Here is a 72,089-nt window from a genome sequence, read left to right as displayed (position 1 = left end):
TCCAGTCTATCATTGTGTGGACATGCACACGTATGTTTATTGCGGCATTATTCACAATAGCAAAGACTTGGAACCAACCCAAATGAGCTAAACTTTTAGCATCTCTTAGAACTTGGCAAAAGCAACAAAATACATCAAGAGAAAAAAAGCAATATAAGGGCTGAAATAAATGAAATAGAGAAAAAAATAACAACAACAAAAACAGATGCCTTGTGAACAGAGCCGTAACCCTTTCACATTTTTATAGGCTCACTAAATTTTTTTGTTCAGTCTGATGAGAGTTGTTCTTGATGATATTACCATCAGTTTTTTAAATATCATACTTTTCTTATATCTAATATTAGTTAATCTGAGTAGTTTGTATTTCATCTTCAGATTTTTTTTCTTCTTTTTTTTAACTTTTACTTTAGGTTCAGGGTACGTGTGAAGTTTGTTATATAGTTAAACTCATATCATGAGGGTTTGTTTTACAGATTATTTCATCAGCCAGGTACTAATCATTGTACCCAGTATTTAGTTTTTCAGCTCCTCTCCTTCCTCCCACCCTTCACCCTCAAGTGGGCCCCAGTGTCTGTTATTCCTTTCTTTGTGTCCACAAATTCTCATCATTTAGCTCATGCTTATAAGTGAGAACATGTGATATTTGGTTTTCTCTTTCTGCATTAGTTTGCCAAAGATAATGGCTTCCAGCTCCATACATGTTCCTGCAAAATACATGATCTCATTCTTCTTTATGGCTGCATAGAATTCCATGATGCCTATGTACAGATTTTCTTTATCCAGTCTGTTATTGATGGGCATTTAGGTTGATTCCATGTTTTTACTATTGTGGACAGTGCTTCAATGAACATTAATGTGCATTTTTATGGTAGAATGATTTGTATTCCTCTGAGTATATACCAAGCAATGGGATTGCTGGATCGAATGGTAGTTCTTTTTTTAGTTCTTTGATGAATCACTACATTGCTTTCCACAATTGTTCAACTAATTTACACTCCCACCAACAGTGTATAAGTGTTCTCTTTTCTCTGCAACCTTGCCAGCATCTGTTATTTTTTGACTTTTTAGTAATAGTAATTCTGACTGGCGTGAGATGGTATCTCATTGTGGTTTTGATTGCATTTCTCTAATGATCACTGATATTTAACTTTTTTTCATATATTTGTTGACTGCATGTATGTCATCTTTTGAAAACTGTCTATTTATGTCATTTGCCCACATTTTAATGGGGTTGTTATTTTTTTCTTGTAAATTTGTTTAAGTTTCTTCTAGATGCTGGATATTAGACCTTTATCTGATGCATAGTTTGCAAATTTTTTTCTCACAGTCTGTAGGTTGTCTGTTTACCTTGTTGATGGTTTCTTTTAAGTTTAATTAGATTTCATTCATCAATTTTTGCTTTTGTTGCAGTTGCTTTTGGTGTCTTCATCATGAAATCTTTACCTGTTTCAATGTCCAGAATTGTATTGCCTAGGTTGTCTTCCAGGATTTTTATATTTTGGGGCTTTACATTTAAGTGTTTAATCCATCTGGAGTTGATTTTTGTCTAAGGAAAGAGTCCCACTTCAATCTTTCGCATGAGGCTAGCCAGTTATCCAAGCATCATTTATCAAATAGGGAGTCCTTTCCCCATTTCTTGTTTTTGTCAGCTGTGTCAAAGAACAGATGGTCATAGGTGTGTGTTCTTATTTCTGGGCTCTCTATTTTATTCCATTGATCTATGTGTCTGTTTTTATAACAGTACCATGCTGTTTTGGTTACTGTAGCTCTGTAGTATAGTTTTGATGCAGGGCAGGTGAGGCCCAAAGTGGAGCTTAGTCTGGGAGGGCTCTTGGCTTTGCCCAAGAAAGAATTCAAGGGCAAGCCAGAGGTAGAAGAAAAAAGATTTATTGAACAGGCAGTGTTACAGCTCCAGTGGTGTTACAGCTCCTTGACTGCTCCTGCAGAGCGGAGCTACTCCTGTAGGCAGAGAGTAGCAGTTTAGGGCAATTTTGGGGTCATCTTTATACCTATTTTTAATTGCATGCAGTTTAAGGGGTGGTTTATGCAGGGAAGGGGTAGTAACTTTTGGATCATTGAGTGCCGTGGAAATGGACAGTAACTCCCAGGTGTTGCCATGAGAACAGTAAATTGACTTGGCACACTAGTGGATGGGTCTGATTGAAAGCTTCTTTTGACCCTGCCCTGTTTTAGATAGTCTTCAATCTGGTCTGTGTCTGAGCCCTGCCTCTGGGGTCAAGTCCCACCCCTACTTCAGTTTGAAATCAGGTGATGTGATTCCCCAGCTTTGTTCTTTTTGCTCAGGATTGCCTTGGCTATTCAGGCTGTTTGTTGTTCCATATAAATTTTAAAACAGTTCTTTATAGTTCTGTGAAGAATGTCATTGGTAGTTTGGTAGGAATAGCATTAAATCTATAAGTTGCTTTGGGCAGTATGGCCATTTTAATGATATTGATTCTTCTTATACTTTCCTTAATTTTTTTCCCCACCAATCCATAGCATCAGCATAGTGATTCTGTTTCCTTATAACACCAAATAAGCGTGTATTTAATTTATATACAATATAACCCATTTCTTAGAAGAAATAATCATTACAAAACTTTTGGTGTCAGGTTAGGTCTTTCAGTAATTATCTGTATGTCTGCCTATCAACCCCATGATTGACATAAAGTGGTAAATATTAGAATTACCAGCTCCATGATCCAATCACCTCCCACTAGGTACCTTCTCCAACACTGAGTATTACAATTCGAAATGAGATTTGGGTGGGGACATAAATCCAAACCATATCAGAGATGATCCAGATGTGGTAGAAGAAGCTCTTGTTCCAGAAACAGTAGTGGCAGCTGGTGTTGCAGAGAGTGGTGATAAATAAAACAGCAGTGGGTATATAGAGTTTGGAATGAGAAGTTAGCTTATGTGTGTGTAGGAATATTCAGTCACTGGTAATATCAGAGTTTGTAAAAGCATTAGAAGAACTGATGAAATCAGTTGTGCTTATGTGGAGATTAGTGGTGTCAGGTTCATAATCAAGTGTAATATTATTAAATTCACTGGAATAAAATGTTGTCACATCCTCTGTGGGGACTAGGGCATTTACTACATAGAGGAAGTAGGCAAAATCAGTTTCAAGTATGGTAGAGTCAAAGAGTGTAGATGAGGCAGTTGAGATAGAGGAAGTAGGAATGTCTGTGGGATTAAGGTGGTCACAGTTATATTGTGAGCTGGAGGCAGCAGATGTAATGGAAGCTGATGAAATGCTAAAAGATGTGGTGGAATCAGACAAAGTATTAGTGGTAGCAGTGATGGAGGAAGCTGAGGAAGTATTGGTGACTGCTAGTATAGTGGTAGAAAGAGAAACAGTGGGTGTAAGTATAAGAGGTAGTAAGTAAAACTGTGATGAGAGCCAGTGCAGTGATGGCAGCTAGAGTGGTGACAGAAGATGTGGTTCTTGCTAGGGGAGATTGTGTTAGTCTGTTCTCCCATTGCTATAAAGAACTACCCAAGACTGGGTAATTTATGAAGAAAGGAGGTTTAATTGGCTCACAGTTCTGCAGGCTGTACAGGAAACATGGCTGGGGAGGCCTCAGGAAACTTACAATCATGGTGGAAAGTGAAGGGGAAGATGGCACATCCTACATGGCTGGAGCAGGAGGAAGAGGGCAAAGGGGGAGGTGCTATGCACTTTTAAACAAGGGGATCTTGTAAGAACTCACTATCATAAGAACAGCAAGGGGGAAATCCGCGCCCGTGATCCAATCACCTGCCACTAGGTCCCTCTCCCAACACTGAGGATTACAATTTGACATGAGATTTGGGTGGGGATACAAATCCAAACCATATCAGAGATGATCCAGATATAGTAGAAGAAGCTCGTGTTCCAGAAACAGTAGTGGCAGCTGGTGTTGCAGAGAGTAGCTGTGGCAGCCTCTGGGAAAATGGAAGTAGAAGTGGTAGTAGGGTTGGAGCTGGTAGGGGCAGCTGTGCCTGTGGGAGAAAGGGCAGTGTAGGCCACAGTGGTGGTAAATGGCGACAGTGGGAGTGGCTGGTGGTACCTCCAGGTGAGGCAGAGAGAGCAACTGTGGTGGGGGCTGGTATTAGTAAGTACAGATGTGCAAGTATAGTCATCAGGGGAGTGGTGGCAGGAGAAATGTTGACAATTGACATGTCACTTGATGTTGGGGGAAAGTCCCTAGGTGTGGTCAGATAGATTACTAACAACATCAGATATAGAGATAGGAGTAGAAGGAGAATATGTAAGAGCAGGTGTGGTAGGTACTGAAGCTTCAGATATGGTAGTGGCAGCAGTGACTGCAGGTGTTGTAAAGACAGTGATGAAGTAGTATCATCCATATATGGTTAGTAGGTTCATATGTAGATAAAACGTTAAATGTTGAAACTTCAGCTGTCTCACCTTTCAAGGTAAATGCAATAGATGTGCTGATTGCAATCATATCTGTGGCAAAAGTCGTAAATAAGTTTGTGGCATTAGAAGTGGTGCTTCTAGATTTCAGATCAATAGCTATGGTGACATCTGTGGAAGCAAGTGTGCTGATAGTTTCAGCAGTTTTGAAGGTACTTCCAACTTGACTGGTAGTAGATATGCAAATTGATGTGATACTGGCAGTGGGGGTGGAGGCAATTGTCGTGGATTGGGAAGTTGCCGAGACCAGCTCGGTCAGGGAGACCCTAATCCAGCGGCGCTAGAGGAATTAAAGACACACACACAGAAATATAGAGGTGTGAAGTGGGAAATCAGGGGTCTCACAGCCTGCAGAACTGAAAGTCCCGAACGGAGATTTACCCACATATTTATTAACAGCAAACTAGTCATTAGGATTGTTTCCATAGATATTAAATTAACTAAAAGTATTCCTTATGAGAAATGAAGGGATGGGCTGAATTAAAGGAATGGGCTGGGCTAGTTAACTGTAGCAGGGACATGTCCTTAAGGCACAGATCGCTCATGCTATTGTTTGTGGCTTAAGAATGCCTTTAAGTGGTTTTCTGCCTTGGGTGGTCCAGGTGTTCCTTGCCCTCATTCCGGTAAACCCACAACCTTCCAGCATGGGTGTTAGGGCCATTATGAACATGTTACGGTGCTGCAGTAACATGGCCAGTTTTGGGGCCACTTTATGGCCAGATTTTGGGGGGCCTGCTCCCAACAGGAAGTGTTTGTGGGAAGTGAATTGATGTTGGTGGCATCTGATGATGAGCTGGTAGCAGATGTAGCCTTAGCAGTAATTGATTAGGTGGAGATGATATATATAGAGAAGGTTGAAGTATTGTGAAGACCATCCTGGTAGATACAGAAACTTTTGTGCTGGTGGCCAGAGTTTTGGTGGTGAGAATACATTTTATGCTCATAAGTAAAGTGATGAATTTCATGTTATCAGCTACTAATTTGACAATGACAGTGAAACTGGTGGTGGCACTCTCATATTCTTGTTAGTGGGAGCTAATAGAAGTTTATTAGTGACTATTTCAGTGGTATTCTCCATAGGAATAGAGGTGGAGGAAGTTTAGTAGTAAGTGCCACTGTCTTGATAGTAGTAGCTTTGTTGCAAACAGCCATGGTGGAGGCTACAGGTTTAGAAGTTGTTGGATTTGGTAACAGCTTTTCAGGTTGAAGTGTATGGGGCACTACTGGAGGATAATGATGATGTGAGTGAGGTCTAGGTTTAATTGATGGCTTATGGGGATATTTATGTGAGTGAGGATGGAGTTTTTTTACTGAATTGACTTTGATGATGTTTTTGTGTGCCCTGTCATTGAAACAGCTTACATGTACAAAAATAAGGTGAAACAGAATAACATTCTTGTGCTATTGCCAAAGTGAAGGCACCTAGGGTTGAAGTTTTGGTTGACCAGGATGGGGATGTTGACGGTATAGTGGGAGATGTCTCTGATGATGTTTTGCCTATTTGCTTTTCTGTTCAGTGATCCTTTTGGCTTCAGTTTTGAGTATCTAGGTTATTTGTGTTTAATAAAATTGACTTCATATTATCCTTCACTAGTTTGATATTTTTTGACAATGTTTGTTTGGCTGTATTTTTTCTTTATGATTCAATTTTTAAGAAGTTTTATTTGGCTAGAAGTTTTCTAAGACCTAGTACTCGTGGCTTGATTTGGGTTGGTCCATTTCTTTTACCAATGGAAGTTGAATGTGGTTTAGATTATTTGCATTTTGTTGAATACTTTTTCTAGAAGTGGTTTTAGATTTCCTTGGCAACTTTTTACCAGTTTTGCTTGGATGGTATTTGCTCACACTAGATCTCTTGTATATTACTGAGTTCTTAGAATTTTGGTATTGCCTACTCCTTGGCTGTGCTGGAGATTTTTTTTAACCAATTTTTTTTGATGAGGTTGATGATGCCCCCTCTTACATAGGATAGGTCTCTGCTCACTCAATGGCTGTTTAGGCTGTTTAGATTTCTTCTGTATATTTGTCTTTGTCTCTGCATTTGAGAACCTAGCTTCTTTTGATTCAGTTGTGTTAAAGTAGTATTTTCTCTGGTTAGTTTGCTTTTCTAAGGGAACTTTTATTTCACTGATTCATTGCTTCTTGATCATATTTTTGTGAAATTTTGATTATACAGTATTTTGTGAAGGTCTTGTGTCATAGTTTGGCATAGACCATTTCTCTTACTAGTTAAAGCTGAAGGTAATAGGTGTTGTTTGGAGTTCTGTTAAACACTGGTTCTAGAGTGGGGGTTAGTTTTTTTTGTGTGTCATTGTGGCTATTTGGACTGGATAAGGGGTAGATTTTTTCTTAGCTGTTGTGTTTCTATTAAGTTTTGATTTGGTAGCTTCTTCGTTGTGTAGGAGAATTTTTGTTAGAAAATTAGTTGTCCAGATCTGGGGTTGATAGATTGCCTATTTAATTCTCATTTGTCTGTACATTTTAGGCAGAGATTTTGGATGGATAGGCTTTCTTGACTCAGTATTATTTAAAATTTCTTTTCTTTGATTAGCTTGCTATGAAATTTGTGATTTTATTTGGTTGGATTATTTACTTTCTGGTTGTAATTATGTGAACTTTTGATTGGCCTGATGTTTTCTGTGGACCCAATACTTATAATTTAATTTTGTTGACCAATTCTTTTACCAGAAGAAGGAATTTGGGATCAAATTGGGTCTTAAAGAATATTGTTTCTGGGGTAAGAGTTATATCTAATTCCTAAATTTTTAGCAGGTTTAGTTGGCCAAGATTTGGAAGTATTATAACTTGATTTATCTTACAAAGTCATGTGATGTTGAGGTTTATGAACACTTTCTTTCATAGAGTAAATTTGACCAGATTTTGTCTTTTTTGGTTCTTTTTAAAGCAAGAGGTTTTAAATAGGTAGAGAATACTCTAGATCTTTTTTTTTTTTTTTTTTTTTTTGTGGATGGACTTGGATTAAATGGAATTCTATGAGTTTGAACTGATGAAGGGGAATGCTGATACAGGAGCTGCTACTCAGACAGAGAAAAGTACCTTTCATCTGTGCTTGCTTTGTGACTTGCTAGATTTTAGAAAGAAAGGGGAAATTCATTAGACATGTATAACCATTCTTTTTTTCTTTTCTAATTTTTCTTTTTAGTTCTGGTGTACATATGCAGGATGTGCAGGTTTGTTACATAGGTAAATGTGTGCCATGGTGGTTTGCTGCACCTACCAACCTATCACCTAGGTATTAAGCCCAGCATGCATTAGCTATTCTTCCTAATGTTCTCCCTCCCCACCCCCTCCCCTGACAGGCTCCAGTGTATGTGGTTCCCCTTCCTGTGTCCATGTGTTCTCACTGATGTATAACCATTCTTATTTAATATTTCATTATGTGAGAAATGTTAATGAGCACATTGCAATTCCTGAACTCATGTATAGAGAAATCATATAGCTAGATGACCCTAGTGTTCTGTTCTTTTAGAGATTAGTCCCCAGAAACAAACTAGCTGTGTCTGAACTTCAACTCTGCCATTTACACTCTTTGTGGTTTCCAATATATTACTTAATTTATCTGTTCCCCTTTGGAGTGTCATTACCTCCACTTACAGAATTTTTTTAAGTGAGACTATCATTTTTGGATGTCTGGAAATTTGCTATTTAAGGCAGATTGTTGGGTAGGAGAGAGTTCAGTTGATTTAGACCATTTTCTTATATAAATTATTTGAAACAAAGGCCAAGGCGGGTGGATCATGAGGTCAGGAGTTTGAGACCAGCCTGGCCAACATGGTGAAACCCCATCTCTACTAAAAACACAAAAATTTGCTGGGCGTGGTAGTGTGCACCTGTAATCCCAGCTACTTGGGAGGCTGAGGAAGGAGAATTGCTTGAACCTGGGAGGCGGAGTTTGCAGTGAGCCAAGATCGCACCACTGCACTCCAGCCTGGGCGACAGAGCAAGACTCCGTCTTGGAAAAAAATAAAAAAAGGATGCCTACATGCTTGCAACAGTGAAATGAAGAGTACAGAAGTACCTCATTTTACTGTGCCACACTTTTGTGTGCTTTGCAGATATTGCATTTTTCACAAATTAAAGGTTTGTGGCAACCGTGTGTTGAGGAAGTCCATAGGCACCATTTTTCCAACAGCATGTACTCATCTCATGTTTCTATGCCACATTTTGGTAATTCTCACAATATTTCAAACTTTTTCATTATTACATCTGTTATGGTGATCTGTAATCAGTGCTCACTGATGTTACTATTGTAATTGCTTTTAATTGCCACAAACTGCACTCATATTAGACACCAACTTAATTGATAAATGTTCTGTGTGTTCTGACTGTTACCAGCCTTTCACCCATCTTTCTCCCTACTCTTTGGCCATCCTATTCCCTAAGAAACAATAATTTAAAATTATGCCAATCAATAATCCTACAATGGCCTCTACGTGTTCACATAAAAGAAAGAGTTACACATCTCTCACTTTAAATCAAGAGCTAGAGGCTGGGTGTGGTGGCTCACGCCTGTAATCCCAGCACTTTGGGAGGCTAAGGTGGGTGGATCACAAGGTCAGGAGTTCACGAGCAGCCTGGCCAACATGGTGAAACCCCGTCTCTACTAAAGATACAAAAATTAGTTGGGCATGGTGGTGGGTGCCAGTAGTCCCAGCTACCTGGGAGGCTGAGGCAGGAGAATCGCTTGAACCTGGGAGGCGGAGGTTGCAGTGAGCCAAGATCGTGCCACTGCACTCCAGCCTAGGAGACAGAGCAAGACTGTCTAAAAAAAAAAAAAAAAAAAATCAAGAACTAGAATTGATTAAACTTAGTAAAGGGATGTCGAAAGCTGAGATAGGCTGAAAGGTAGGCCTCTTGAGCCAAACATTCGAGTTGTAAATGAAAAGGAAGAGATTCTGAAGAAAATTAAAAGTGCTACTCCAGTGAACACACAAATGATAAAAAAAGTGAAACTACCTTATTACTGATATAGTGAAAATTTGAGTGGTCTGGATAGAAAATAAAATCAGACACATTTTCTTAAGCCAAAGCCTAATCCAGAGCAAAGTCCTAACTCTCTTCAGTTCTATGAAGATGGAGAGAGGTGAAGAAGCTATAGAAGAAAAGTTGAAAGCTAGCAGAGATTGGTTTATGAGGTTTAAGGAAAGAAACCACGTCTATAACATAGAAGTGCAAGGTGAAACAGCAAGTGCTGAAGTAGCAGCTGCAGCAAGTTATCCAGAAAATTTAGGTAAGATAATTTCTTATCTAGCTAAGAAAATCTAGCTAAGGTAAAATCAACAGATTTTCCATGTAGACAAAACAGCAGTGTATTGAAAGAAGATGCTATCTGAAGAAGATGCTTTCATAGCTGAGAAATCAATGCCTGGCTTCAAAGGACAGGTTGACTCCCTTGTTAGAGTCCAGTGTAGCTAGTGACTTTAAGTTAAAGCCAATGCTCACTTGCCATTCATAAAATCCTAGGACCCTTAAGAATGACAGTAAATCTACCCTTCCTGTGCTCTATAAATGGAGCAAGAAAGCCTGGATTATAGCACATCTGTTTACAGCATGGTTTACTATTTTAAGTCCACTGTTGATACATATTGCTCAGAAAAAAGATTCCTTTCGGAATATTACTGCTTATTGACAATGTATGAAGTCACCCAGGAACTCTCATAGAGATGTACAGGGAGACAAATGTTGTTTGCATGCCTGCTAACACAACATCCATTCTGCAGCCCATGGATCAGGAGTAATTATGACTTTCAAGTCTTCTTATTATGGAAATACATTTTGTAAGACTATAGCTGCCTTAGATAGTGATTTCCATGATGGAACAGAGGAATGGAAAAGTATTTGTGATTCATAAGAGGAGTCCAAATATCAATATTTAACAGGAGTTTGAAAGAAATTGACTTCAGCCTTCATGGATGATATTGAGGGATTTGAGACTTCAGTGGAGGTATATATATATATATATATATATATATCTATATCTGCAGTCATATATAATTTGGTTTCAAATTCAGTCTTTTAAAAGTGTTCCTCTATTAAATCCAATATTGCAAAAAAATTTGTAGTTTTATGCAAGGTTCTGAATGTTTAATCAAATATTTAATGTCATATCAGATCAATACTCATCATAGCTTTTAGAGCTATAGTTTCTTGTTACAGTTAATTTCACATGCACTCTCTTAATCATATTGGATTAGTGTGTGACTATGTTTTGAAATATAGTAAACTTTAGCAAATGTATCTTCATAAATAAAAATACCCAGGGAATGAAAATATGCTTGGACTCTGAGAGAAGACTGAATGTCAGCTTTCAGCCTTTTGATCAACTTAGGAGAGCAATTAGTATCTTTTATTATTTTATTGAAATTTGTTGTCAAGTTTTAGAATTATATAAAGATAATAATTTCCTTCAGAATGAAACTATTCACAGGCACTTTAAGCAAATTGCTAGGGTCAAGATGCTAATATCAATATTCCTTTACATCTTAGTTCTGAATATTCATGAATGGAGATAGCATATATTTTAGTTCCTATATGTAAAATATTTATTTCACTTCTTGTTCTATCAAACAAGTTGGAAACAGGGATGATGCATTCTTACCTAAGCAACTGTTTTATATGCATTATTATCCAGAACATATAGTCTTGAGCTTATTTACATATTTTTAAGCATAGTAACATTTTGCTTTCTCTAAAGAGTCTAGGAATCTTAAGCCTAGGTAAAGTAAATAAGTGAGAAGGCAGGTAGAAGAACAGGGAGTAGTATATAATGTTTGGAAAATGAATAATATAGGCCCAAATATCTTCAAATTCAGTTCTATAACATGTTATACAAGCCAAGAAAAACAAGTATGAGTCTGAGTGACCTCTTGAGCTTGTAGATTGCTGTTGCTAGCTAGCAGTCTTTTTGTTGTTGTTGTTGAGGGTTGGGATGGGGACAGAGTCTTGCTATGTTACCTAGGCTGGAGTGCTGTGGTACGATCATAGCTCACTACAGCCTGGAAATCCTGGCCTCAGGGGATCCTCCCACCTCAGCCACCTAACCAGGAGTTAGGACTACAGGTGTGTGTCACCAAACCAGCTCTTTTCTTTTCTTTCTTTTTTTTTTTATAGAGATAGAGTCTAGTCAATAAAATGTGAGTCGTTTGTTATAGGGTAGTTTAGTGATTGTGTGTAGGATTCAAGTGAAAGGTAGGGGTTCAGTTTCATTCTTCTTCACATGGCTAGCCATTTATCCCAGCATAATTTATTGATTGAGGGCTCCTTTCCTCATTGCTTGCTTTTGTTGACTTTGTCGAAGATCAGATGGTTGCAGGTATGTGGCTTTATTTCTGGGTTCTCTATTCTGTTCCATTGGTCTATGTGTCTGTTTCCACTAGATCAATTTAAGTTGATATTTTAATTATTTTCTTTCTTTTCTCTTAATTTATATTATTATTTGCTTATATTTTTGTTACCTGGTTGACCTTATATATATGTAAATTTCCTGGGTAAAGGCAATAAAAAACTGATGTCATTTATTTTTCTGCTGTCTCTGCCCTTTCTATGTAGGAAGTCAGGAACCCTCATATTTTTCCTTGACTGCTTGTTTGGCCTCGAGATGCTGAGTGAGGCTACTTGCAGTGTCAGCCTATGTGCTGATAAATCCTCATTAGCAGTCCACTCTTCTCTGCCTCATTCTCAATCCTGGGAGGATGATCATACAAACTCTTACACATGAGTTTCCTTACCTGTGAGATTTTTGTTGGGTTCTGCTGATGAAATAGGTGGAGGAGAGAGGTAGGGGTACTATTTGGTATAAAAGATAAAAAATGTATAGGTTCCTTGCCATGAATGTATAGGTTCCTTGCCATATATAGGTTCCTTGCCATAGATGGCAACTGTGTAGGTTCCTTGCCATGTATAGGTTCCTTGCCATGAATGTATAGGTTCCTTGCCATGAATGGAGGTTCCTTGCCATGAATGGAGCTTAACTTCTAAGAAATCAGAGAACTAAGAACTAGGCAGAGAAGCGTGGACTGCTAATGAGGAGCAGTAGTCACACCTGGCAGTAGTCACATCTTTGAAAGTAGTTCCAAGTAGAAGTAAACACTCCAGTGGGACTATCTGGGAAAATTCTTTCTGACTCCATTCTAAGAATTCAGTGAGATTCCAGGCTCTGAACCATCAATCATGTAACTATTAGGAGACTATTAATTGTGTAACTATTAGGAGCTTAGCTTAGCTCCATTCATGGCAAGGGACCTATACAGTTGGACCATATTTTATCTTTTATACCAAATATAAAATATTTATACCTCTCCCTTCCACCTATTTCATCAGCAGAACCCAACCAAAACCCCCAGGTAAGAAAACCCACATGTAAGAGTTTGTATGGTTATCCTCCCAGGATTGAGAACTAGGCAGAGAAGAGTGGACTGCTAATGAGGAGCAGTAGTCACACTTGGCAGCAGTCACATCTTTGCACAATGGGTCTTATTGGGTGGCCTTTCCTTCATTGTCCCAACTCTTCTTCAGGCTCTGGGCTCCTTATTTGTTCCCTTTGCTTCATCAAACATAGGCTCATGACCAGCTCTACTGGGAGACCCTGAATGTCTCAGCCCTGTATTTTTTTTTTAAATCCTGTCCACTCTCCTTAAATACACCCTTTATTAATTTTTTTGCCCATAGAAGGTCTCTGTTTCCTTCTGGGAACCTGTCTCATCAACTGTTGGTAGATGATAAAATATAGGATAGATTGGTAGTCATAATGATAGCAATAGGTGCATATTACTGCTCAAATACTTTATTTATTTGGTGTGCTGGTTAGATCAGGGTTGGTTCCATCAAAATCATTGCAGTTTATTTCTTCTAAGATATCAGAGCAGTTTGGAAAATATCATTTATTGCATGTTCAACCAAAAATGGCAAAGAGTTTTTGCCAAAAACTTTTAAAGGCTGGGCTGCTTAATATAGTTTGGTTGGAAGTTGTAACTTGGACAGTGGCATTGAGCAATACTGTGTGAGGAGGGTTGGTGAGAATTTGAGTAGTATTTTCAGTAGATGCTGTGGGGGTTGCTGCTGATGTGGAGGTGGCAGGCTCTGGTGTTGAAGAGATAGGTACTGTTGAGGAGCTGACCATCATTGTGGGTTTTGTGGAAGTGCTGGTGGTTGCTGTTGCAGTGGTGGGGGGATTTGTGGTGATTGTTGTATCTGCGGTGGTGATATTTATTTGGGGCTCAGAGTTAGAGATAGGAAGGTAAACAGCAAGAAAAAAAGGAATAGGAGGAAATGGGGGTTTTAATATCCTTATAGGTCCTACATAGTAAGGTCTTAGTGGGAAATGTAGGTTTGGATAACCCGGAAAGAGTCGAGGTTGTCTAATAGATTCCAATGGAAAGAGTTGAGATAGAATGACTGCTTGGCTAAATCGAGAAAAAGAAGATGGTGGAACTCGCCCTGGGACAAAGGGAAGAGAAAGTGGTGAATTAAGTCTTGAGCCATAGGGAGGTGGGGGACTTGGTGGAACCCATCTTGGCCTGTAGGGTGGAGGTGGTGGCAGCTGGCCAGGTAGATATGGTCTTCTGGAGAATCTTTGACTCTCACTGGGCTGTGGAGATAAAAACAAAGGCAAAAAACAAAATTTCTAAATTTGATCATTTAAAGTTCAAACATTAGATATACTATGTATTAGTATGTGTACTATGTAAACATTAGGATATACTAAGCCATAAGTCATATATTTCACTGAGAAAATAACAGAAAAAATAAGGAATAGAAAATTTCCTGTTTATTCTGGATGCCTGGGCAATCAAAGAAAAGTAGAATAGTATTAAATGAGAAAAAACAAAAAAAGTGGTAACCTTGATATCTGACCTGTAGGTTTTAGGGAGGGACCAAATCACCTTGATTGTGTATAAGAAAAGACCACCTTTGAATGTAGTTTCAAGTGGAGGTAAATACCCAGGTTGACTATCTGGGAAAATTCTTTCTTACTTCATTCTAAGAATTCAGTGAGATTCCAGGCTCTGAACCATTAATTGTATAACTATTATATGCACCACTTCTTTCTAGGGACAAAGAGAAACAGATTTAAGACTCTGCTTATGTGAGTCTGAAATCAGTGGAAGATATAACCCTTCAATGACAATACAAGGCAATATAACAAAAAGCCTATGGAGTTAGTATAGTATGTTGGTTAAAATTTAGACACTGGAGTCTGATTGTTAGAGCCTCCTAGAGCCAGTCCTACCATTGTTACATGCTAGCTGGGTGACTTGCTTATGGTTATCTCTGCCTGTTTCCTCACTTCTCAACTGGTTCAAGAAATAGTTCTTACCATTTATAGTGGTAGATAGGATTATACATAATCTATGTAAAATGCTTAGACATAGTAAGGTAGAGTAAGGGCTCAATATAATTTTCAGTGGTTTTGTACTCTATTAATAACAAGCATGGCTTGTAGATGGTAGCAATTCAAGAAATAATTTATAAATATTGTAAAATTTTAGTAATTTAGATGAAAATTTTAATTTTTGTCAAAGAGAAAGGACTAATTGCCATGTAGAGAAGATAGCATTTGAAATGAGGATAAAATAACAGGGTAGAAATAAGGAGGAAGAAGCCAAATTAGAATAATATCATAAACAAATGAACAAGTTCAAGAAAATATAGCAACCATCAGAAGACCAGTTTGCCTGAAACAAAGCTTTAGGAAGGTGCAAGACTCTAATTATTCTCCTACAACATTCAACTTCTTCCTGTGTCTCTGCCATATTGCCTTTAGAAACATCAAACTTTTGGATCAACTCTATGCAAACTGCCTTCCCTAGTCCTACTTCCATGGTGATGAACATTGCTGGAGAATGCCACAATCTCTAATGGTAGCAACACTAGAGAACTATAGTGTCTGTGTTTGTCTGGTGCATCAGCACTGCTAAATCATTTCCTCCCATTTTCCCCAAAAGGCTATCATCTCGGCATCTATACCTCACTTCTGCTTTTCTTGCTCCCCACTACACCCATCAGAAGATGATCTTGCCTTCTAATTCACATAATTTAGGCCATCATACATGAGAACTTCTTCACTTTCCTGCCCTACACCTATAAAACTCATAAATATCTTGCTGTTCTCTCTTTCTGTTTAAGACCAGTCTCTTCACCTGTGTTTTATGTCTACATCTTCTCTGTCCCTAGGGTCTTTCTTCTCTTTTATTTTTGTAAAATAAACCTCTTTCTAATCCCTGGCTGTATTCTTCCAGTCTATAATATTGATTGATATCTCATATATTAAAGAATCTCATTCTTAACCTAGGGTACCCTTGAAGCTTTCTTTATTAGCTTATCTCTCTCCATTCCTAGCCAGATAGTGAGGAAGACTGGTTTAGATTTTCTATTTCCACTTCTCAATTTCCCTTTTATCCTGGTTACTGTCCCCATCACACAATTGAATCTCTTACAAAGATCAGTGACAACTCAAAAATTCCAAGTCATTTCAGAGGGAGCCATAGTGATGTCTTGGTCACATGATCAATTCCTGTGTATTTATAAAATACATTTTCTCCCTTTTCAGGGACTGTCCTGTCTTAGTCATCACCTTTTATTCTTGTAACATAAACATAAACACATTTATTTGGGTTATTTCTGGGCTATTGTTCCATGAACTTCCAAACCACTGGCTATCCAGGATCTTAGGTCTTATGGCCAGAAGAAGAAAAATAAGCCAGGTTTATAAAATTCTCTTTCTCTTTGTAACTTGAAATAGGAAATAGTGAGATATCCTACTTAGAAGTAGGAACTAAAATGTGAATATTGTGAGATGAGAGGAGCCAGACAGAGGCTGGAGCATTAATAAAAGCCACATGCAAACTAAACTATAAGGACACAGGGACTGTGAGTAAAGAGAGCACACCTCAGGGAGGGAACAGTACGGAGAGAAGCAGGGATGCCGTGAGAAGCAAAGACCGGTTTTTAGGGCTGCCTGCTTTTGCTGTGCCAGTTCTACTTTATATTTATTCTTGCATTGACTTCCTTATTTAAGGAAGGAAGAAAACATTTACTGAGAACCTGGCCAGGCATGTTTCCTTCCTTTAAGGAAAAAGGAAGCCAATGCAAGAATAAATATAAATTAGAACTGGCACAGCAAACTAAGGCAGCCCTAAAAATGCAAGAATAAATATTGTAAGTGGAACCCTGCTACCCAGGCTGGCGTGCAGTGGTGTGATCTCAGCTCACTTCAACCTCTGCCCCCCAGGCTCAGGTGATCCTCCCACCTCAGCCTCGCAAGTAGCTGTGACCACAGGAGTGCGCCACCATACCCGGCTATTTTTTTTTGTATTTTTTATGGATATGGGGTCTTGCTATGTTGCCCAGGCTAGTCTTGAACTCCCGAGCTTAAGCAAGCCACCTGCCTTGGCCTCCCAAAGTGCTGGGATTACGGGTGTGAGCCACCATGCCTGGCCAAGTTCTTAGTAAATGTTTTTGAATAAATGAATGTGGACTCAAATGAAATTGAGATCTTAAGTCATGGCTGCTAACATTAATGAAGATATAGGTGTCAAGAGGAAAGAAATTAATTAAGTTTCTTAATTAATTTTTTATCTCCAGAAACTGGAGATAAAAGCAGTTCCTCGAGATGCTTTTATGAAGGCACAGGGACTACCAGAAAGAGCTCGTTATGTTGAAAGAACTAGTGCTAGTTCTACATGGCCAGAGTGAGGATAAAGAAGTGGCAAAAGATGAGATTGGATGGTGGTATAGGCTTTTGTGTTTGGTTGCAAAGAGCAGGAGGAAACCCAGATGGTACAGTGTCATGGAAATTAAGTTCAAAGTGAGCTTCAATGAGCTGCTCTCTGGACCCTAAGCAGAGGTGGGGAGAAATCATGTGAAAAATTACACCTTACAGCAAATAGCTGACCCCTGACCTCCATTCATATTATTTTTATCTTTTCCTATTCTCTTAACACAATTTTTCACTATCTAGTTTCCCTCCTCCACTGGCCAATAGTGGTGAACGTTGTAACCCTAGAAAAATGATGAAAATGCCTTCTTAAGGAGTCTACATTTGGGGAGATTACCTTCACAAATGATAAGCTTATTTGAAACAGAATACAGACTGGCTATTTTGAGTTTCATTTTCTTTATTTGTTAAGAGAGGATAATAATAATTGTCACACTGGATTTCTGGAGATATTAAACAGCGTACTTTTGTAATATACTTCTTGGCATATATTAAACACTCCATAAGTGGTAGCTTTAATATTATTATTATGCAGCCCACCTATATTTAAATTTGATTATATTCTCTCTGTAGTTTTAACATTTGATGGTTTCAAATAATCAAAAATGATTTAATGTGTGAGTTCCATGAGGGCAGATATTTTTAAATTTATTATTATTTATTTGTAAAACATTTAAGGAGCATAAATGCAATTTTGTTACATAGATATATTGGAGTTAAGGTGTGGGGAGGTCTAAGCAGGGTCTTGTAGGTAGTGGTAAGGACTTTGTACCCCCGCCTTCTAAGTCTTATGGAAGACCATTAGAAGGTTTTGAACAAAGGAATGATATGGCAATATTTACTTTGGAAAAACATCTTTGTGGTTGTTGTGTGGAGAATAAACTCCAGGGACAATAGTGAAAGCAGGGAGATCAGTTATTGTTGCAACAGGTAGGAAGTGATGGTGGCTTGGTCTAGAATGGTAGCAGGAGGGTGGTGAGAAAGGGTAAGATTTAGATGATGGTTTGAAGGCAGAGTGGGCAATATTTGCTGAAGGAGTGGATCTGGGAGGTGACAGAGTCAAGGATGATTTCAAGTTTTTTTTGGCTTGAGCAACTGGATTTGTGCTCGTAGATGGAGAAAGGGTAAGAGGATGGAGTTGTGGGAGACTCTGACATTTAGAGATCAGGAAGAGGAGATGTGTCTGGAGAAGGAGACCAACACGGAGTCGTCATTGAAGCAGGAGAAAAATCAGGAGAGTGGAGTTGAGGAAAAAGAAAAAACTCTTTAAGTAGGAGACTGATCATGTCAAATACAATTTAGACATGATTATCGTGGGGACTGAAAGCTGACCCTTACGCATGTCCATTTTGAGTACAATTTGATAAATGTGGTTTCATCCAAATGATGTGGGCAAAGTCTGCTTGGAGTAGGCTTAAGACAGAACAGGAAAGGAAGTGAAGATGTGCAGAGGGCAAAGTCTGCTTGGAGTAGGCTTAAGACAGAACAGGAAAGGAAGTGAAGATGTGCAGAGGGCAAAGTCTGCTTGGAGTAGGCTTAAGACAGAACAGGAAAGGAAGTGAAGATGTGCAGAGGGCAAAGTCTGCTTGGAGTAGGCTTAAGACAGAACAGGAAAAGAAGTGAAGATGTGCAGAGGGCAAAGTCTGCTTGGAGTAGGCTTAAGACAGAACAGGAAAGGAAGTGAAGATGTGCAGAGGGCAAAGTCTGCTTGGAGTAGGCTTAAGACAGAACAGGAAAAGAAGTGAAGATGTGCAGAGGGCAAAGTCTGCTTGGAGTAGGCTTAAGACAGAACAGGAAAGGAAGTGAAGATGTGCAGAGGCAACTTTTTCAAATGGACCATGATGGGAGCCATAAGATCAGTGGAGAATGAAAACAAACATATAAATGATATTACCTCATATTTATGTGCTACTAGGAACAATCAATAGAGAGAAGGAAAAATTGCTGATGTTTAGATTTAGAGTAGATAATTGCAGGATAATTGCAGGAATCTCCCTGCTTAGGGGAGAGGATGGGATCTAGTGTACGAGTTGAGGGGTTGGTCTTAGAATATATTGGGGTGATTTTAGTTCATCACAGATAATAGAAGAAAAGGCAGAAGATAGGCAAATAGATCAAGGCAAGTTAAAATTTTGTTTCTCCATTCACAAGTTATGTGAATTTGGGTAAGTTATGTACCTCTCTGTTACCTTTCTTACCTTTAAAAGAGAGAAAGTAACAGTATCTACCACATGATGTTCTTTAGACAAAATAATTAAAATGACAAATAATTTAGCATAGTATTTTGCGTGCACACAGTTTCAATGAAACAAACATTTTTTGCAAACTCATGAATAATGTTGGGTTAATTTTATGATTATTTTGTAAATGAAATATCAGGTTTTTACACGCCGTATTGCCTTGTTCACTGTCTCTGTAGACTGGGAGTTAGCAAACTAAGGCTGTGGGCCAAATGTAGTTTGCCTGTTTTGGTAAATAAAGTTTTACTGGAACATAACCATGCCCATTCGTTTATTGTAGCTGCTTTCAAGCTACCTCAGCCAAGTTGACCACTTATTACAGGCCCACAGAAGCCTACAATATTTGTTATCTGGCCCTTTTCAGAAAAAGTTTGTCAACTCCTGCTCTGGCTATTATTACCAATGTGTCTTGTATCCTCTGAGAGTCATATATCCCTTGAAGTCAGAGATCATGTTTATCAGTGTTTATATCCTTCTTACACTATAGGTGACTTTAAGTAAATATTTATGGATGCCATTCAGATATTTTAGAAGTTTCATCTTTTTTTTCTCCAAATCATTAGGGATGATGGAAAGCAAGAGTGTGTGGGAAGAGACGGCGTCTTTCTGAGGTTTTGTACTGATTTCATGTACTAAAGGTTTGCATGTCACTCAGAGTAAAACTAAGACTCTGCGAAAGCCCATGAGGCCTGATGCAGCCTCACCCTCCTCTAACTCTCTAGTATCACCTCCTGCTCCTCTCTTCCCATCTCACTCTCTACCAGCCATGCTAGCCTCCTTATTCTTCATACTAGGCAAGTGTACCCTACTCCAGACTTTGGAACTCCCTGTTTCCTCTGTTTGCATGGCTGGCTTTTTCACCTCCTTCAGGTCTTTAATCAAATGCCATTTGCCACTGAGCTACCCTATCTAAAATCACATCCTTGTTCTACCTCCTCCTAAAATTCCTTCTTCCCAAATTTTCTGCATTACATAGTCAGTTATTTTGTTCATGGCTTGTCTTCCCCAAGTAGAATATAAGCTCCATGAGGTTAGAAACTTTTTGTCTGTTTTGTTCACTGCTGTTTACCCAACATCTAGAATAGTGCCTGGTAAATAATAAGTGCTCAATAAGTATTTTGGGTTGAATGAATTACCAATATTTGGTGATAAGCAGGAATTTCTCTTACTCAATTTCAGAATGCCATTTCCTTCCTTGCACATGGCAAGGAGCGTAAAGCTTTCCCATGACAATATTTGAGCATTTATTCAAACCTGTAAGAAGTCCTCAGCCTTTCTCTGTTTGATTTCTCAGTTGACCAGGGCCTTGTTACTCAAAATGTTATTTGCTGACCAGAAGATCAGCATCAGTATCACCTGGGGGCTTGTTAGAAATGTAGACATACAAGGCTCAGGCAGACCTACTGGATCAGAGTCTGCAGTTCTACAAAATCCCTAGATGATTTGTGTTCCTGATAGAGTTTCTAGAGTTTGCAGAGTTTTGAGAACTACTGGCTGTCTTTGGTTTTTTGATATCTGCTTATCGTTGGTTTAGTTCAGGCTAAAGGTTTTGCTTTGCTTTTGATAATTATTTTATCATAGCCCTTTCTGTAAAGTATTTTATTTATGTTCCCTTTTTAAGTTTATTTTATTTTTTACTTTTTTTTAAACTTCTATTTCCTATTCTTAAGGATTAGAAACTGCCAGACTGACAGCTTAACCAGAGCAGTTTAGTGGACAGATTGTGCTGCAAACAAAGGCTTCTCTAAGTTAGGGATGGCAGGTATTGGCAAAAATGCTGTCTTTACTCATCTTGTGAGCATGGCAGATGTTCTTGTCCATCATGAGATACTTTACCTTTGAGCTTACACTTGACCTATTATCCATCCCTGTGTCATACTTCATATAGCCTATCCAATGGCATGAATGAACAGGTAAGACTCTGAAACCTATTTGTTATTACTTGGCGTCAACTACACAAAGGCCCATTCACTTGTTGTGTCATTCCCCTAATACTTATTGAGGGTTTGTCTCATGTTCAGCTCTGTGCTATGTAAAGGAGCATCCCAAATAGTTCCTGGGTTTTTGTGAGGTTTGGGGGTAAAACTGCTCCAGAGTACATTGTAAATATATAAATATGATCTGTTATTTTTAATTTGAATCCTAGATAGTCCCTATCTCATAAAAGATAATCTATGATATATTGAAAGTTCTAGATGCTAAGTACAATAAAGTTTCTTTGTTTAGACTAACGCTTAAGACTGTTGTTAAGATTTACCAACTTCTCATGAGACAATGAATACAGCAAGAAATTTTTGCTAGAGTGACATTAAAATTATGTCTTGTGGTTCTTGTTTTCTTATATCCAATAATATTTAATTCTAACATGAGAAAATTTATGTATTAAACTCATTTTTTTTAGGACATGGAATCCTCTGCTTCTTATATAAATGGGATTCTGTACTCTTTCAAGGTAGAAAAGAATTTAAGTTGCATTTGTCTTGCAATTCAGGCTTCTGGAATAAAAATATGCCATCAATTCATATGAATCCTCAAGATAGATGCTTTATGTAGGACTCCTCAGAAGTTGTCTATCCTCAGTATGAAACAGAAGGTTGTAGATAGAGAATCAAAGACAGCATTTCCTCTATTATTGTCTTTGAGAAGTATTCTAGTCAACAATCTCTATTTCATTTCCCCATATTTGTCAAGTTTACTTGATCATGGATCTTTCTTTACCTTCTAATCTATTGTATAAAGTCTGAATTAGCGCTCATTAATGTTAGCAGAGAAGTCATATTTGTCATATTTGGGGAATTCTACCAAAAAAGTGGTTTATTCCAGAGTAATAAATTTGATAATTAATTGTAATTATTGACTAGGTTTTTTCATGTAATGGGTTGATTTAAGTTGAATTTACCTTGAAAGCTCTCTTTATATATTTCATGCAATTATAACATAATAGCTTGAGAAGTAAATTTCAAGAAAATTTACTCAAGGGGTCTCAGATTTCAGCATGAGTAAGAGTATCCTAGAATGCAGGTTTCCAGGCCCCAAGATCAGCTATTCTTTTTTTCTCAGGTCTGGGATAAGGTCTGGAAATGTTCATTCTTAATAAGTGGATCAGGTGTTTCTGATATAGGTATCTCATGGAGTATAATACTCTTCTATTTCAACCTCAGAAATATAATTTTTTTATGCAAATGTTATTACATAGCACTATATGCTTCAGAACAATACAGATGTCATTAAATATCAAAAAATGCTTCAGAACAATAATGCTACTTTATCTGACAGTGTCATTGCTAAGGTCTATTGATATTTATTTGTTCACTAGTTTCTCTTAGGTAGATACTATATTATGAAAAGAAGACCTAATCTATGAAGATCTCAATTTGGAATTCGACTTTGGTATTTCTGTGTCAACCACCACTAGGCCCAACACACAGTGGATTATCAGTAATTACTAAGAAATGAGACAAATAGGGCTCTTTCTCTCCTCGCAAGCCCACCCAACCCCAACATATGCTAGGGAAACTGATCTTACTCTGAAATTCGTATTATGCTATGATGTTTTTGGCTATGGCACTTATCACTTGTTACTTTGCATTATATATTTTTGGATCTCCTATAGAGCTTTAACAAATGATTTTCAAAAGTTTGAATTAGTGTAAGTGCTTCTTGAGTGAATGACTTCTTTTTCTGTTTTTATTTTTTTCCCAAGTGAGTAGCACTTTAATTTCCAGTCAGTTAAAGGAATATTTTAGTCATAATGAATATATTTTCAGGCATCAGGAAGGCTTCCTGATTTTAGTTTTTACAAATATTTTCAATAAAAAACTATTGTACAGTCAGCAATCCTTGCATTGATATATCATGTTGTCTTTTTAGAAAATTTATCATGAAGCTCCAACTGTATACTTTCTTATTCCCTACAGCTTTTAAACATTTAGTAAGCTTAGATTACATTTTTCTGACAATTTGATGGTAGTCCTTTTGAAAAAGAAATAAAAAGGGAGAGATGTGTCTAGATAACAGTTAGCTCTCCTAGATGCTACCTGCCCTGTGCCCTCTTCCTGCAGTCCACTGTCCCTTCATGCTTAACAACCGCTGACTAGATGGTTAGTCATAAATGAGAAAGGAAAAGGAAAGTAAGAGCAAGTCCATAATGATCAACAGCTTGACACTGTATTTTTATATACAGGACAAAATTCTTGGTATCAAAACTTTCTTTGAAATCATGATTAACAATAAATATAACAAGTAAATTTAGAATTGAGGGAACTTACTGTGAAACATGAAATAAGAGCCAACAGGCCCAAGAGGAAAGTTAATTTCATCCTTTAAAGTTGCTCCTAAAAACAGGCCAAAGATTATCCACAGTTAGCCAAATTGATCAACAGTGTTTTTCAGAAAAAAAATTTTAAAACATTTTAACACTTGTTATGTAAAATGATGAAGAAAGACCAACATAACCTTTAAAGATGTGCTTGATATTTTGGGGAGAGGAAGCAGCATAGATGCACAGCAATACTGTCATGTTTGTGATTTTTTTTTAAATGGTGATACTTTATTTTATGAAAGGTAATTTTCAGATAATTATTGAAAGTACATTTTAAAATTAAAGTATTTTTGGAAATTCCTTGTTGCCTTTAGTGGTGACTACTTTGGAACATAACTAATTAGGGTATACTTTTAGTATGTTTACTTAAAATTAGTCAAAACTTACAGATTTCTATAGATTTGTGACCTAAATATTGTCAACATGACAGGACTATTGTAAAAAATAACTTCTTACTACAATTATTGTGTTATTGTTATTAGATCTGTCTGAAGCAAAAGAAACCGTGTAATGTGTATTTTTCCTTTAACATCACTCTACTGAAGTATTATAACTTTGATATGATTTTTTTCCAAGTTATTCCAAAAGTCAATTATTGTCCATCAGTGTGTGAATTAGAAAAAAGAGGTTTTTGTCCTAATTTGTTTATAATTTTCAACAATATATAATAAGCACATGGCACCCTGGGTTCTGGGAAGGCAAAATTCAAGCACATAGACTGAGATTGTCCTGGGGTTTATTGTGGTATCTGTCATTGGCATTAGCCTTGAAAGTGACGTAAGACAGGTTCACAGATCCTATAGTTGTATGTGCATGTGTCTACCCCATTAAAATAGCTTTTTTCTTATATGTTTTCATATTAGAAAGCAGTTTGACAATACACAAGAAACCTAACTCAAACAAGAACAGCAAAAATGCAAATCTAACTTATATACCTTTTTAAGACTCTTCTACTCATGATTGACTTTAGAGACCATAAAATATAGCAGTGGAAAAAGTCAATAGATTGTGAAATTGGATGTAAATTGTGCAACTAATCAATATGAATGCTCTTGACATTTTTTCAGGAATTTTAAGGAATTTTACCACAGACAATGATTTTTTTTTTTAAAACACATCTGAGATTTTTAGGTAATGTGCCTATTTCCATTAAAAGCCATGAGGATGATATTCTTGAGAATATGAGCAAAAGCTAGAATTCCAAAGTGAAAATTCTTACATTTATATTTCTATATACCTACCTTGGTAGAAGATTCTTCTTTGGAACAAATTACTGCTTAATCTTACTCTTGCCAGATACTCAATTTAGGTAGCCACAATTTAAAAGTCCAAGAAGAGAAAGAACTTTGATAGAAAAGCCTTTCTTCTTAAATACCTCTGTCTGGATTTTTATTGGAGTTAAGAGAAAGGTTGAGAGAGGGTAAAGTTCTGTATTGATATTCTTTACTGAAACAAAGAAATAATAGTTGTAGTTGCCAGTTTGGCAGCTTCATCTATAGAACTGTGATCCAATCACTGTCCTAGCAGGCCCTGGGGCAGCACACAGAATGCTCGAGTACAGTGGTTTTCAAACTTGACTGCACATCACAACTATCTGGGAAGCTTTAAAAAATTCCAGTTCTCAGACCTTACCCTAGAACAATTTATCAAAAGTTATGGGGCAGGAAGACAGGCAAAATAATTTAATTTCGTTTTAAAAATGTTATTAATTTTATTTATGTTAGTTTTTTTCCTTCCAACTTTTATTTTAGGTTCAGGGGTACCTGTGTAGGTTTGTTACATGAGCAATTTGTGTGTTGCTGGGGTTAGTGGTATAAATTATTTCATCACCGAAGTAGTGAGCACAGTACTCAATAGGTAGTTTTTTGATCCTCACCCTCCTCCCGCTCTACACCATCAAGTAGGCCCTGGTGTCTATTGTTCCCTTCTGTGTGTTCCTGTGTACTCAATGTTTAGCTCTCATTTATAAATTAGAACTTGCAGTATTTGGTTTTCTGTCCTTGAATTCGTTTGCTTAGGATAATGGCTTCCAACTGCATGCATGTTGCTGCAAAGGAACACAAGAATTAAAATCTCCCCAAGTTATTGCAAAGTGAAGCTTTGTTTGGGAACCACTGCTGTTAAAGGCGATAGATACTGGAGTTTTAATGTGTCTATACATATGTATCAGAACTGACATATATATATTTTATATATATATGTTTTATATATATATAGTAAGAGTTGGTTTATTTGAGAAGAAGCTTATTTGGGAAGAAGGAATTTAAAGAATGGAGAAAGGAGGCAGTTGAAATAAATTCTTTGTCTTAATTTTGGAAATAACAGAAATCTAGTGGTGGGAGATAATTAGGAAGTAGAATCCTTCTAGTTTCTTATTTTCAGTTTCATATTTATTTCCCAGGTGTGTAATTTTAAAGATACTGTACACATGCGTTTGAGCTACTTAAAATGTTAAATATATAGAAATTACTTAATACATTTTTCTGAAGCTAATAATGAATATCTGGACTGCTTAATGGATAATAAATTCTCCAGTATATGTTGTGTTCTGTAAGTATGTGGTGTCATCCCATTATCTAAACCAGGTAGATAAATTCAATGTACACTTCCTACCGAAGATGGGAGGTAGTACACAATCTATTTTAAATTTATGGCAAAAGGATGCAGTAAATTACACAATTTTATGTATAAAATGAAGGCAGGTACTGAGAAATTTACTCATATGAAATAAAATCTATTCAGTTGAGAGGAAATTACCATATGCTAGAAGATGTTATGCTTTATTTTCTAATAGCCATAATTTGTTGAATCCTTACCATGTCCTAGACTATGTGCTAATCACTTTATGTAGATTAGCTCTCCTCATGCTCACAACAACCCCTTGCAATTTATGTTATTATTATCAGATCACTGATTAGATAATAAATTAGAGAGGAGTCATGTAACTTGCTCAAATTCACTAAAATAGCTGAGAAAGGAATTGACCTTAAATTTGCCATATTTGAGAGCTTGAATTTTTCCCTTCATTACGCTATTTTGTCTCTCAAATCCAATTATTTGAACCACTGAAGTAATTAATATATTTTTAATAGTAGCACTCATTGATGCTTGAATGCAACTCATCAGTAATACATGAAATCTATTTAGGGAGTAGCAAACAGAATTTAGAGGATGGATAGAGCAGAATAGAAGTAAATATCAGATTGCATTATATATAAGTACTTTTCAGGATATATTTTATGGTTATACATGTGGGTGTACTGGGTTATTATGTAAAATATATGTTTTCTGTCAGCTGCAGTGAATAAAATGTGAGTCTTTCGTTATAGGGTAGTTTAGTGATTGTATGTAGCATTGAAGTCAGGTAGCCTAAGCTGAAATGTCAACTCCCCTCCTATTAGCTGTGTTTTATATGACCAGCTATTTAATCCGATTATGTCTCAACACTGTCACTTACAAAATAAGATAGTAATAATTCTACTTCTTGATATTGTTCTGAGGATTAAATAAATAGGACATAGAAAATTGTGACCCATGTTATTAGTAAGTGTTAGCCTTTCGGTGGGAATGTCTTTCTTCCATCATGCAATTTTTAAAATATTCTGGGTATGATGAAGCTCTAGGAAAGGGGTAAAACATATTCAAATTTAAAAGGTGACTTAAAAGCTTTTGGTAGTGAATGGGGAATTAAGTTGGAATTGATCTTAAACTACCTAGTTTTCTTTGCCTCTGTCTTTGTCGATGACAAGTTGACAATGAGAACTCTTGTCTCCTTTGTTAGTATGCTGATTATAGACAGTTCTGTTTCTGTACCCTTCCATGACTCAGGAAATCCTTTAAGTTAATATCTAATACTTCCTGAATTGTTACCTTCTCTAGTAACATGCTCATTTTGTGAAAAAGATGAACAACTTCTTTTTTTGGTTGGTGTTGTAAATTGTTTTGATGCCCAGTATATTTTCAGCCAAGTGTTTTAAGTACAAGGTTTGATTTGTTGTTGTAATGGATCATTGGATATGAAGGACTTAAGAATGAACAGTGTCAAAATTAAAATAATTTCTGCATGACTCATAGTCAACAAAGGATTAGTTTCCAAAGCAGGTGGCAGCACATTTCTTTTGAAAATAAAAACTGTTATTCAAGAGAAATTTTAATTAACACCTGGCTTTAAAAGATCTTGACTAGATATTTTCTGGAACAATACTTAAAGCTAACAGTTGCCTTTTGTTAAGGAAATTCAAGTTGCTGGTGTAGTCTCACTGCTGTTGGTGAATAAAATTATTTATCATGACATCTTTCTGAACAAGAAACTGATTTCACAGCAAAAGAATGTGATTATGAGCTCATGCATATGAAGTTCATTCTTCTTACCACATACCCCATCACAGAGAATCATCTAATCTAATAAAACAGTGTAATGGCCTACTGAAGACTTTATGATACCAGTTGAGAGTATATACCCTGCAAGAATGAGGTTCTGTTTTATAGGATGCAGTACATGCTTTCAATCAGTGACCAACATATGCATTCAGCTTTCCCAGGGCCAGAATTCATGGGAACAGAAATTAAGGCTCTTCTTATTATTACAACTAATAGCCCACTCACAGAATCTTTGCTTTCTGTCTTTGTAACTTTGAGTTATGCTAGTTTGGAGGTCTTGGTTCATAAAAGAGGAATTAGGACATTTTGATCTCCTCATGTCACTGAACAAAAATAAATAAGAGTTACTCTACTGGTTAGCAGGATTGTTCCTGATTACCGAGGGGGAAATTGGGTTGCTGCTTAAAAAAGAGGAACACAGAGGAATTCAGGAGATTCTCTGTGACACCATTTAGTATATTCATGTCCAAAGGTGAAAATTAAGGGGAAACTATTACAACCAATAAAATGTATAACCACTTGAGGATTCAGATACTTCAGGAATGAAAGTTTGGGTCAAGCATTTGGAAAGGAACCTTGGTCAGTGTTGAACTCTGTTGTTTTTCCAACATGTACAAAAGCAGCATCATTAAATCTTCTCAGAGACTCCAGGACCAACCTTCCAGCATTCCTCCCTACTGGACTAGGTCTTAGACAAAAAGGACCATTCCTGTATACCTAGAGAGACCAACACAAGTCAAGAAGTTCTACTTTTTCATAGGTTTGCTTTTCATACTGTGGGACCTCTCCTGCAAGCTTCTAAATTTCAATAATTTTAAACTTTACCCGTCTTTCCTCAGCCCTAGGAGTCTTAGCTTCTTTCTGCAGCTGCTACCTCCATGAGGTACCTCAGGTGTTCTCGTTTTGCCTTTGCAGTTACCCTGTTAACAATTCTTGCTGCCTAGTTAATGATACTTGATATTAAATTCTTTTAAAAATAATTGGCATTATTGCTGCCTCCTGACAGCACCATAACTGATGCAGTGACTGACGGCTGCAACACCCACTAGTCTCCACTAGTAGCAATAGTCTTGGGCTCAGGATGATGTCCAAACTCACTAGACAAAAGATTCATCACATACCAAGTTTATTTAGTGTTTACTTAGAAAGTATACAGAACAGGTAATAATATAGCACACTTGACAATAGCTTGCTGGAGAATTGGTAAACTTTAGGCACAGCTTCCTGTGTCCCAGCCATTCTGAACCTGGGATGTATATGGTCATGAGAAAGAAGTTTGAGTGTGATTGGAAAACCTCAGTTCAGAGAAACTTTAATGATAGATTGATTGCACGGAAATCTGGTGTATTTGATGAGTCATGACTGGCTCTGCTAGAGGCTCGGAGTACAGGGATATTTCTATGGGAATACTATGGCCAGTCTAAGCTACAGCAATATGCCACTTGTAAATGTGATCTGTTACTCCCTCAAAGTCAGAGTACTGAAAACAAAAGCTAAAATTTCATAGTTGGCAATATTTCTTCTTCACCTCCTTAGGCAACATATGCTCCTTTGAGGCCAATTCCATTCAGCTCTACACTCTGACTTCTGCTCATGTGATCACCTCTGCTCATTTCATTTGTCAGTTTTAATGCTATTTGCTTGAAGTCACGCTGGGTGACTTAAATTATCTTTTCTTTTGTTTTATTTCAACTTTCATTTCGGGTTCATGGGGTACATATGCAAGTTTGTTACCTGGGTATATTGCATGATGCTGAGGGTGGAGTGAAAATGATCCCAGCATCCAGGTACTAAGCATAATACCCAACAGGTAGCTTTTCAGCCCTCACCTCCTCGCACTCCCTCTCCCCTCTAGTAGTTCCCAGTGTCTGTTGTTCCCATCTTTATGTCCATTGTACTCAAATTAACTCCCATTTATAAGTGAGAACATGCAATACTTGGTTTTCTGTTCCTGTATTAATTTGCTTACGATAATGGCCTGCAGCTGCATGTATGTTGCACAAAGGACATGATTTTGTTCTTTTTTATGGCTGTGTAGTATTCTATATGTTTATATGTAGCACATTTTCCTTATCCAATCCACTGGTGATGCACATTTAGGTTGATTCCATGTCTTTGCTATTGTGAATTGTGCTACAGTGAACATACAGGTGCATGTCTTTCTGGTAGAATGATTTATTTTCCTGTGGGTATGTACATAGTCATGATAGTTCTGTTATTAGCTCTTTGAGGAATCACCATACTGCTTTTCATAATTGTTGAAATAATTTACACTCCCACCAACAGTGTATAAGTGTTTCCATTTCTCTGCAACCTCGCCAGCATCTGTTATTTTTTTGAGTTTTTAATAATAGCCATTCTTACTGGTGTGAGTGTCTCATTGTGGTTTTGATTTGCATTTCTCTGATGATGAGTGATGTGGAACGTTTTTTCATATGTTTTTGGTCACTTGTATGTCTTCTTTTGAGAAGTGTCTGCTCATGTCTTTTGCCTATTTTTTTAATGGGGTTATTTGTTTTTCTTGCTCAATTGTTTAAGCTCCTCATAGATTTTGGATATTAAATCTTTATCAGATGCGTAGTTTGAGAATATTTTCTCCCATTCTACAAGTTGTTCGTTTACTTTGTTGTTAGTTTCTGTTGCTGTGCAGAGGCTTTTTAGATTAATTAGGTCCCACCTGTCAACTTTTGTTTTTGTTGCAATTGCTTTTAAGGACTTAGTCATAAATTCTTTGCCAAGGCAAATGTCCAGAATGATATTTCCTAAACTTTTTTCTAGCATTCTTATAGTTTTAGTATTTATTCTTAAATTTAAGTCTTTAATCCATCTTGAGTTAATTTTTGTATATGGTAAAACGTAGGGGTCCAGTTTCATTCTTCTTCACGTGGCTAGCCAGTTATGCCAGCATCATTTATTGATTAGGGACTCCCTTCCTTGTTGCTTGCTTTTGTTGACTTTGTGAAAGATCACATGGTTGTAGATGTGTGGCTTTATTTCTGGGTTCTCCATTCTCTTCTATTGGTCTATGTGTCTGTTTCCACTGGATGTCCCATCCAATCCCTAGCTTCTCTCATCTTGCATCTTCTAATCTCCAGTGACTTTTCTCTATTTCAGCTACTCACTGCTGCAGTCACACATTGGATTGCTATTACACTAACATTTCCTATTTCTAAATCGCTCATTCACACATCTCACTCCAGAATGACAACTGCCTCTCCTTCAAGTTTACAAGTTTAACTATTCCCACTGGAAACACCAGTTAATTGACCTCATGACTGTCTCCTGATCCATCAGCTCTCTTTAACCTTTCTCTCTTTATTCAGCATAGAGTCAATGGTAGATCATTAAAGTGACATTCTTTCTCATCCCTAAATAAGTATTTAACATTTTTATTATTATGAATAACAGTTAAGAAATACATTGAACAACATGTCCCAGTATGCATAAAGGTGAATGTATTTGTCAGAATAAGGGGTATGAAGTACAGTGCACTCTGTTGTTCCATTCCATTCTATTAATCTCATTCCATCTAATCCTATGTTATTTAATTTCATTCAGTTATATTTCATCAAAACTATTTCATATCTGGGGTGGAGAATAAATTCCCTGATATGGCTTCATTTGGCCATATCAAAGCAGAGGGAGTGTTTCAGCAATTTGTTTCTTTTCTTATCTGCCATCTGCAAACTTAAGAATTTCTGTTAGTTACTGTTTCTTTAACTCTTTGGGGCACTGTGTTAGGGTTCTCTAGAGGGACAGAACTAAAGGAATATATATATGTAGATATATATATGCGTGTATATATATATGTATGGAAGTTTATTAAGTATTAACTCACAGGATCACAAAGTCCCATAATAGGCCATCTGCAGGCTGAGGAGCAAGGAGAGCCAGTCTGAATTCCAAACTGAAGAACTTGGAGTCTACTGTTTGAGGGCAGGAAGCATCCAGCACAGGAGAAAGATGTAGGCTGGTAGGCTAGGCCAGTCTCTCTTTTTACATTTTTTCTGCCTGCTTATATTCTAGCCATGCTGGCAGCTGATTAGATTGTGCCCACCCAGATTAAGGGCGGGTCTGCCTTTCCCACCCTACTGACTCAAATGTTAATCTCCTTTGGTGACATCCTCACAGACACACCCAGGATCAATACTTTGTATCCTTCAATCCAATCAAGTTGACAGTATTAACCATCACAGGCACAGTTTCAGAAGTAACTCCTATTTCTTTCTTTTTTCCTTTTATTGGCTGAAATTCAGCACATGGCCATGCGTAATTGCAAGGAAGGCTAAGAAATGTAGTCTACCTGTAGGTCCAGAAAGAATAGAGAAATGGATATTCCTTTGAAATTATGAGATTTGTGCTATAATCGCCATTTCTATGATAGTTAAACTATTTTTTCACTTTAGGAATACTCTAAGAGATTTGATATTTCTTCAAAGTGATTCTAGAATAAATATTTTCTTAAGGGTTCAAATGATCTATGTTCACTCATTTAGGTGACATAACTGGGGGAAAAATGTTGGCTCTGATGACAACAGTGGAGACTTCATATTGGTGCTCAATTCTTTATTTTCACCTCATTGGTATAAATATTATGTTTGCGTGGGTTTTTTCTACAATTTCTTTCTAAGATTATTTCTCCCCAAAGCTCAGCACTTTTGGAATTTTTCATTCTCATCCAAAAATGGAAGCGATTTTATGTAAATGTCTCTTGGAAGTAGTGTTGGAATTCATATTTTGGGTAGTAGAAACAGTAGTTACGAGGGTAGTGGTGTCTTTTGTGGTGGTGGTGGCACCTGCTGCAGTTGTTCATATTTGGGGTGCAGGAGTAGGGAGGGTAGGATCAGTTGGAGAATTTACAGGGGAAAATGGAGGTCCAGGTGGATAGGGTCTTGGTTGGGAAGGAGGCTGTGGATAACCTGGGGCATCAGGATGGAGTGGTGGACCTTAGGGTTGAGGAGGGAGTGGTGGAAATATCCCTGGACCATAGGGTGCAGGAGGAGGTGGTGGGATTCTCCCTGGACCATAGGGTGGAGGAGGAGGTGGTGGAACAAATCCTGGGCCAAAAGGTGGAGGAGGAGCCAGCGGTCCAGATGGATATGGTCCCCTGGGGCCTCTTTGACTCTCACCAGGCTGTGGAAATAAGAAGTAAATAATTTCAAATCAGATATTTCACAGTTAAATATAAGGGTGAATGCTTTCTATGGTAAGCAGAACTCTGAGATGGCCCCAAGATTTCTACTACCTGCTGGCACATGCTGGCCTGACCTTATCAGGTGAGCCCTTTTAAAAAAGGTTCTACAGTGTCAGAGACAGAAGAAATCAGAGAGATCTGAAGCTGCAGTAAATGTTTTTCTCTGGGCTTTGAATCAAGATGCCGTGTTGTGGGGAGGGCCATGTGGAGGTACGTGGTAGACTGGCTGTAGGAGCTGAGAGCAGCCGCTGGCTCATAAGCAGCAGGAAAGTAGGGGCTTCAGTCCGGTAACCAAGGGACTGAATCCTGCCAACAACCATACAAGCTTAAAAAAGGACACTGAGCTGCAGAAAAAGAAATACAGCAGTGGACACACCTTTTCAGCCTTGTGAGACTCTGAGCAGAGAAGCCAACTAAGCCAAGTTTAGAGTTGTGGCCAAAGAAACTGAGATAATAATGAGTTTTTAATGCTACTAATTGGTGGTAGTTTGTTATGCAGCAATAGAAAACCATTACATTATATCTAAGTCACATAGTCTGAAAGTCTATTATCAAAGAAAAAAAGTTTCTCTTTTGCTTTCTGAATACCGAGGCTCTCAATGAAAGCAGGGATAGTATTGACTAAAAAAAATATACAATGAGCAAAAATCTTATCCTTTGCCTATAGTCGAATCTATCATTTAAATAAATTGTAAGTGGAAATAAATGCCCTGCCAGGATGAGAAAAATGTCTTATTATGTCTAATTCAAGAGTTCAGGGCTGTTCAGACTTTGAACACTAATAAATTGTGAAAGACATCATGAGCACTACGTTGTGCAATGAGCTAATGTAGGAGCTGTGGTGGGGAGCCAGGGTTACAAACAGATCTATGAATCTACAGGCTGAGGAGTTACAATACAAGGCAGGATAAATATGATCTAAAGGGAAGTGAAATGAGTGGAATGAGTCTCTGGGGTTTCATGTGAGGGTTTGAGTTCTGCTTCTGGCACATAGAGGTTGGGTGAGTGTGGAATCCTTTTTGAGTCTCTTTTTTCTCATCAGAAAAATGACGTTAATAAAAGGACCCACCTCCTGTTGTTATTGTCAGATTTTTGTTGTGAAATATTACCTGTAAAATGCTTAGAGCGATGATTGGCTCAAGTATGGTTTACATAGAGCACAATTTTTAGAAATAAAAATAGCTGAGGCTGGGCATGGTGGCTCATGCCTGTAATCCCAGCACTTTGGGAGGCTGAGGCAGGTGGATTGCTTGAGGCCAGCAGTTCAAGGCCAACTTGGACAATGTAGCAAGATTCTGTCTCTATTTAAAAAAAAAAAAAATAGCTGAAAAATAGTGCAAGGAACAAATACATTAAGGAGTTAAAGCGATCAGTTCTGGATAGGAAAATGATGAAGGATTGTTCTAGTGAGAAGAACTCATTTGAAAAGAGGCTTAAAGAATATAAAATAAGGAGAGAACATGCCAAACAGAAGGAAAATACCCAAATGCTCTGGGGTAAGAATGAAGTTCCACTCTACTGACGGCAAGAAGTCCAGGTTGCTTGGAGCAGATGGTTTATATAGGACACAAAACTACATTCACTTCTTGTGGTTCTCAGTCCCTTCACCTATTTGTCTGGTATTACCCTTGTTAAATCTAAACTTTAGTATTACGGTAAAGCATCTCTCTCCTGGATTCCTAATTCCAGGTTCTTAACAATGGTAGAGGATGTCACAAGCACTGTACCATCAGAAAGTTAGTGTCCTTCAGTGCTGCCTGAAATCCTTTTTTGAGTGTCTTATCTTAGATTATCTCTTCCCTCTTCCCCAGAGGCCTGTAATTTTCCAAGTTGATGCCAGTTTTATCAACATTCTCCACCTCATCCTGAGCTCTCATTTACCGCCACCAAACTGGCTTTTCTCCTGCTTCACCAAGATATTTCAGGCAATTAGAAATGAACTTCCCTGATTTACTGGCCACACAACCATGGAGTAATTGATAGCTAGGAATTTTCTGTTTCTTTGCAAGTGTCTTCTCAGGGACCTGGCTCTGTCAGTCTTCCCTTTACTTCCTGTAACTATAATATTGGAATTTGTTTTCTGAGGAAAATGAGCCAGTTAAATGGCAGGAATTATAAACTGGATAATTTTCTTCAGAAAACAACTATCATTTATGTTCCACTCACCCTTCTCCCTCACAATCCTATTGGCTTTGCATCTCCCTTCCTGAATTCTAAATCTAACCACTTGTTATCATTTCTCTTACTTCCACTTTAACCTAAGTCATTTGCTTTTACCCAAATTACTGTAATGACACCTTGATTTGACTGCTTGATTCTACTCTTACCCTTTCACCTAAAATATACAGAAAGTTTAAATAGATCATTTGCAAAATAAATATCAAGTTATATTATTTCCCTGCTTATAAAATGTTCAGTTTCAACCACTGGTACCCTTGTTGTTGACTTTCTTGTCACCTCTTTCCTTCAAAGAGAAACTTTGAAACTTTGAAAGGGTGTTCTAGATTTGCCAATGCCACTTCTCAATTCCCATTTGCTCTTCAACCTGGCTTCTGTCTTTAACGTGCCAGTAAAAGTTTTTTTAGGATCACTAATACGACAAATGAAAAATGCCAAGGCACTTCTGTAGAACTGGCCTCATGTTTGTCTTCTGTAGCTAATGACATTCTGTGGTATTATGGAGGGCTTTTGACCCAAGTGCTGCCAAACCAAAGACTAGTCAGGATGTATGGAAGCTCAGGACTTGATTTTTAATTGTCAAGAAAACAAATCCTTAGTGTGGGAAAATACTCCATTCACTTTTATTGTTGAAACAATTAAAAAATTAGCTGAAAGTACCCTTGCCTCCTAAAGATATCCTGATATTGATCTTAATATTAAGTAATGAAAAATCTTCATAGTAAATATACCCAATCACATTGATTAGCCCCCTTTCCACAACTGGCTAAAGGTAATGAACTCAGAAAAATGATGAAAATACTATTTTAAGAAGAAACAGTACGCTCTCGAAGGGCTATAATTGACACTATTCTCCTACATTACTTTATTTAGGAACAGTCCATCTAAGACTTGGATACTTTGAACCTAAATTTATTTGTATTTTAATGGGACTAATAGTAGTCAGACTTGCTTTATTTGTGTGTGTGTGTGTGTGTGTGTGTACATATACACACACACGTAAAGGACATGCTACCCTTCATATTTCCAACATTCAATAATTATTAATCATCATGAATCTCATATAATTAAATTGGGGAAAGGTTTATTTCTATTTAAACTGCTTATGTTATCAGAAAACTATCTTTTTCTTTTTTCTTTTTTTGAGATAGAGTCTCACTCTGTCACCCAGGCTGGAGTGCAGTGGCACAATCTTGGCTCACTGCAACGTCCACCTCCCGGGTTCAAGCAATTCTCCTCTGCCTCAGCCTCTGGAGTAGATGGAATTACAGGTGCATGCCACCGTGCCTGGCTAATTTTTGTAATTTTAGTAGAGACAGCGTTTCACCATGTTGGCAAGCTGGCCTTGAACCCCTAACCTCAAGTTACCACCTGCTTCAGCCTCCCAAAGTTCTGGGATTGCAGGCGTGAGCCACTGTGCCCGGCCCAGAAAGTTATCTTTTTCAAATTAATCTTATAAAAAAATTTTTATATAATAAAAGCCTGATACTTTGAAATTATAAATGTTTTTCTTTTGTATTCTGAGGGAATAAAAATATTGAAAATCAGCTTTATAATCAAGCCATTAAGATATTACCTTTAAAATATATCAATATATTTTATTGGTTTATTAAAAATTAGGTCAACATATAATGCTCTCAGTAATTTAGCCAAGGTCAGACTACCTCAGTAACATGAGAATTTCCTGCTTTTGTTCCTTTTTGAAAGTAGATGAGGTCGGGCGCGGTGGTTCACGCCTGTAATCCCAGCACTTTGGGAGGCCGTGGCGGGAGGATCACCAGGTCAGGAAATTGAGACCATCCTGGCTAACACGGTGAAACCCCGTCTCTACTAAAAATACAAAAAAATTAGCCAGCCGTGGTGGCGGGCACCTGTAGTCCCAGCTACTCTGGAGGCTGAGACAGGAGAATGGCGTGAACCTGGGTGGCGGAGATTGCAGTGAGCCGAGATCGTGCCACTGCACTTCTAGCCTGGGCGACAGAGCGAGAGTCCGTTTCAAAAAAAAAAAAAAAAAAAAAAGTAGATGAAAGAGGAATTATTTTATGTTTCATGTTTCAGAATGATGTAATTTTATGTTGCTTGATTTGTGGAAGTCATAATCTAAAAAAACAGCTTTCATATTTTTCAATTTGATATAGATTTTATAGTACTTTGGTGGAAATTACTCTGGAATTAATATTCTCTTTCTGTCACTGGAATTAATCTAACACTACTTTGAAATCGAGTATGATTCTACTACTTTGAAATACGTGTGTTTTAAAAACATTTTTGTAATTTTGTATGATATTTAGTATCTCATTTGTCTTTAACCTGGTTTTGTATACAAAGTAGTTGTTTATATATAAATGCTTAGCATTCTGTCAAAATTTACCATGCAAAGATACTTGTAGATCCTTGGTAGAACGCATATTTCCAGGTCCCATTATCTGATACTCTTATTGAGGCTTGGATGAGGTCTTTACTATATTTTTAATAAGTGAGTTAGGTGACTCTGGTGTAAATGATCCATAAACTACATGCTGGGAAAACGGTTTTATTTTGATTATCTGTTTTTATAGAGTTTTACCTACTGTGTAACTGACTAGAGTATGGGAACTTAACATTTATCCATATCTGTTTAATGCAGTCTGATATCACAGACTTGAGCTGTCCAGTATGGCAGCCATCAGACATGTGTGGTTATTTAAATTAGATTTTAAATTTAAATTTAAGCCCTAAACAGTGTTTCATCGATGGTTAATAGTTACTAATATATAAGAAAAGGTAACATCATTAATGTAAAAAGAAATCTGAAGTAATGGTTAATGAGAAAGTATACAGATGTGTGATTGTGATTAATGATACTTACTGTGAAACATGCTGCAAAAGCCCAAAGGCTCAATATCCAAGTCAGTGATTTCATCCTTTCGGTTGCCTCTGAAAGTAAGCACAATAGGTGATCAGTATGATTTTGTTTTATTAAAAAGTACTATTTAAAATGTCTTAACAGTTGGATATAATGTAATACAAATATCCTACTATAGCATTTTTAGGGAATTTGCCTAACATTATTTTGAATTCAGTATTACTGTGGGGCAATATTAGTAGGCTTATAAAATATAACTTCAAAATAGTGGAAGTAGTTTTTATTTTTGACTTGTAAACTGATCCTGGGGATAATGCCAAAGAATTGTTCATACATTGCTCTGAGCAATAGAAGCTTTTATAATTAAGGTTTTCCCTTAGAAGTAACTACTTTAAAATGTATACTTATTTACATTTGAACATTTTGATATTTTAAAAATAGTAGGTACATTATAGATTTCTATAGATGGGTTTGAGATATTAACATTTTAACTAGATCTTATGTTACAAATTTTATTGCTTGGAACAGCTTAAAAATAAGGAAAAAAAAAAAGGAATCACCCTGTTGGGTATAGTCTAAAAGAAGAGTCACATAATATATTTCCTAGTTTTAACAACATTCTATTACATTAATTTAGTCTGTGATGAGTGGTCTCAAAGTCCTTCCAAAAATCCATATATCAGAGACCAAGGCAAGAACATGGAGATGTCCAGGTATTCTACTCTCAATTGGGTCAAATTTTACAATATATTTCAAGTACATGATAGCTTGAGTTCTGGGAAAGCAACTCCATACGCCATGGTGCAAATTGGCTTCCTGTTAGTCAACTCTGCACATAGGTTGAGTGTGTGGTCTGAGCAATGCAAGTCTTGAAAGAATCCTATGGACAAAATTTCACTGGATATTCAATTATATATATGTAGGTGTGGCTATTCCTTTAACTATTACTTTTCCTATATCCATTCTTAAAAGAAGTTTGAAAAACAAAAGAAAAACCAATAATAAAAATATTCTGTAGAGCAATTCTCTCTTTTAGAGTACACCTGAGAGTATTCTATCCTTATGAAGTTTCAAGAACTTTAAGGTACATCAGGAGGAAAAGTCAATTGTGTACTTGGATGGACTGATTGGCCCAAATGCCCAACATGAATATTTTACTCTGACCTGTAAAAACCAGAATTTTTCAAAATTTAATGCATTTGACTTACAATTTCATGTAAGCTACTTATGTTTTTGCTGATAATGAATGTTCTATGAAAAGCCCATAAAATTTTATCATTGAAAATATTATCTTTGAGAAAAATTTCAATATTCAGAATAAAAATATTCAGTTTATATTTCCAAGTACCTACCTTTGTGTGAGGATCCGTCTTACAGTTGATTAATCTGCTGGTCAAAATGACTCTTGCCAGTTGAAAGACGACAAATAAAGGTGAAAAGGGACAAGAAATCTTAGCTCTTATATATTGTAATGGATTTCTGTTGGCAATAAGAGAAAGGCTATTCGGAAATAAAATAACTTCCGAGTTGATGCTCTTCAAAGATAGGAAAGTTGTTCTTGCCAATTTGGCAGTCTTTTTCTGGATTTTTTTTCATTCCTGAAAAGCATTGACCTGTTCAACATTTGCTGTTTCCTGAGGAAACGGATACAACAAATCATAATATCCTATCACCTCAGAAAAACAATCTGGGGCCTGTGGTGCACCATTTACTCTTTATTTCAAAGGAAAAGCTAGCACAAGCTTTTTCTATTCCAAGTGACTTAATGGGCCATCTTTTGTTATTTGCTAGTCTCATCATATTTTCTATTTTATTTCAAAGGCCTACATATGTGCGAAATACAAATATTTTTAAACTGAATTCTAACATGATCAGGAGAACCTATGGGAACAAAAATGATAACTAAAATTAAAAGTGCCTAATTAAATAAATGTTGCTAAATACCACACACACACACATGCACACAGGTACGATGCATGGCCAGTAATGTAAAGAATATCTAAAATTTCGCTTGACTGTTTTGATCACTGTGCTATATGTTGTGGGTTTTATGTTTCTATTTTTTGGTTGAAATAATGAAATTGTATTATTGTTTTGTGCTTGAAAGTTTGTATATATCTTATCCTATGTATGGTTTTTCACAGTTGTCTTCATTGAGTAGATGTTTCTGAAGGATGATGAAAATGAATGCTGCTATTAAGATTTGGATCTAAGTTTCAAAAAAGCAGGGAAGAAAAATCTAGTGGTGGAAGAGGGATAATAGTCAGAAGGTTCATGCAGTTTCTCAGTCTTAACTATATTTCATTTCTTTGTGATTATCTTAAGTTAGTAGACTATTTACAAGACCTTATATATGCATTTTTTGGGAAGTTCCCTTTGCCAATGAAGAACTAAATGAGAACAACTGTGTTTTAAAAATCATATGGTCCTTGCCATTATTAACTTGAGATATTTAATTAAATAAAAATATAATGACATGCAAAATTTTTGATTATGGCAAAATTATACGGATATTTTGACTTTGAAGTGGATGTCTAATGGAAAATTACAGCCTTGTCTTTTTGATAAATCTAGGCTTTCAGCATAATTTTTCCTAAGCTAGACGATCCTATAATCTGTAGTTTTGATACATTATTATTTAATAATAACAGCTATTACTTATTAAACCTTTAGCATATTCCACGTGGCAGGATAAAATGAGTTCTATTGTTATCTCTATTGTACACGTAGATGACATAGATGCTAACTAGCTAAGTGGGGCTTGACCTAAGTCTTCCCACTGAGTGAAGACCTAAGTCTCCCTACTGAGGCCTGAGTGAGTTTTTAACCAGCATTCCATGTTGCTCCCCAAATCTTAATAATCACCATACACTTAACTAACTTTATGTTACAGTACACTGTAGAGATGAATCAAATGAACTTAATAGTCAGGTAATTCTACTTCAAAGCCAAATACCAACAATTCTTTGCTGGGTTATATGAGACAAGCTATTTTATCTCATTGTGTCTCAATTTCTTCATTTGAAAAATGTGTATATTTATAATTTTTAGGTCATGAAATTTACAACCAACCTTCCTTTCTCCCCTCCCCTCCCCTCCCTCCTTCCCTCCTTCCCTCCTTCCTTCCTTCCCTCCCTCCCTGCCTCCTACATTTATTGAATATCTGCTGGGTATAAGACATAGTGCAAGTTGCTGAATTTACAGCATATCTAAGGGCTTAGTGTTTTAAAAATCCTTTATGAGGTGGGATAGCAATAAAGAAGCTGCACTTCCAGAGTTGATGTTAGTTTTGAATGACTGTTTTTAATTTCATTTACTTTGTTGGAGTTTCACTGCCTTTAAAAAATTCTGATGACTTAATTAAGTGTAATACAGTATATTCCTGGTTTGCTAATCTTAGCCCTTAATATGTTGCTGAATGATTACATGCCCCAACATCAGTGAAGATGGTTCTATTCCTAATTAACATAGAAATTTCCACTTCTTTCTTTGATGATAATTCAGTTTGTCAAAAGCTGAATGTCTCTTCTTTCTTGTTTTGATGCCAACATATTCATCAGCCAAATCAAAGTGTGATCTACATTGTAATGGATCATTGGCTCTGAGGGATTTAGGATGAACGCTGGCAAAACCGAAAGACAATTTCTGAGTGGTTTGTGACCAGAAAGAATCTGAGGAACACGAATAAATGGAAGCACATATCTGTTAAGAAACAGGAACAGTCACTCAAATTAATCTTTAATTAACTTATGGCTTTAGAAGATCCTGACTCAATACTTACTAGAACAATATATAAAAGAGCTAATGTCTCTGGTCACAGGAAATTAAAAAAGTGACAGTAGAGAAAAATTGTTGTTAGTGCAGAGATTTACATGACAGATGGAAAATATTTTCTTAATAGAGGTAGATTAGCAGAATTAAATTCAGTCATGCAGCAACATATTTGAAGTCTGATTTCCTGTTGTATTATACTCATTTCCACTGAAATATAGCAATCATCATAGTTTCTTTGGACCTATGAAAAGTATGTGCTTCTTCTTGATTATCCAGAAGGAAGTGATATTGTTTCTGGGATAATGCCACCTGAAATACTTATCATGCTTTAGAACTTACAGATTACCTTGAAAATTTCTGTGGAAATATTGTTGTGTAGGATATCAATAATGCCATTGAGCTCTGAGAGAAAATGTGTTCTCTTGGATTGAAGTCTAGCATGATGAAATGTAATTAACAATAGAACTTGTAGACTGAAGAAAAGTTAATGTATCTAACTTGTGCAGCATGGATGCTGCAAGAAACCCACATCACATAGGTCTGTAAACTTTCTGGAAGTTGACAACAAATTTGCCCTGAGCTTCCAAGTAGCCAAAGTTGAAAAAGAAAGAAATCAGGTAAAACATTGATGATGTCCATAAAATATAATAATGGTAATTTCTTGAGAAAAGTAGCTCTGCTTTCCACTGAGAGTCATGGGAAAATTTCCCAATTTTTTAAGCAGGAGGTCTATTTTTCTATAGTAAATGCCAAATTGGTCTTTGTAGTATAACCTGGATGTCCCCAGACTGTGAATGTAAACAAAGATACAATTGCCCTTTAATCAGAATTGTGCTAGATTGATAACTTCAATCAAGTAACAACATAAATTCAGTTCCCCTTTCAAAATCTTTTTGGGGAATATTCCTGGATTCATCTTAATTCTAAAAATATATTTTCTTTGCTGTAATATTATTTTTACCAAAACAAATCTAGTCATACACGTTTTCTCTGTAAATGACATCAAGTACTTTAAAAATTTTAAACCATTAGTGTAATACATTTATTGTAGAGTAAATCATGCTATATTTATTTTCCCATTGAATATTCAAGATAACTGCAAGACATAGGAAGATGTTAATGTCTTATTTATTTATTTATTTATTTATTTATTTATTTTTGAGAAGAAGTCTCATTCTGTCACCCAGGCTGGAGTGCAGTGGCATGATCTTGGCTCACTGCAACATCTGCCTTCAAGGTTCAAGCTATTCTTCTGCCTCAGCCTCCTGAGCTGCTGGGATTACAGTCACGAGCCACCATGCCTGGCCTATTTTTGTATTTTTTTTTTTTAGTAGAGATGGGGTTTCACCATGTTGGCCAGGCTTGAACTCCTGACCTTCAGTGATCCGCCCACCTCACCCTCCCAAAGTGCTGGGATTACAGGCATAAGCCACTGTGCCTGGCCAATGTCTTAGTGTTTTAAATGAAGAAAGAACATCAGAGAGGGGCAGAAGTAGTACTAAGATCATGTTGGGCTTGTTTAATAAAGTTATTACTAAAATTTATATATAGTCTGTTGGTAAGAATTTGTTACTTAAAAATGATGAGGGACTCTAAAAATGAAATCTATTGAAAATAATGAAGGACTAAAAATGTTTAAAAAATGAAGGATGCACATATTCTAACCTAAAAGTTAGTACAAATACCTTAAATTACAGCTTTATATTTTGGAGTAAAACAGTGTATTGTTCCCTGAAATGGAAATGAAAAGACCTCAGTTCCAGAATTGACTTTGGTAAAACAAATGACTTATTTTACAATGAACTGTGATTTCAGGTGTTTTAAACTTTTGATGTTTGACAAACATTCCAAAATCAAATTATAAATTATGCCTTTTTCTGACCTAATTAATCTTTTAAGATATCAGGTTCCCTAAAGTCCAAAAATGACATAATTTTGTTTATTTGGTATAAAAATTATACAAGAAATGTCATGTGCTTCCATGTGAAGAGAGTCCAACAAACAGGCCTTGTGTGAGCAACAGGGCTGTTTATTTCACCTGGGTGCAGGCGGACTGAGTCCGAAAAGAGAGTCAGCAAAGGGTGATGGGATTATCATTAGTTCTTTTTTTTTTTAATTATTATTATACTTTAAGTTTTAGGGTACATGTGCATAACATGCAGGTTTGTTACATATGTATACATGTGCCATGTTGGTGTGCTGCACCCATTAACTTGTCATTTAGCATTAGGTATATCTCCTAATGCTATCCTTCCCCGCTCCCCCCACCCCACAACAGTCCCCAGTGTGTGATGTTCCCCTTCCTGTGTCTGTGTTCTCATTGTTCAATTCCCACCTGTGAGTGAGAACATGAGGTGTGTGGTTTTTTGTCCTTGTGATAGTTTGCTGAGAATGATGGTTTCCAGCTTCATCCATGTCCCTACAAAGGACATGAACTCATCATTTTTTATGACTGCATAGTATTCCATGGTGTATATGTGCCACATTTTCTTAATCCAGTCTATCATTGTTGGACAGTTGGCTTGGCTCCAAGTCTTTGCTATTGCGAATAGTGCTGCAATAAACATACGTGTGCATATGTCTTTATAGCAGCATGATTTATAATCGTTTGGGTATATAACAAGTAATGGGATGGCTGGGTCAAATGGTATTTCTAGTTCTAGATCCCTGAGGAATCACCACACTGACTTCCACAATGGTTGAACTAGTTTACAGTCCCACCAACAGTGTAAAAGTGTTCCTATTTCTCCACATCCTCTCCAGCACCTGTTCTTTCCTGACTTTTTAATGATTGCCATTCTAACTGGTGTGAGATGGTATCTCATTGTGGTTTTGATTTGCATTTCTCTGATGGCCAGTGATGATGAGCATTTTTTCATGTGTTTTTTGGCTGCATAAATGTCTTCTTTTGAGAAGTGTCTGTTCATGTCCTTCACCCACTTTTTGATGGGGTTGTTTGTTTTTTTCTTGTAAATTTGTTTGAGTTCATTGTAGATTCTGAATATTAGCCCTTGCTCAGATGAGTAGATTGCAAAACTTTTCTCCCATTCTGTAGGTTGCCTGTTGACTCTGATGGTAGTTTCTTTTGCTGTGCAGAAGCTCTTTAGTTTAATTAGATCCCATTTGTCAATTTTGGCTTTTGTTGCCATTGCTTTTGATGTTTTAGACATGAAGTCCTTGCCCATGCCTATGTCCTGAATGATATTGCCTAGGTTTTCTTCTAGGGTTTTATGGTTTTAGGTCTAATATGTAAGTCTTTAATCCATCTTGAATTAATTTTTGTATAAGGTGTAAGGAAGGGATCCAGTTTCAGCTTTCTACATATGGCTAGCCAGTTTTCCCAGCACCATTTATTAAATAGGGAATCCTTTCCCCATTGCTTGTTTTTCTCAGGTTTGTCAAAGATCAGATAGTTGTAGATATGCAGCATTATTTCTAAGGCCTCTGTTCCATTCCATTGGTCTATATCTCTTTTTTGGTACCAGTACCATGCTGTTTTTGGTTACTGTAGCCTTGTAGTATAGTTTGAAGTCAAGTAGCGTGATGCCTCTAGCTTTGTTCTTTTGGCTTAGGACTGACTTGGCGATGCGGGCTCTTTTTTGGTTCCATATGAACTTTAAAGTACTTTTTTCCAATTCTGTGAAGAAAGTCATTGGTAGCTTGATGGGGATGGCATTGAATCTATAAATGACCTTGGGCAGTATGGTCATTTTCACGGTATTGAGTCTTTCTACCCATGAGCATGGAATGTTCTTCCATTTGTTTGTATCCTCTTTTATTTCATTGAGCAGTGGTTTGTAGTTCTCCTTGAAGAGGTCCTTCACATCCCTTGTAAGTTGGATTCCTAGGTATTTTATTCTCTTTGAAGCAATTGTGAATGGGAGTTCACTCATGATTTGGCTCTCTGTCTGTTATTGGTGTATAAGAATGCTTGTGATTTTTGCACATTGATTTTGTATCCTGAGACTGCTGAAGTTGCTTATCAGCTGAAGGAGATTTTGGGCTGAGATGATGGGGTTTTCTAGATATACAATCATGTCATCTGCAAACAGGGACAATTTGACTTCCTCTTTTCCTATTTGAATGCCCTTTATTTCCTTCTCCTGCCTGATTTCCCTGGCCAGAACTTCCAACGCTATGTTGAATAGGAGTGGTGAGTGAGGGCATCCCTGTCTTGTGCCAGTTGTCAAAGGGAATGCTTCCAGTTTTTGTCCATTCATTATGATATTGGCTGTGGGTATGTCATAGATAGCTCTTATTATTTTGAGATACGTCCCATCAATACCTAATTTATTGAGAGTTTTTAGCATGAAGGGTTGTTGAATTTTGTCAAAGGCCTTTTCTGCATCTATTGAGATAATCATGTGGTTTTTGTCTTTGGTTCTGTTTATATGCCAGATTACGTTTATTGATTTTCATATGTTGAACCAGCCTTGCATCCCAGGGATGAAGCACACTTGATCGTGGTGGATAAGCTTTTTGATGTGCTGCTGGATTTGGTTTGCCAGTATTTTATTGAGGATTTTTGCATCAATGTTCATCAAGGATATTGGTCTAAAATCGTCTTTTTTTGTTGTGTCTCTGCCAGGCTTTGGTATCAGGATGATGCTGGCCTCATAAAATGAGTTAGGGAGGATTCCCTCTTTTTCTATTGATTGGAATAGTTTCAGAAGGAATGGTAACAGCTCCTCCTTGTACCTCTGGTAGAATTCGGCTGTGAATCCATCTGGTCCTGGACTTTTTTTGGTTGGTAATCTATTAATTATTGCCTCAATTTCAGAGCCTGTTATTGGTCTATTCAGAGATTCAACTTCTTCCTGGTTTAGTCTTGGGAGGGTGTGTGTGTCGAGGAATTTATCCATTTCTTCTAGATTTTCTAGTTTATTTGTTTAGAGCTGTTTATAATATTCTCTGATGGTAGTTTGTATTTCTGTGGGATTGGTGGTGATATCCCCTTTATCATTTTTTATTGTGTCTGTTTGATTCTTCTCTCTTTTCTTCTTTATTAGTCTTGCTAGCAGTCTATCAATTTTGTTGATCTTTTCAAAAAACCAGCTCCTGGATTCATTGATTTTTTGAATTTTTTTTTGTGTCTCTATTTCCTTCAGTTTTGCTCTGATCTTAGTTATTTCTTGCCTTCTGCTAGCTTTTGAATGTGTTTGCTCTTGCTTCTCTAGTTTTTTTAATTGTGATGTTAGGATGTCAATTTTAGATCTTTCCTGCTTTCTCTTGTGGTCATTTAGTGCTATAAATTTCCCTCTACACACTGCTTTGAATGTGTCCCAGAGATTCTGGTATGTTGTGTCTTTGTTCTCATTGGCTTCAAAGAACATCTTTAAATAAATGTGGTATACCACATAAACGGAATTAAAAACAAAAATCCCATGATCATCTCAGTAGAGGCAGAAAAAGCATTCAACAAAATCCAGCATCCCTTTATGATTAAAACTCTCGGCAAAATTGGCATACACGGGACATAGCTCAGTGTAATAAAAGCCATGTGTGACACACCCACAGCGAACATAATACTGAATGGGGAAAAGTTGAAAGCATTTCTTCTGAGAACTGGAACAAAACAAGGATGCCCAATCTCACCCCTCCTCTTGAACACAGTATTGGAAGCCCTAGCCAGAGCAGTCAGACAAAAGAAAGAAATAAAGGGCATCCAAATTGGTAAAGAGGAAGTCAAACTATCACTGTTTGCTGAAGATATGATTGTTTACCTTAAAAACCCTAAGGACTCCTCCAGAAAGCTCCTAGAATTTTTAAAATAATTCAGCAAAGTTTCTGGATACAAGGTTAATGTACACGAATCAGTAGCTCTTCTATATACCAACAGCAACCAAGTGGAGAATCAAATCAAGAATTCAACCTTTTTTACAATAGCTGCCAAAAAAAACCAAAAACAAACAAAGAAAAAACCTTAGGAATATGTCTAACCAAGCAGCCAAAAGACCTCTACAAGGAAAACTACAAAACACTTCTGAAAGAAACTATAGGTGACACAAACAAATGGAAACTCATCCCATGCTCAGGGATGGGTAGAATTAATATTGCAAAATGACCATACTGCCAAAAGCAATCTACAAATTCAGCACAATCTGCATCAAAATACCACCATCGTTCTTCACAAAATTAGAAAACAGAATTCTAAAATTCATATGGAACTAAAAAAGAGCCCGCATAGCCAAAGTAAGACTAACCAAAAAGAACAAATCTGGAGGCATCACACTACCTAATTTCAAACTATACTATAAGGCCATAGTCACCAAAACAGCATGGTACTGGTATAAAAATAGGCACATATACCAAGGGAACAGAATAGAGAACCCAGAAATAAACCCAAATACTTATAGCCAACTGATCTTCAACAAAGCAAACAAAAACATAAAGTGGGAAAAGGACACCCTTTTCAACAAATGATGCTAGCCACATGTAGGAGAATGAAACTGGATCCTCATCTCTCACCTTATACAAAAATCAACTCAAGATGGATTAAGGACTTAAATTTAAAACCTGAAACTATAAAGATTCTAGAAGATTACATTGGAAAAACCCTTCTAGACATTGGCTTAGGCAAGGATTTCATGACCAAGAACCCAAAACCAAATGCAATTAAAAAAAAGATAAATAGTTGGAACTTAATTAAACTAAAGAGTTTTGCATAGCAAAAGGAACAGTCAGCAGAGCAAACAGACAACCCACAGACTGGGAGAAAATCTTCCCAATCTATACATCTGACAAAGGACTAATATCCAGAATCTACGATGAACTCAAACAAATCAGTAAGAAAAAAACAATCCCATCAAAAAGAGGGCAAAGGACATGAATAGATAATTCTCAAAAGAAAGTATTCAAATGGCCAGCGAACATATGAAAAAATGCTCAACATCACTAATGCTTAGGGAAATGCAAATCAAAACCATAATGTGCTACCACCTTACTCCTGCAAGAATGGCCATAATCAAAAAATTAAAAAACAGTAGATGTTGGCATAGACGTGGTGAACAGGCAACACTTCTACACTGCTGGTGGGAATGTAAACGAGTACAACCACTATGGAAAACAGTGTGGAGATTCCTTAAATAACTAAAAGTAGAACTACTGTTTGATCCAGCAATCCCACTACTGGGTATCTACCCAGAGGAAAAGGAGTCATTATATGAAAAATAAACTTGCACACGCATGTTTATAGCAGCACAATTCACAATTTCAAAATCATGGAACCAACACAAATGCCCATCAATCAATGAGTAGATAAAGAAACTCTAGTATATTTATATGATAGAATACTACTCAGCCATAAAAAGGAATGAATTAACAGCATTTGCAGCGACCTGGATGAGATTGGAGAGTATTATTCTAAGTGAGGTAACTCAGGAATGAAAACCCAAACATCGTGTATTCTCATTGATATGTGGGAACTAAGCTGTGAAGATGCAAAGGCATAAGAATGATACAATGGACTTTGGGGGCTTGAGGGGAAGGATGGGAGGGGGCAAGCGATAAAAGACTGCAAATAGAGTTCAGTGTATACTGCTCGGGTGATGGGTGCACCAAAATCTCACAAATCACCACTAAAGAACTTACTCATGTAACCAAACACCACCTGTACCCCAATAACTTATGGACAAATTTTTAAAAAATTAAAAAAAAAAAAGAAAAGGTTTAGTGGGTGGATTTTGAGATTAGCAGTGATTTGTGGAAGGAAAGGGGAGGTCCAGAAAGTCATTGGGCATATACAGTTATCTCTTCATGCCTCCTCATGAGTCCCATGTGCAAATTTGTGGGGAGTTACTATGCAACACGCAGTGGAAACTCAGGTTGTGACCTCAGCAAGCTCGTTCTGTGTAAACTCCATTTGGGCATATTGGTTCCAGCCGATTTCTGCCAGTTCTATTTCGTAAACAGAGGGAGCTTCAGTGTTTCAGCAACTTGTTTCTTTTCTCATCTACCATCCAGCAAACTCAAGAATTTCTGTTAGTTACTGGTTTCTTTAACTCTTTGGGGCACAGTTTCAGAAGTAACTCCTATTACGTTCTTCTCTCCTTTCATTGGCTGAAATTCAGCACATGGCGATGCCTAATTGCAAGGAAGGCTGAGAAATGTAGTCTGGCTGTATGTCCAGAAAGAATAGGGAAATAGATACCCCTTTGAAATTACAGAGTTTTGGCTAAAATTGACATTTCTATATAGTTAAACTACTTTTCTCAGTTTAGGAATACTCAAATAGATTTGATATTTCTTCAAAGTGATCCTTTAGAATAAATATTTCCTTAACAGTTCACTTGATCTATATTCATACAGAATTTTCTGGATATTTGCAGGTTTCTTAAGCCCAATATTTAATGATATGATGCTTCATCTGCAACTTGAGATTCTTGGGTGCATAGGAGACATTCTGAAGCAACATCCTTCTTGGTATTGCTACATGCATAGTATTTGTAATTGGCAGTGATGGATGACAACACGGTAGAACATAGCCCTCAGAAGGCTGCCATTATGACATAAACATTACAAAGCAGTGCTATCAGTAAATGAAATAAGAAGTACAAAATAGGAAGGTAGGTGAGATCATTTTTTATCCTTGTGAATTACTCAGCAAGGTCCTGTGTACTTAGCTGACATGTGATGGTAGAGTGAGAGGAATGGGTATACACGATGTTTTCTTTACATTGTTATTTGATCCTGGTTCAAGGTGTAATTTCATTTTTATTTGCAAAATATCTGAGTCTCTAATTTGCATATTTATAAAAACAAGTGATCTATACTTTTGCTGTTGGATTGCTCATGGTGTAGAGGAGATGGGGTGGATAAAATAGGATACTGCAGTAAATGACAGAAATATGTAGTGTGTCCAGACAGGCTGCCAGAGCAGAAAGGATTAATGAACAATTTGAGGGTAGTGATTGTGTGTGTTTAACTTTATATGCAAAATTGACTGTAAAGTTCTGATATTTAGTTGATAGCGCATACAAATTGAATGAAGGATTAGAATGGACTTGAAAAAATTGTTTAGCAGTTTTGCAAAGGGACTTAGAAAAGCAGCAGAAAGATGTTGGTACAGGAACTGTGTTTGCCAAACACTGTAAGATGAGGTGATTTTTGATGGAGCTTTCTTGTAAGGGGAAAATTTGGGGCAGTATATGTGCTTACAACGAGATGGGAGAAATACTACCTTTGCTGGTTAAAATGGCTGCAAGTAATGAGGTGAGGTGGTGGTTATAGATGTGTATGTATGTGCATATTTAATTAAAAGTACCTAGAGAGGACATTTGGGAGAGAAACAAATTCCAGATAATGGTTCTGCATGGCCTCCAAACTCTCAGTTTCAAACATTAAATCCTCAGCTACCCTATTTGTATTTTTTTTTTGCTTACTTTAATAATTCACCCCTTCCAATAAACCTGCTATCTATTGACCTTTTACAACTAATCCTTGTTTCCTGATCTCTCATGTTAGTCAGAGGTTGAAGGTGCTTCAGGCATGCATTTGCTTTATTTTAAATGGATTCAGCTCTCATGGTTGTGATATTTACACATGACCTATGTGAAACTTGTGATGCATTCCAAGAGAAATGCAGACACTTAGAATTATGCATTATTTAATAAATAATTTTTTTCCGGCTGGTTATAGATTGGTGCTCCTTTGTATCCTCTTTTTGGTGATATTATAGTTTTAATTATGTACATTTTTCATGAATTTCAAGACACCTTTGAGAAGTAGGTTTGTCTAAAGATGGAATGATAATCACATATTTCTTTCTTTGCAGTCACCAAAACTGTTAAAGCAAAAATATAGGTATTTCAGCATTTACCAATCAAATAATGTCAAGGTGAACTTGAATAGATAAAGGTTTTTCATAAAGTTGACAGAAAAAACATAACATTCTCCCCGTTGATATTCTTTAAGCTCCATGAGGGTAAAGATTTTAGTTTTGATCACTTATTTATTTTGGGTAACTATAACAGTTTATGGCACATGGAGGTCAGTAAATAATGTTAAACAAACTAAGAAAACATTGAAATAGAGGCTTTTTAAGCTCTGGGTGCTTTTGTTAAGACCCTCTCATCCTGAGAGAATAATCCTGAGAAAGAAGATGTAATTAAAATGTATTACCCACTTTTCTCTAAGAGGCCATCAGGACTAATCTTGTGTCTTACACTTCTTTATCTTTTTCCTCTAAGATTTCATGTCTCTAAGATCATCCACCTGTATTCAGACTGTCATCCTCAGAGGGCTGTATAATCTCTTTCTTCCTCCATCTACAAACATCAACTCTGCTCTCTCAAACTCATGAAAATTCATCAGCAGGAGCCTCTATATTCTTAGTTTCTTCTCTGTGTGTTTGCAGTAGTATATTGCAAAACTCAAACCTTGTCTGTATCTCAAGTACACTATGTGTACTAGAGTACTTGGTGGAGGTGGTTGTGTTTTCTCCATACTCTGTTCTGCAGGACTTGGGAGCAAAAGTATAGATCACTTATCTTTATAAATATGCAAATTAGAGGCTCAGATATTTTGCAAATAAAAATAAAATTATACCTTGAATGAGGGTGAAATAACAATATTAAGAAGACTCATACATACTCATTCTTCTCACCCCATCACCACGTATCAGCTAAGTACACAGGACCTTGTTGAGTAATTCATAGCAACTTGTTTCTGTTTAGGTACTCCTTATTTCATTTACTAGTAGCACTGCTTTGTAATGTTTATGTCATAATGAGAGCCTTTTGAGAGTTATATTCTACTGTGATGTTATCCATCACTTCCAGTTACAAATAATATGGATGTAGCAACACCAAGTTCAGATAGATGACCTTGCCTTCATCGCTATTTCTAAACCTCATCTCTTTTCCATCACTCCAACTTTGAAGAACCTTCAAAAAAGCTATGCTTCCCCACTACTCTTCTGTATTGAAGTTATTTCTTCCTGTCCGTTCAGTACTTGATGTTTTTAAAAGACTTTACCACTTTGGTCACTGTCTTCTCCCTTTATTTGTCACATTTGGTGACTTCAACATCCCTATAAATGATTCATCCAACCCATGGCCTCCTAATTCCTTGACCTGCTTACTTCCAACATTTGGATTTGAAAAGTCATCATTGTTTTATTTTATCCCAACCTTTTTCACAGTAATCCCTTAGACATTGTCATTACCAGCTATTGAATTGCCCCCAATTTTTACAACAAAGCATTAAACTTCATATCTAATCTAGTCTATCTTTTATTAAATAATCAAGGAAAGGAAATTTATCTCAAAAACAGGTGATTTTTTTTTCTGGCTAGATTGAGAAAGATGCAGCCAAACAAGAGTCAGGAAGAAGAGATATATAGGAGAGATAAATGAACCTCAAAACAGATTTTTCCCTAGAGTCTGCAAAAAGGCATGCAGCCCTATTAATACCTTGATTGTAGCCTTGCCAGACTCTAAGCAGAGGAACTATTTGAGCTATACTATTAACAAAATTCTTTCTATAGATTAGTGAGATAACTTGTTATTTTGTGCTTCTAATTTGGTGATAACATGGTATGACAGCAATACAATAATACAGAAGTTAAATGGATAACTCAACCTTAACTTGGCCAATGCAGAATTTATGATATTCCAAGCCCTTACACCCTGATCTTTTCCCATTTTTTAACTTACTAAATGACACCACTCTTGACACAGTTGTTTAGGCCAAAATTATCAGAGTTACTTCTAGGTTATGTATTTTTCCTAGAATCCAAGATTCCATACTTCATCAAAGATTTCTGGATATTTTTTCAACTGTATATTGCGGCTGACCACTTCGCTTCATCTCTGCTGATCTTTCCCTAGTCTAAGCCACCTCTTCTCTCATCAGGACTCCTGAAATAGCCACCACTCTTGCTCTTTTTATTTTATTTGAAGTTCCAGGATACATGTGAAGGATGTGTTGGTTTGTTACATAAGTAAATGTATGCCATGTTGTTTGCTGCATCTATCAACCTATCACCTAGGTATTAAGCACTCTTTCTCTTCTAAGTTTTCTATCCATAGAGCAGCCAGAGTGATGAAGTTTTTAAAATATTAATCACAGAATATTATTTCTTCATTTAAAGCTACAATGACTTCCCATAACATATAGAATAAAGTTCAAAATCCAAATCCCTTTATGATGTGTTTTTCTCTGCCTTCTTCATATCATCTCCTTCCACTCTCCTCTTTTCTGAGTGTGAACCACATTAACTTTTGTTGACTCTTCTCATATACAAAATTTATTGCTGCTTCAGATCTTTACATGGTTGCTTTTTCTCTAGATCATTTAGTACCTTGCTTCTTAATATTCTTCAAGTCATTCCTCAAATATCACTTCATCAGAGAGCTTCTCCATTATTAACTTATATAAAACAGCCAGTCACCACTGCTTAGTGTCTCCCTATGCATTGTTCATTACTTTTCAAAACACTGTCACATCTTACATTTTATTGACATGTGTTTGCTTTTTAAAAAATATCTCACTAGATATAAGTTCCATGAAGACAGTTACTTTGACTACCTTCAATATTGCTGTTATTGTGCTACTAAAAGAGTCCCTATATCCTGGTAGATTCTCAAAAGTGAAAGACAAGCCTAGGCAATGTAGCAAAACCCCATCTCTGCTAAAAATACAAAAGAATTAGCCAGGAGTGGTGGCGTGCACCTATAGTCCCAGTTAGGAAGCTGAAGTGGAATTTCCTGAGCTCAGGAAGTCATGGCTACAGTGAGTTGTGATTGCGTCACTGTACTTCAGCCTAGGTGATGGGAGTGAGACCCTTTCCATGGAAAGAAAAAAGAAAAAAAAAAGGAGAGCATTAAACACAAATAAAAATTGTGTGCTTACTTTAGGTGTCTTGAGAAGTTTTAATTTATAGGTGTTTGATGGCAATGTGGGAAGTTAAGTGTCCTGAAGGAAAAAGTCAAACATGGAATGGAAAGATAAAGCTCTCATGATATCATGAGGCCATTTCCTAAATAGTCATATCATAATATTTCTGATTCAAACACCAACAAATAGATGCAGTATACACTTGGAAATCTCAGCCATCAGCTTCTTCTTATTGCTATCTGAAACCATCTCCTATCTCTATCTTGGCTTAGAAAATGATTTTTTCATATCAAATTCCAAGACTTGTGATTCACATCTCAGATATTTAGATTTGCTAGAATGGTGTTTCTTCTCTGCAACTATTTATAAGCAGTGATCAGATGGTACTCAGGAATTTTTATGGGGCAAGCTATGGTGAGGGCCAAGATTCTTTCATTTTAGTATCTATTAACATCCTATTTTGGGCTTTGTAATAGTATGATGGGTTGCCATACTGAAGAGGGCATCTTGTTGCCTACTCTTGTAACTTTGTAACTCTAAGCTTCAAGTCCAAGTGTCTTGTTGCATTTTTCCTTAATTTACTTTTTTGGCCTCATGGGACAAGGCCAGGCTCTGGTAGCACTAATATTCATTTAGGTGACATAACTGGGGTGTAAACTATTGGCTCTGATAATGGTGGATACTTCATACTGTTGCTCAATTCTTTGTTTTCCCCTACTGACATAAAGGTTCATGGGGATCGTTTCACAATTTCTAAGATATTTCTCCCAAAAGCTCAGTGCTTTGGAAATTTTTATCCTCATCCAAAAATGGAAGTGATTTTATCTAAAAGTCTCTTGGAAGTAGTGTTGAAATTCTTATTTTTGGGTAGTAGAAGCAGTAGGGTAGTGCTTGTGAGGGTAGTGGTGTCTTTTGTGGTGGTGGTGGCACCTGTTGCAGTTGTCTGTATTTAGGGTGCAGGAGTAGGGAGGGCAGGATCAGTTGGAGAAATTACAGGGAAAAATGGAGGTCCAGGTGGGTAGGGTCTTGGTTGGGAAGGTGGCTGTGGATAACCTGGGCCATAAGGAGGAGGAAAAGGGTGTGGTTGAATTCTCCCTGGACCATAGGGTGGAGGAGGGGGTGGTGGGATTCTCCCTGGACCATAGTGTAGAGAAAGGGGTGGTGGAAATCTCCCTGGACCATAGGGTGGAGGAGGAGGTAGTGGAATTCTCCCTGGACCATAGAGTAGAGGAGGGGGTGATGGAATTCTCCATGGACCATAGGGTGGAGGATGGGGTGGTGAAACAAATCCTGGTCCAAAAGGAAAAGGTGGTGGAGGAGGAGGAGCCAGTGGTCCAGGTAGATATGGTCCCCTGGGGCCTCTTTGACTCTCACCATGCTGTGGAAACAAAGAAGTAAATAATTTTAAATCAGATATTTCACAGTTAAATATAAGGGTGAATGGTTTCTGTGGTAAGCAGAACTCTGAGATGGCCTCAAGATTTCTACTTCCTGCTGGCACATGCTGGCCTGACCTTGTCAGGTGAGCCATTTTAAAACAGCTTCTACAATGTGAGAAGGAATCAGAGAGATTTGAAGCTGCAGCAAATACTTTCCTCTGGGCTTTGAATCAAGATGCCGTGTTGTGGGGAGGGCTACATGGAAGTACATGGTAGACTGGCTATAGGAGCTGAGAGTGGCCCCTGGCTCATAGGCAGCAAAAAAGTAGGGCCTTCAGTCCAACAATCAAGGGACTAAATCCTGCCAACAACCATACAAGGCTTAAAAAAGGACATTGAGGTGCAGAAAAAAAAAATACAGCAGTGGACACACCTTTTCAGCCTTGTGAGACTCTGAGCAGAGAAGTCACCTAAGCCAAGCTCAGAGTTATGGCCAAAGAAACTGAGATAATAATGAGTTTTTAAAGGCTACTAATTAGTGGTAATTTGTTATTGAGCAATAGAAAATTGTTAAATGTATCTAAGTTATGATGTATGAACTTCTGTATCAAAGAAAAATGTTTCTCTTTTGCCCTCTGAATACATAGGCTCTCAATGAAAGCTTGGATATTATTGACTGGAAAAAATAGATGAGCAAAAATCTTATCCTTGGCCTATAGTGAAGTCTGTCATTCCAAATTCCAAATGGAAATAAATGCCTTTGCAGCATGGGAAAGACACGTCTTTTTATGTCTAATTCAAGAGTTCAGGGTTGTTCTGGGCTTCGAACATTAATTAATTGTGAAACACATGTGAGCAACTATTTCGTGCAATGAGGTAATGAAGGAGCTGGTTCATTCATGTCATGAATGTCAACCTGGCAGTTTGCTGGGGGTACAAACATGTCTTCTATGACTCTACAGTCTGAGTAATTACAATACAAGTGGGGGATAAATGTGATCTAAAGGGAAGTGAAATGAGCGGAATGAGTGTCTGGAGTTTCATGCCAGTGTTTGAGCTCTCCTTCTGGCACATAGAGATTGGGTGAGTGTGGAATCCTTTTTGAGTCTCTTTTTCTCATCAGGAAAATGATGTTCATAATAGTACCCAACTCCTGTGGTTGTTGTCACATTTGTTGTGAAATATCACCTGTAAAGTGCCTAGGGTGGTGCTTATCTCGGGTCTGGTTTACATAGAGTACAATTTTTAGAAATGAAAATAGCTGAGGCTGGATATGGTGGCTCATGCCTGTAATCCCAGCACTTTGGGAGGCTGAGGTAGGTGGATAGCTTTAGGCCAGCAGTTCAAGACCAGCCTGGACAACATAACAAGACCCCATCTCCATTAAAAAATTTAAAAATAGCTGAAAAGTAGTGCAAGGAACAAATACATTGGGGATTTAAAGCGATCAGTTCTGGATAGGAAAATGATAAAGGATTGTCTCTGTGATAAGGAGTCATTTGAAAAGAGGCTTAAAGAATATAAAATAAGGAGGGAGCATGCCAAATAGAAGGAAAATATGCAAATGCTCTGGGGTAAGAATGAAGTTCCACTCTACTGACGGCAAGAAGTCCAGGTTGCTTGGAGCAGATGGTTTATATAGGACACAAAACTACATTCACTTCTTGTGGTTCTCCCTTCACCTATTTGTCTGGCCATTACCCTTGCTAATCTTAAACTTTAGTATTACTGTAAACCATCTTTCTCCTGGATTCCTAATTCCAGGTTCTTAACAACGCTAGAGGATGTCACAAGCACTGTACCATCAGAAAGTTAGTGTCCTTCAGTGCTGCCTGAAATCCTTTTTTGAGTATCTTACCTTAGATTATCTCTTCCCACTTCCCCAGAGGCCTGTAATTTTCCGAGTTGATGCCAATTTTATAAACATTCTCCACCTCATCCTGAGCTCTCATCTACTCCCACCAAACTGGCTTTTCTCCTGCTTCACCAAGATATTTCAGGCAATTGGAAATGAACTTCCCTGATTTACTGGCCACACAATCATGGAGTCATTGATAGCTACATAGTTTCTTTTTCTTTATAATTATTTTCTGAGGGACCTGGCTCTGTCAGTCTTCTCTTTTACTTTCTGCAACTGTAGTATCTGCCATTTAATTAGCTCATTTTCTTCAGAAAAACACTATCATTTATGTTCAACTCAATTTTTTTTCTCCCTATCCTATCAGCTCTTCATCCCACTCCCTGAATTCTAAATCTAACCACTTCTTATCATCTTTCTTGCTTTCATTCTAATCTGTCATTTACTTTTACCCAAATTACTGTAATGGCCCGTTGATTTGACCTCTTGATTCTAATCTTGCCCCTTTCATCTAACATGTACAGAGAGGTTGAAGACGTCATTTGAGAAATAAATAGAAATTGATATTTCCCTGTTTACAAAAAATTCAGTTTCAACCACCAATACCTTTGTTGTTGTGACTTTCTTTTCACCTCTTTCCTGCAAAGCAAAGCTCTATGAAAGGGTATTCTAAATTTGCCAACCCCACTTCTCACTTCACATTTGCTCTTCAACCTGGCTTCTGCCCTTAACATGCTGGTAAAAGTTTTATTCATGTCACCAATGAAACAAACAAACAAAAAATTCCAAGGCACTTCTGTGGGACCAGCCTCGTGTTCGTCTTCTCTAGCTAGTGATGGTTCATGTTATTATGGAGGGTGTTTGACCCAAGGGCTGCCAATCCAAGGACTAGTCAGGGTAAGTGGAAGTTCAGGATTTGATTTTTTATTGTCAAGAAAACAAATCCTTAGTATGGCAAAATATTTCACACATTTTTATTGTTGAGACAATTAAAAAAGTAGCTGAAAGTACCTTTTCCTAAAGATATACCGATGTTGATCTAAATATTATGTAATGAAAAATCTTCATAGTAAATATCTATTCTTTTCCTGTTCTCTTAACCCAATCACAGTGATTAGCTCCCTTTCCACAACTGGCTAAAGTAAAATGATGAAAATGATGAAAATACTATATTAGGAAGAAACACTCCCCTCTCAAAGGGCTATAATTAATGTTAATCTCCTACATTATTCAATTTAGCAATAATCCAGCTAAGACATGCATACTTTGAATCTAAATTTATTTGTATTTTAATGAGATTAAAAATAGTGAGATTTGCTTTGAGGATTAAAAAAGAGATGATGTATGTAATGCATTTGGAAAATTACCTATAACAGAGAAAACACTCAAAAGGTGACAGGCTGAATATGATGACTTACCCCATCTACAAATATGTATATGCAAAGGACATGCTACCCTTCACATTTCCAATGTTCAGTAATTATTAATCATCATTAATCATATCAGCTGGAAAAAGGCTCATTTCTATTTAAACTGCTTATATTATTGGAAAGCTCTGTTTTTCTAATTTATCTTATAAAAAGTTACTGTTTGTATAATAAAAGCCTGAATAAAATGTTTTTCTCTTGTATTTTGAGGATGTGAAAATATTGAAAATCAGCTTTATGATGAAGTCATTAAGACATGACCTTTAACGGATGTCAATACGTTTTATTGGCTTATCAAAAATTATGTCCACCCATATTGCATGCAGGAACATGGCCAAAGTCAGAATACTTCAGTCATCTCAGAATGTCCTGTTTTTATTCAAGTTTTTAAAAGTAGAAGAAAGAGGTATTATTTTATGTTTCGTGTTTCAGAATGATGTAATTTTATGTTGCCTGCTTTGTGGAAGTCAGAGTCTTCTAAAAAATCAGCTTTCGTATTTTCCCATTTGATATAATAGATTTTATGGTACTTTGGGAGAAGTTCCTCTGGAATTAGTCTCCTCTTTGTAACACTGAACTAATTGACCCTTCTGTTGAAATTGAGTATCATTCTATTACTTTTAAAAATATGCATTAAAAAATTCTGAAACACTAGGTTAAGGACAATAAGCGTAGTTGTCCTTAACCTAGTTTTTAATATATGGTAGGTGTTACTATAAATGTTTATTATTTCCTCAAAATTTAGCATGCAAGGATTCTCCTAAATCCTCTGCAAAATGCATCTTCCCAGGTCCCATTATGGGATTCTCTTATTCAGGCTTGGATGAGGACTTTAATACTATATTTTTAATAAGTGAGTTAGGTGACTCCATATGTTAGGAACAACTACTTTAAACTATTTCATTTTGCAGAGTTTTACCTACTGTGTAATTGCTAGAGTATGGGGACCCACATTTATACTTATCTGTTTAATGCAGTCTGATATTATAGACTTGAGCTGTCCAGTATTGTAGCCATCAGACATATGCGGCTATTGAAATTAAATTAGATTTTAAATTTAAATTTAAGCACTAGAACAGTGTTTCATCAATGGTTAATAGTTACTAATATATAGGAAAAGGTAACATCATTAATGTAAAAAGAAATCTGAAGTAATGGTTAATGAGAAAAGTATGAAGATGTATGATCGTGATTAATGATACTTACTGTGAAACACACTGCAAGAGCCCAAAGGCCCAAGATCCAAGTCAGTGATTTCATCCTTTCAGTTGCCTCTGAAAGTAAGCACAACAGGTGATCAGTATGATTGTTTTTTATTAAAAAATTACTATTTAAAATGTCTCAACACATGGATATAATGTAGTACAGATATAATACTATAGCATTTTTAGGAAATTTGCCTAACATTATTTTGGATTCAGTATTACTGTGGGGCAGCATTAGTAGGCTTATAAAATTTGACTTCAAAATAATGTAACTAGTTTTTATTTTTGACTTGTAAACTGATACTGGAGATAATGCCAAAGAGTTATTCATAAATGATCTGAACAATAGAAGCTTTTGTTAACTACAGTTTTTGCCTTTAGATTTAACTACTTTGAAACGTACAATTATTTACATTTGAATATTTTGTATTTTTAAATAGCAGGTACATCGTTTTATAGATTTCTATAGGCTTGGGTTTGAAATATTAACATATTAACTAGATCATATGTTATCAGTGTAATTCCTTGGGATATCTCAAAAATAAGGAAAAGAAAGAAATCACTCTGTTTGATGTAGTGTAAGAAAAAAAGAGTCATATTATATATCTCCTAGTTTTAACAACATTCTACTAAATTAATTTAGTCTGTGATGTGTGGTCTCAAAGTGCTTCCAAAAATCCATATATGGTAGATCAAAGACCAAGTCAGAGAATATGGAGGAGTCCAGATATTTTATTCCCAATTGGCTCACAATTTGTAAAATATTTCAAGTACATGATAGCTTGAGTTCTGGGAAAGCAACTCCATGCACCGTTGTGCAAATGGCTTCCTGACGGTCAACTCTGCACATAGGTTGAGTGTGTTGTCTGAACAACGCAAGTTTTGAAAGAATCATTTGGACAAAATTTCACTGGATATTCAATTGTATGTGGGTGTGGCTATTCCCTTAAGGATTACTTTTCCCAGGATCCGTTCTTATGAGAAGTTTGAAAAAGAAAAGAAAAACTACTAATAAAAATATACTGTAGAACAATTCCCTCTTTTAGAGTACATCTGAGAATAATCTATCATTATGAAGTTTCAAGAACTTTAAGGAACATCAAGGGGAAAAGTGAATTGTGTACTTGGATGGATTAATTGTCCTCAATGCCCAACATGAATGCTTTACTCTGACATGTGAATAATATGATTTTTCAAAATTTGATATGTTTAATGACTTACAATTTTACTTAAAGTGAAGGTGCTTATGTTTTTGGTGATAATGAATGTCCTATAAAAAGCTCATGAAAAGTCTGAGAAAAAATTCTTCAGTTAATATTTCCAGGTACATACCTTTGTGTGAGGATCTGTCTTAGAGTTGATTAACCTGCTGGTCGAAATGACTCTTGCCAGTTGAAAGACAGAAAATAAAGGTGAAAAGAGACAAGAAACTTCAGTTCTTATATATTGCAAAAGATTTCTGTTGGCAGTAAAAGAAAGGCTACTTGGAAATAAAATAACTTCTGGGTTGATGCTCTTCAAACAAAGATAGGAAAGTTATTCTTGCCAATTTGGCAGTCTTTTTCCGCATTTTTTGGGTCTGATTTCTGAAAAGCATTGACCCGTTCAATATTTGTTGTTTCCTGGGGAAACAGATTCAACAAACAATATCTTCTCACTTCAGGGAAACAATCTGGGGCCTGTGGCGCACCATTTCCTCTTTATTTTAAAGAAAAAGCACCAGGTTTTTCTATCCCAAGTAATTTTAATGGGCCATCTTTTGTATTTTCTATTTTATTTAATGGGCCATCTTTTGTATTTTCTTTTTTTTTTTTTTTTTTTTTTTTTTTTTTTTTTTCTTTTTTTTTCTTTTATTGTAATTATTATTATTATTATTATTATTATACTTTAGGTTTTATGGTACATGTGCCCAATGTGCAGGTAAGTTACATATGTATACATGTGCCATGCTGGTGCACTGCACCCACCAACTCGTCATCTAGCATTAGGTATATCTCCCAATGTTATCCCTCCCCCCTCCCCCCAACCCACAACAGTCCCTGAATTGTGATGTTCCCCTTCCTGTGTCCATGTGTTCTCATTGTTCAATTCCCACCTATGAGTGAGAATATGCGGTGTTTGGTTTTTTGTTCTTGCGATAGTTTACTGAGAATGATGATTTCCAATTTCATCCATGTCCCTACAAAGGACATGAACTCATCATTTCTTATGGCTGCATAGTATTCCATGGTGTAGATGTGCCACATTTTCTTAATCCAGTCTATCATTGTTGGACATTTGGGTTGGTTCCAAGTCTTTGCTATTGTGAATAATGCGGCAATAAACATACGTGTGCATGTGTCTTTATAGCAGCATGATTTATAGTCCTTTGGGTATATACCCAGTAATGGGATGGCTGGGTCGAATGGAATTTCTAGTTCTAGATCCCTGAGGAATCGCCACACTGACTTCCACAAGGGTTGAACTAGTTTACAGTCCCACCAACAGTGTAAAAGTGTTCCTATTTCTCCACATCCTCTCCAGCACCTGTTGTTTCCTGACTTTTTAATGATCGCCATTCTAACTGGTGTGAGATGGTATCTCATTGTGGTTTTGATTTGCATTTCTCTGATGGCCAGTGATGGTGAGCATTTTTTCATGTGTCTTTTGGCTGCATAAATGTCTTCTTTTGAGAAGTGTCTGTTCATGTCCTTCGCCCACTTTTTGATGGGGTTGTTTGTTTTTTTCTTGTAAATTTGTTGGAGTTCATTGTAGATTCTGGATATTAGCCCTTTGTCAGATGAGTAGGTTGCGAAAATTTTCTCCCATTTTGTAGGTTGCCGGTTCACTCTGATGGTAGTTTCCTTTGCTGTGCAGAAGCTCTTTAGTTTAATTAGATCCCATTTGTCAATTTTGGCTTTTGTTGCCATTGCTTTTGGTGTTTTAGACATGAAGTCCTTGCCCATGCCTATGTCCTGAATGGTATTGCCTAGGTTTTCTTCTAGGGTTTTTATGGTTTTAGGTCTAACATTTAAGTCTTTAATCCATCTTGAATTGATTTTTGTATAAGGTGTAAGGAAGGGATCCAGTTTCAGCTTTCTACATATGGCTAGCCAGTTTTCCCAGCACCATTTATTAAATAGGGAATCCTTTCCCCATTTCTTGTTTTTCTCAGGTTTGTCAAAGATCAGATGGTTGTAGATATGTGGCATTATTTCTGATGGCTCTGTTCTGTTCCATTGATCTATATCTCTGTTTTGGTACCAGTACCATGCTGTTTTGGTTACTGTAGCCTTGTAGTATAGTTTGAAGTCAGGTAGCGTGATGCCTCCAGCTTTGTTCTTTTGGCTTAGGATTGACTTGGCGATGCGGGCTCTTTTTTGGTTCCATATGAACTTTAAAGTAGTTTTTTCCAATTCTGTGAAGAAAGTCATTGGTAGCTTGATGGGGATAGCATTGAATCTGTAAATTACCTTGGGAAGGATGGCCATTTTCATGATATTGATTCTTCCTACCCATGAGCATGGAATGTTCTTCCATTTGTTTGTATCCTCTTTTATTTCCTTGAGCAGTGGTTTGTAGTTCTCCTTGAAGAGGTCTTTCACATCCCTTGTAAGTTGGATTCCTAGGTATTTTATTCTCTTTGAAGCAATTGTGAATGGGAGTTCACTCATGATTTGGCTCTCTGTTTGTCTGTTATTGATGTATAAGAATGCTTGTGATTTTTGCACATTGATTTTGTATCCTGAGACTTTGCTGAAGTTGCTTATCAGCTTAAGGAGATTTTGGGCTGAGACAATGGGGTTTTCTAGATATACTATCATGTCATCTGCAAACAGGGACAATTTGACTTCCTCTTTTCCTAATTGAATACCCTTGATTTCCTTCTCCTGCCTAATTGCCCTGGCCAGAACTTCCAACACTATGTTGAATAGAAGTGGCGAGAGAGGGCATCCCTGTCTTGTGCCAGTTTTCAAAGGGAATGCTTCCAGTTTTTGCCCATTCAGTATGATATTGGCTGTGGGTTTGTCATAAATAGCTCTTATTATTTTGAGATACGTCCCATCAATTCCTAATTTATTGAGAGTTTTTAGCATGAAGGGTTGTTGAATTTTGTCAAAGGCCTTTTCTGCATCTATTGAGATAATCATGTGGTTTTTGTCTTTGGTTCTGTTTATATGCTGGATTACATTTATTGATTTGCGTATATTGAACCAGCCTTGCATCCCAGGGATGAAGCCCACTTGATCATGGTGGATAAGCTTTTTGATGTGCTGCTGGATTCTGTTTGCCAGTATTTTATTGAGGATTTTTGCATCAATGTTCATCAAGGATATTGGTCTAAAATTCTCTTTTTTTGTTGTGTCTCTGCCAGGCTTTGGTATCAGGATGATGCTGGCCTCATAAAATGAGTTAGGGAGGATTCCCTCTTTTTCTATTGATTGGAATAGTTTCAGAAGGAATGGTACCAGCTCCTCCTTGTACCTCTGGTAGAATTCGGCTGTGAACCCATCTGGTCCTGGACTTTTTTTGGTTGGTAAGCTATTGATTATTGCCATAATTTCAGCTCCTGTTATTGGTCTATTCAGAGATTGAACTTCTTCTTGGTTTAGTCTTGGGAGGGTGTATGTGTTGAGGAATTTATCCATTTCTTCTAGATTTTCTAGTTTATTTGCATAGAGGTGTTTGTAATATTCTCTGATGGTAGTTTGTATTTCTGTGGGATCGGTGGTGATATCCCCTTTATCATTTTTTATTGCATCTATTTGATTCTTCTCTCTTTTTTTCTTTATTAATCTTGCTAGCGGTCTATCAATTTTGTTGATCCTTTCAAAAAACCAGCTCCTGGATTCATTTATTTTTTGAAGGGTTTTTTGTGTCTGTATTTCCTTCAGTTCTGCTCTGATTTTAGTTATTTCTTGCCTTCTGCTAGCTTTTGAATGTGTTTGCTCTTGCTTTTCTAGTTCTTTTAATTGTGATGTTAGGGTGTCAATTTTGGATCTTTCCTGCTTTCTCTTGTGGGCATTTAGTGCTATAAATTTCCCTCTACACACTGCTTTGAATGCATCCCAGAGATTCTGGTATGTTGTGTCTTGGTTCTCGTTGGTTTCAAAGAACATCTTTATTTCTGCCTTCATTTCGTTATGTACCCAGTAGTCATTCAGGAGCAGATTGTTCAGTTTCCACGTAGTTGAGCGGTTTTGAGTGAGATTCTTAATCCTGAGTTCTAGCTTGATTGCACTGTGATCTGAGAGACAGTTTGTTACAATTTCTGTTCTTTTACATTTATTGAGGAGAGCTTTACTTCCAAGGATATGGTCAATTTTGGAATAGGTGTGGTGTGGTGCTGAAAAAAATGTATATTCTGTTGATTTGGGGTGGAGAGTTCTGTAGATGTCTATTAGGTCTGCTTGGTGCAGAGCTGAGTTCAATTCCTGGGTATCCTTGTTGACTTTCTGTCTCGTTGATCTGTCTAATGTTGACAGTGGGGTGTTAAAGTCTCCCATTATTAATGTGTGGGAGTCTAAGTCTCTTTGTAGGTCACTCAGGACTTGCTTTATGAATCTGGGTGCTCCTGTATTGGGTGCATATATATTTAGGATAGTTAGCTCTTCTTGTTGAATTAATCCCTTTACCATTATGTAATGGCCTTCTTTGTCTCTTTTGATCTTTGTTGGTTTAAAGTCTGTTTTATCAGAGACTAGGATTGCAACCCCTGCCTTTTTTTGTTTTCCATTTGCTTGGTAGATCTTCCTCCATCCTTTTATTTTGAACCTATGTGTGTCTCTGCACGTGAGATGGGTTTCCTGAATACAGCACACTGATGGGTCTTGAGTCTTTATCCAATTTGCCAGTCTGTGTCTTTTAATTGGACCATTTAGTCCATTTACATTTAAAGTTAATATTGTTATGTGTGAATTTGATCCTGTCATTATGATGTTAGCTCGATGTTTTGCTCGTTAGTTGATGCAGTCTCTTCCTAGTCTCAATGGTCTTTACATTTCGGTATGATTTTGCAGTGGCTGGTACCGGTTGTGCCTTTCCATGTTTAGCGCTTCCTTCAAGAGCTCTTTTAGGGCAGGCCTGGTGGTGACAAAATCTCTCAGCATTTGCTTGTCTGTAAAGGATTTTATTTCTCCTTCACTTATGAAGCTTAGTTTGGCAGGATATGAAATTCTGGGTTGAAAATTCTTTTCTTTAAGAATGTTGAATATTGGCCCCCACTCTCTTCTGGCTTGTAGGGTTTCTGCCGAGAGATCCGCTGTTAGTCTGATGGGCTTCCCTTTGATGGTAACCCGTCCTTTCTCTCTGGCTGCCCTTAACATTTTTTCCTTCATTTCAACTTTGGTGAATCTGACAATTATGTGTCTTGGAGTTGCTCTTCTCGAAGAGTATCTTTGTGGCGTTCTCTGTATTTCCTGAATCTGAATGTTGGCCTGCCTTGCTAGATTGGGGAAGTTCTCCTGGATAATATCCTGCAGAGTGTTTTCCAACTTGTTTCCATTCTCCCCATCACTTTCAGGTACACCAATCAGACGTAGATTTGGTCTTTTCACATAGTCCCACATTTCTTGGAGGCTTTGCTCGTTTCTTTTTATTCTTTTTTCTCTAAACTTCCCTTCTCGCTTCATTTCATTCATCTCATCTTCCAGGGCTGATACCCTTTCTTCCATTTGATCGCATCGGCTCCTGAGGCTTCTGCATTCTTCACGTAGTTCTCGAGCCTTGGTTTTCAGCTCCATCAGCTCCTTTAAGCACTTCTCTGTATTGGTTATTCTAGTTATACATTCTTCTAAATTTTTTTCAAAGTTTTCAACTTCTTTGCCTTTGGATTGAATATCCTCCCGTAGCTCGGAGTAATTTGATCGTCTGAAGCCTTCTTCTCTCAGCTCGTCAAAGTCATTCTCCGTCCAGCTTTGTTCCGTTGCTGGTGAGGAACTGCGTTCCTTTGGAGGAGGAGAGGTACTCTGGTTTTTAGAGTTTCCAGTTTTTCTGCTCTGTTTTTTCCCCATCTTTGTGGTTTTATCTACTTTTGGTCTTTGATGATGGTGATGTACAGATGGGTTTTTGGTGTGGATGTCCTTTCTGTTAGTTTTCCTTCTAACAGACAGAACCCTCAGCTGCAGGTCTGTTGGAGTACCTGGCCGGCCGTGTGAGGTGTCAGTCTGCCCCTGCTGGGGGGTGCCTCCCAGTTAGGCTGCTCAGGGGTCAGGGGTCAGGGACCCACTTGAGGAGGCAGTCAGCCCGTTCTCAGATCTCCAGCTGCGTGCTGGGAGAACCACTGCTCTCCTCACAGCTGTCAGACAGGGACATTTAAGTCTGCAGAGGTTACTGCTGTCTTTTTGTTTGTCTGTGCCCTGCCCCCAGAGGTGGAGCCTACAGAGGCAGGCAGGCCTCCTTGAGCTGTGGTGGGCTCCACCCAGTTCAAGCTTCCAGGCTGCTTTGTTTACCTAAGCGAGCCTGGGCAATGGCGGGCGCCCCTCCCCCAGCCTCGCTGCCGACTTGCTGCTTGATCTCAGACTGCTGTGCTAGCAATCAGCGAGACTCCGTGGGCGTAGGACCCTCTGAGCCAGGTGCGGGCTATACTCTCCTGGGGCACCGTTTCCTAAGCCCGTCGGAAAAGCACAGTATTCGGGTGGGAGTGGCCCGATTTTCCAGGTGCCGTCTGTCACCCCTGGAAGGGGAACTCCCTGACCCCTTGCGCTTCCCGAGTGAGGCAATGCCTCGCCCCTGCTTCGGCTGGCGCACGGTGCGCTCACCCACTGACCTGCGCCCACTGTCTGGCACTCCCTAGTGAGATGAACACGGTACCTCAGATGGAAATGCAGAAATCACCCGTCTTCTGCGTCGCTCGCGCTGGGAGCTGTAGACCGGAGCTGTTCCTATTCGGCCATCTTGGCTCCTCTTGTATTTTCTATAGGAAGTTCTCTTTTGTCAGTGAAGAATTGAGAACAACCTTGTTTTAAAAATCATGTGGTCCTTGCTGTTATTAACTCGAGAATTTTAATTAAATGAAAATATGATGACATGCAAATATTTGATTATGGGAAAATTATACAGATATTTTTACTCTGAAGTGGATGTCTAATGGAAAGTTATAACCTTGTCTTTTTGATAAATCTAGGCACTGAGGATAATTTTTCCTATGCTGGATGATCTTGTACTCTTGTTTTAATACATTATTATATAATCATAATAGCAGCGATTATTTATTGAGCCTCTAGCATATTCCATGTGGCAGGTTAAAATGAGTTCTATTATCATCTTAGTTTTATACAGAGACGCTAATTAGCTAAGTGGAACTTGACCTTAAGTCAGCCCACTTCAAGGCCTAAGTGATTTTTTTAACCAATATTCCATATTACCTCCGTAATCTTAACAATCACCATACACTTAACTAACATTGTGTTACAGTACATTAGAGAGATGAATCAAGTGAACTTAATAGTTCATTCTACTTCAAAGCACAGTAACAACACTTCCTTGTTGGGTTATATGAGACAAGATATTTTGCCTTATTGTGTCTCAATTTCTTCATTTAAAAATATATATTTAAAATGTTTATATTTATAATTTCTAAGTCATGGAGATTAGGACCTCCTTTCCCTCCCTCCTTCCTTCCTTCCTTTCCCTCCCTCCTTCCTTCCTTCCTTTCCCTCCCTCCTTCCTTCCTTCCTTTCCCTCCCTCCTTCCTTTCCCTCCCTCCCTCCCTCCTTTCCTCCCTCCCTCCCTCCCTTCTTTCCTTCCTTCCTTCCTTCCTTCCTACCTTCCCTCCTTTTTCCTTTTATCTTTCCTACTAACATTTATTAGCTACCTGTGTGTGTAAGACAGAGTGCAAGTTGCTGAAGTTACAGCATATCTAAATGATTAGTGTTTTAAAATTTTTGTGAGTCATAGGTGATGTAGAAATTAAGAAGTCACACTTTCAGAGTTGATGTTAGTTTTGAATGACTGTACTTAATTTCATTTACTTTGTTGGAGTTTCACTGCCTTTAAAAATTCTGATGACATAATTAAGTGTAATACAATATATTCCTGGTTTGCTAATCTTAGCCCTTAATATGTTGCTGAATGATTACATGCCCAAACATCAGTGAAAATGGTTCTATTGCTAATTAACATTGAAATTTTCACTTCCTTCTTTGACAGTAATTCAATGTGTCAAAAGATGAATGTCTCTTCTTTCTTGTTTTGATGCCAACGTATTAATCAGCCAAATGTTTGAAGTCAAGGTGTGATCTACGTTGTAATGGATCACTGGCTCTGAGGGACTTAGGATGAACGCTGGCAAAACCAACGGACAATTTCTGAGTGGGTTGTGACCAACAAAGAATTTGAGGAACACAAACAAATGGAAGCACACGTCTGTTAAGAAACAGGAACAGTCACTCCAGTTAATCTTTAATTAACTTATGGCTTTAAAAGATCTTGACTGAGTACTTACTAGAACAATACTTAAAGAGCTAATGTCTCTGGTCCCAGAAAATTCAAAGTGACGGTAAAGAAAAATTATTGTTAGTGCAGAGATTTACGTGACAGATGGAAAATATTTTCCTAATATAGGTAGACTAGCAGATTTAAGTTCAGTCATGCAGCAACATATTTGAAGTCTGCTTTCCTATTGTATTACACTCATTTCCACTAAAATAGGACAGTAATGATAGTTTCTTTGGACCTATGGAAAGTATGTACTTCTTCTAGATTATTCAGAAGGAGGTGATATGGTTTCTGGGGTAATGCCACCTTGAATATTTATCAAGCTTTAGAGTTTACAGATTATCTTAAAAATTTCTGTGGAAATATTGTTGTGTAGGATATCAATAATGCCACTGAGCTCTGAGAGAAAATGTATTCTTTTGGATTGACGTCTAGCATGATGAAATGTAATTAACAATAGCACTTTTAGACTGAAGAAAAGTTATTTTCTGACTTGTGCAGCATGGATACTGCAAGAAACCCACATCACATAGGTCTATAAACTTTCTGAAAGTTGGCAACAAATTTGCCTTGAGCTTCCAAGTAGCCAAAGTTATAAAAAGAAGAAATCAGATGAAACATTTACAATGTCCATAAAATATAATCATGATAATTTCTTGAGAAAAGTAGCTTTTTTTTCTCACTGAGAGCCATGGGGGAAATTTCCCAATGTTTTTAAGCGGGAGGTGTATTTTTCTATAGTAAATGTGAAAGTGGTCTTTATAGTATAACCTGGATGTCACCAATTTGTGAATGTAAACAAGTATTCAATTGCCCTTTAATCAGAATTTTGCTAGATTGATAACCTCATCCATGTAACCATATAAATTCAGTTCCCCTTTCAAAATCTCTCTTGGAGAATATTCCTGGATTCATCTCAATTGTAAAAATATATTTTCTTTGCCATAATATTATTTTCACAAAAACAAATCTAGTCATATACAAGTTTTCTCTGTAAATTACATCAAGTACTTAAAAAATTTTAAACCATTAGTGTAATACATTTATTATATGGTGAACCATGGTATATTTATTTTCTCATTTAATATACAAAATAACTGCAAGATGTTAATATCTTAGTAATTTAAATGAAGAAAGAACATCGGACAGGGGCACAATTAGTAGTAAGATCATGTCTGGTTTGTTTAATAAAGTTATTCCTAAAATTATATACAGTCTACTGGTATGAATTTATTACTTAAAAAGATGAAGGACTCTAAAAATGAAGTGTATTAAAAATAATGGGGGATTACCTAAAAGTGAGTACAAGTGCCTCAAATAACAGCTTTATATTTAAGAGGAAACAGTGTATTGTTACCTGAAATGGAAATGAAAAGGCCCCAGTTCCAGAATTGACTTTGCCATCTGTCACTAGTATGGCACTGGAAATGATCATTAATCTCTTGGAGCTTTATTTTCTTCCTTTGTAAAATGACAAAGTTAAATTGAATAGCTCCCTGGCATCCCCATTACAAGCGGATCTAGGTTTAGAGAGACCTGAAGCTTATATAATTTGGGCACTGACTACAAGGAAAACAATACAGCGTTATGATTAGAAAATTCCTACAACCACTGCAAGGCCACCTTATAAGAGAAATCATGAATACAAAATGGTCAGAGCTATCCAAAGTCCACCTGATATGAGGGGAGGTGTGCTTGTGGAAAAATTGGAAAATTAAGAAAAAGCAATGTTAGCCAATGGTAGTTAAAATATCCTGCTTTTTCAAATTTTTAAAAACACATGACTTTTTGAACACGTTGCTGTATCTGTTCAGAGGGCCTTACCTTAGAAGAATCTCAGCAAAGAAGTCCTGATGCCTCAGTTTCATTGTTATT

General features: G+C 37.1%; 3 protein-coding genes across 4 annotated transcripts; all 3 read right to left on the bottom strand.

The window, feature by feature from the left end:
* Positions 1 to 13,210: 13,210 nt before the first annotated feature.
* Positions 13,211 to 25,062, bottom strand: OPRPN (opiorphin prepropeptide). 2 transcript variants are annotated; one of them, XM_024246281.2, is made up of 4 exons: positions 24,962 to 25,062; positions 23,668 to 23,733; positions 23,437 to 23,492; positions 13,211 to 14,030 (listed from the first exon to the last, which is right to left on the bottom strand). In XM_024246281.2, the coding sequence occupies exons 2-4, from the start codon at positions 23,716 to 23,718 to the stop codon at positions 13,754 to 13,756; spliced, it is 384 nt and encodes a 127-aa protein (XP_024102049.1). In that variant the 5' UTR covers positions 23,719 to 23,733; positions 24,962 to 25,062; the 3' UTR covers positions 13,211 to 13,753. The 2 variants fall into 2 exon arrangements, with proteins under 2 accessions (XP_024102049.1, XP_002814877.1); XM_002814831.2 differs by lacking the exon at positions 23,437 to 23,492.
* Positions 25,063 to 32,663: 7,601 nt separating this feature from the next.
* On the bottom strand, positions 32,664 to 52,771 carry LOC100456112 (submaxillary gland androgen-regulated protein 3B). Its single transcript, XM_054553616.2, is given in 3 exon segments — positions 32,664 to 33,233; positions 38,321 to 38,388; positions 52,682 to 52,771. Coding segments are annotated over 3 exon segments (396 nt in total). The 5' UTR covers positions 52,686 to 52,771; the 3' UTR covers positions 32,664 to 32,909.
* Positions 52,772 to 55,877: 3,106 nt separating this feature from the next.
* Positions 55,878 to 60,852, bottom strand: SMR3A (submaxillary gland androgen regulated protein 3A). The gene is made up of 3 exons (XM_024246282.2): positions 60,799 to 60,852; positions 56,200 to 56,306; positions 55,878 to 56,121 (listed from the first exon to the last, which is right to left on the bottom strand). The coding sequence occupies exons 1-3, from the start codon at positions 60,850 to 60,852 to the stop codon at positions 55,878 to 55,880; spliced, it is 405 nt and encodes a 134-aa protein (XP_024102050.2).
* Positions 60,853 to 72,089: the final 11,237 nt, after the last annotated feature.

This window comes from Pongo abelii, chromosome 3 (genome assembly GCF_028885655.2).
Source record: "Pongo abelii isolate AG06213 chromosome 3, NHGRI_mPonAbe1-v2.0_pri, whole genome shotgun sequence".
Lineage (NCBI taxonomy): Eukaryota > Metazoa > Chordata > Mammalia > Primates > Hominidae > Pongo > Pongo abelii.
This window is presented reverse-complemented; position numbering and strand designations above follow the sequence as displayed.

Coding starts and splice junctions, on each gene's coding strand:
- OPRPN (XM_002814831.2), bottom strand. CDS start 23,718: ATGAAATTAACTTTCCTCTTGGGCCTGTTGGCTCTTATTTCATGTTTC. Junction 14,031..23,667: donor CTCTTATTTCATGTTTCACA/GTAAGTTCCCTC, acceptor TTATCTCCACAG/CCCAGTGAGAGTCAAAGATT.
- SMR3A (XM_024246282.2), bottom strand. CDS start 60,852: ATGAAATCACTGACTTGGATCTTGGGCCTTTGGGCTCTTGCAGTGTGT. Junction 56,307..60,798: donor CTCTTGCAGTGTGTTTCACA/GTAAGTATCATT, acceptor TTGTTTCCACAG/CATGGTGAGAGTCAAAGAGG. Junction 56,122..56,199: donor GGATTTGTTTCACCACCCCA/TCCTCCACCCTA, acceptor TCCACTACCTCC/TCCTCCACCCTATGGTCCAG.